At 42.0% G+C, this 72,089-nt stretch overlaps 1 protein-coding gene across 2 annotated transcripts; it reads left to right on the forward strand.

Moving 5' to 3' along the window:
* Positions 1-3,610: 3,610 nt before the first annotated feature.
* Positions 3,611-24,194, forward strand: tmem18 (transmembrane protein 18). 2 transcript variants are annotated; one of them, XM_087978133.1, is made up of 6 exons: positions 3,611-3,810; positions 11,899-12,016; positions 17,504-17,558; positions 18,196-18,230; positions 20,787-20,880; positions 20,976-20,992. In XM_087978133.1, exons 1-5 carry the CDS (start codon positions 3,724-3,726, stop codon positions 20,861-20,863), a joined length of 372 nt encoding a protein of 123 aa, XP_087834259.1. In that variant the 5' UTR covers positions 3,611-3,723; the 3' UTR covers positions 20,864-20,880; positions 20,976-20,992. The 2 variants fall into 2 exon arrangements, with proteins under 2 accessions (XP_087834259.1, XP_043534724.1); XM_043678789.2 differs by lacking the exon at positions 18,196-18,230 and having other exon boundaries at positions 3,621-3,810; positions 20,976-24,194.
* The last annotated feature ends 47,895 nt before the right edge of the window (positions 24,195-72,089 follow it).

Here is a 72,089-nt window from a genome sequence, read left to right on the forward strand (position 1 = left end):
GGTGCAGGGACATGAGGGCGCTGGGGGGTCACTGACCAGTAACCGGTGCAGGGACATGGGGGCGCTGGTAATTATTGACGAGGAACCGGTGCAGGGACATGGGGACGCTGGTAATTATTGACGAGGAACCGGTGCAGGGACATGGGGGCGCTGGGGCTCACTGACCAGGAACCGGTGCAGGGACATGGGTGCGCTGGGGGTCACTGACCAGGATCCATGCAGGGACAAGGGGGCCACTGACCAGGAACCGGTGCAGGGACATGGGGGCGCTGGGGGGTCACTGATCAGGAACCAGTGCAGGGACATGGTGGCGCTGGGGGTCACTGATCAGGAACCGGTGCAGGGACATGGGGGCGCTGGGGGTCACTGATCAGAAACCGGTGCAGGGACATGGGGGCGCTGGGGGTCACTGATCAGGAACCGGTGCAGGGACATGGGGGCGCTGGAGGTCACAGACCAGGAACCGGTGCAGGGACATGGGGGCGCTGGGGGTCACTGACCAGGAACCGGTGCAGGGACATGGGGGCCACTGACCAGGAACCGGTGCAGGGATATGGGGTTTCTGGTAGTTACTGACCAGGAACCGGTGCAGGGACATGGGGGCAGTGGGGGGGTCACTGATCAGGAACCGGGGCAGGGACATGGGGGCCACTGACCAGGAACCGGTGCAGGGACATGGGAGCGCTGGGGGTCACTGACCAGGAACCGGTGCAGGGAGATGGGGGCGCTGTGGGTCACTGACCAGGAGCCGGTGCAGGGACATGGGGGCACTGGGGGTCACTGACCAGGAACCGGTGCAGGGACATGGGGGTCACTGACCAGGAACCGGTGCAGGGACATGGGGGCCACTGACCAGGAACCGGTGCAGGGACATGGGGGCCACTGACCAGGAACCGGTGCAGGGACATGGGGGCCACTGACCAGGAACCGGTGCAGGGACATGGGGGCCACTGACCAGGAACCGGTGCAGGGACATGGGGGCCACTGACCAGGAACCGGTGCAGGGACATGGGGGCCACTGACCAGAACCGGTGCAGGGACATGGGGGCCACTGACCAGGAACCGGTGCAGGGACATGGGGGCCACTGACCAGGAACCGGTGCAGGGACATGGGGGCCACTGACCAGGAACCGGTGCAGGGACATGGGGGCCACTGACCAGGAACCGGTGCAGGGACATGGGGGCGCTGGTAATTATTGATGAGGAACCGGTGCAGGGACATGGGCGAGCTGGGGGTCACTGACCAGGAACCGGTGCAGGGACATGGGGGCGCTGGGGGTCACTAATCAGGAACCGGTGCAGGGACATGGGGGCGTTGGAGGTCACAGACCAGGAACCGGTGCAGGGACATGGGGGCGCTGGGGGTCACTGACCAGGAACCGGTGCAGGGACATGGGGGTGCTGGAGGTCACAGACCGGGAACCGGTTCAGGGACATGGGGGCGCTGGGGGTCACTGACCACGAACCGGTGCAGGGACATGGGGGCGCTGGGGGTCACTGACCAGGATCCGTGCAGGGACATGGGGGCGCTGGGGGTCACTGACAGGGAACCGGTGCAGGGACATGGGGGCGCTGGGGGTCACTGACCAGGGACCGGTGCAGGGACATGGGGGCGCTGGGGGTCACTGACCAGGAACCGGTGCAGGGACATGGGGGCGCTGGGGGTCACTGACCAGGAACCGGTGCAGGGACATGGGGGCGCTGGGGGTCACTGACCAGGGACCGGTGCAGGGAGATGGGGGCGCTGTGGGTCACTGACCAGGAGCCGGTGCAGGGACATGGGGGCACTGGCGGTCACTGACCAGGAACCGCTGCAGGGACATGGGGGCCACTGTCCAGGAACCGATGCAGGGACATGGGGGTCACTGACCAGGAACCGGTGCAGGGACATGGGGGCCACTGACCAGGAACCGGTGCAGGGACATGGGGGCCACTGACCAGGAACCGGTGCAGGGACATGGGGGCCACTGACCAGGAACCGGTGCAGGGACATGGGGGCCACTGACCAGGAACTGGTGCAGGGACATGGGGGCCACTGACCAGGAACCGGTGCAGGGACATGGGGGCCACTGACCAGGAACCGGTGCAGGGACATGGGGGCGCTGGTAATTATTGATGAGGAACCGGTGCAGGGACATGGGCGAGCTGGGGGTCACTGACCAGGAACCGGTGCAGGGACATGGGTGCGCTGGGGGTCAATAATCAGTAACCGGTGCAGGGACATGGGGGCGTTGGAGGTCACAGACCAGGAACCGGTGCAGGGACATGGGGGCGCTGGGGGTCACTGACCAGGAACCGGTGCAGGGACATGGGGGTGCTGGAGGTCACAGACCGGGAACCGGTTCAGGGACATGGGGGCGCTGGGAGTCACTGACCACGAACCGGTGCAGGGACATGGGGGCGCTGGGGGGTCACTGACCAGTAACCGGTGCAGAGACATGGGGTCGCTGGTAATTATTGACGAGGAACCGGTGCAGGGACATGGGGACGCTGGTAATTATTGACCAGGAACCGGTGCAGGGACATGGGGGTGCTGGAGGTCACAGACCGGGAACCGGTTCAGGGACATGGGGGCGCTGTGGCTCACTGACCAGGAACCCGTGCAGGGACATGGGAGCGCTGGGGGTCACTGACCAGGATCCGTGCAGGGACATGGGGGCGCTGGGGGTCACTGACAGGGAACCGGTGCAGGGTCATGGGGGCGCTGGGGGTCACTGACCAGGGACCGGTGCAGGGACATGGGGGCCACTGACCAGGAGCCGGTGCAGGGACATGGGGGCGCTGGGGGTCACTGACCAGGAACCGGTGCAGGGACATGGGGGCGCTGGGGGTCACTGACCAGGAACCGGTGCAGGGACATGGGGGTCCCTGACCAGGAACCGGTGCAGGGACATGGGGGCCACTGACCAGGAACCGGTGCAGGGACATGGGGGCGCTGAGGGTCACTAACCAGGAACCAGTGCAGGGAGATGGGGGCGCTGGGGGTCACTGATCAAGGAGCCGGTGCAGGGACATGGGGGCGCTGGGGGTCACTGACCAGGAACCAGTGCAGGGGGTCACTGACCAGGAACCGGTGCAGGGACATGGGCGCCACTGTCCAGGAACCGGTGCAGGGACATGGGGGTCACTGACCAGGAACCGGTGCAGGGACATGGGGGCGCTGGGGGTCACTGACCAGGAACCGGTGCAGGGACATGGGGAAGCTGGGGGTCACTGACCAGGAACCGGTGCAGGGACATGGGGGCGCTGGGGGTCACTGACCAGGAACCGGTGCAGGGTCATGGGGTTCCCTGACCAGGAACCGGTGCAGGGACATGGGGGCCACTGACCAGGAACCGGTGCAGGGACATGGGGGCGCTGAGGGTCACTAACCAGGAACTGGTGCAGGGAGATGGGGGCGCTGGGGGTCACTGATCAGGAGCCGGTGCAGGGACATGGGGGCGCTGGGGGTCACTGACCAGGAACCTTGCAGGGTCATGGGGGCCACTGACCAGGAACCGGTGCAGGGACATGGGGGCGCTGAGGGTCACTAACCAGTGCAGGGAGATGGGGGCGCTGGGGGTCACTGATCAGGAACCGGTGCAGGGACATGGGGGCCACTGACCAGGAACCGGTGCACTCTGGGATTGCACGCCGACACCCGATTGTGATTGACAGCTGGCGAACCGCCCATTCCGGTGACGTAAAGTCTTATGGGGCGGGGCTTCCTGTGTCACGGCGACGATGGGGAGTGACGAGGCCGCGTCGGCGGTGCCGATAGACGAGTTGAGCAAAATGCGGATCACCAGCTTGTGGAGCGTCTTGCTGTCTGTAAGTTGTCGGCGGTGCGATGGCGATGGTGAGGGTGAGGGTTGGGGTGAAGGTGTAGCTGTGTTCCCGGTCCTGTCCCGGGAGTGAATGAGGTTCTACATCCTGCGGCCAACGGGCGGTTGACCTGACGTCAGGAGCGACATGCGTCATCATCACGTCGCGCGCCTTTGACGTCACGGGCTTGTGACGTCATGTCGGTCAGCTGTGCTGAGGATTGCACCAAACCCTTCAGTAGCAACCGAGGGTGGCTGGCAATCGGTGATTTTTGTCTTTAGAGCTTTCTTGTGAGGTGACCCTCGTATCTGGAACCAGAACTTGTTGGACTTCTATTCCTGATGAAGGGCTTTTGCCCTAAATGTCGATTTTCCTGCTCCTCGGATGCTGTCTGACCTTCTGTGCTTTTCCAGCACCACTCTAATCTCGGCTCACTTTTCCAGCATCTGCAGTCCTCACTTTTGTCCACTCCTAGCTGTCAGCCTGCAGGACTGGCATTAGCTCTGCATTTGGGTACCCTGCATGAGGCTCATCCAGGCTGGTGCTCGTGTCACATCATCAGGGAAGTGCTGCCCCATCATGGGTACCAGCCTTCAGGTGAGGTGTAAACCTGATTTCCTGTCTGTGTACCCTCATCAGTGGAGAAAAAATATCCGTCCACAGCAGCACTTTCTGTTTTCTGCCTATTAGCCAATTCTCTGCACATGACCTGACCTTGAGTGAGGGACCTTGTTGAACACTTCTTGAAAGTCCAAATACAGCACATCTATCCACTTCTATCCCTTCTATCCACTTTGGTTGATACTTCCTTGAAAAACTCCAATAAATTAGTCAGATATAATTTCTTTTTAATGAAATTGTGCTGACTCTGCTTGAACAGATTATCATTTTCCAAATATTTTGCTATTACTTCCTTAATTTTCCAACAAAAGATGTTAGGCTGATCAGCCTATAGTTATCCCTTTCTTAGAATCTCTCCTTTTTTATTGGAATATATTTTTGCCTCGAGTCATGAATTGCTTTCTAAATGTCTAATTCTCATCATTTAAATTGAACACAGTTGTTTCCAGCCCCAATTTCTCATACTTGGACTGAATATTAAAATCTATTACGCTATCAGAACTACTTCCTTGGGGATCTTTAACTTGGAGGTCTGTTATTAAACCAACCTCATTACTCATTACCAGGTTCAAGACAGCCTGCTCCCTATTTGGATCCATGACCTTTTATTCTAGGAAGCTGTTCCTAATGCACTGTATGAATTCTTTGTAGTAGCTACACTTTCCAATTCAATTAACCCAATCAATATGAAGATTAAAGTCACCTATAATTATTGTTCTGTTCTTTTTACATGCTCGTATTATTTGTTTACTTATAGCCTTTCCTACAGAGTGGCTACTGTTTTGGGGTCTCTGACTTCACATCCATTTTTATTGATTGCTCCTCATTGAGGTAATCTACCTTGAGACATTTTTTCGCGTTAGCAGTGGTTCATAAATTTAAAATGCTATAGCTTTCAATAGTCTTTCTCACTGCATAGATTTCTGGACTTTTGTCATTTCTTATGTAAACTAAGACATGTAATTTTGTAATTAATATGTTTGGAATGTTGTTATGAATTAGGTGCAGCTGCATAGTCTTTTAGAATAATGCCACTTTGGTTTTACAGTTCAGGTTACTGATGAGATTGAGATTAGATTCCCTACAGTGTGGAAACCGGCCCTTTGGTCCAACCAGTTCACACCGAGCAGACCACCCAGACCCATTTTCCTCTGACTAATGCACCGAGCACTATGGACAATTTAGCATGGCCAATTCACCTGACCTGCACATCTTCGGACTGTGGGAGGAAACCCGAGCACCCAAAGGAAACCCACGTAGATACTGGGAGAATGTGCAAACTCCACACAGTCGCCTGAGGCTAGAATCGAACCTGGGACCCTGGTGCTGTGAGGCCGCAGTGCTAGCCACTGAGCCACCGTGCCGCCCCACTCTCATTGCTTTTTGCTTGTGCTTTTTGTTTAAAATAAAACTTATCTTGAAATTAACCTTAAAGCAAGTGGCTTGAATAGTCAGCTATAGGTTTAACATTGAGCTCCTTTAATTTATTTGTGCAGAGGATGTGGCAATGCTGGTAAGGCCAGCAGCATTTATTTCCTGTCCCTAATTACTCTTCAGGTGGGAGGTAGTGAACTGCCTTCCTGAAGTGCTGCAGTCCATGTGGATGAATGGATTCTGACAGCACTAGCATTGTTTTGGTACAATCAAGTGATTGGTTTGACTTGAATTAAGTGTCACATGTCATCCAGATTGGATTAGGATTGCAGATCTCCTTCCCTAAAAGGCTTTAGTGAACTTGTTGGAATTTTACAGAAATCCAATATGGTAGTTTCATTGTTACATTTTGATCCTAGCTTTATAATCGAATTTCAGTTAATGAGTTGAATTTAAATTTCCCAACTGCCGTCTTGGAATTTGAACTCATATCTCCAGGCCATTAGTTCTGACATCAGTAATATAACCATTTAGCACTGTTCTCAGTGCCATTTGGAGAACTATTCATCAGCATATAAGGAACAATTTGTAATATTATAATTTGATTACATGTTCTGGCAGTTATATATGGCAAGATGTTACTTTTCTATTCTGAAGGCTCTACAGAGTCACCAACATCATTATTGATTTTGTCTCATATGTGCAAAGTTCATTTGGATTGGTTTACAAATTCATTCATAAGATAAAAAATTCAGATGGGCACAATATTTCTGTGCATGACACCAACAGATTAACTATCACAGAGAAAGGTGAATTAAATTTTAATCCTTTTTTATAATTGACTTGCAGACCTTCAAGAGCATTAAATATAATGTTAGGCTACAGGCTTAACATGCAACATGAATTATGTTGTTCAGTCAGGTATTTTAGTCATGTGTTGATGTCAACACTTTTTTGTTTTGTCTTGTCTAAAATGTCTTAAAATCATCACTGGGCAGCACTGCAAGTAGAGTTGCCGACAGAGCTCGTAAATTTGTTCCTGCAGTTTGATCAACAATGATGATGTTGCATTTGTTGCCTATTCATTATTTTTTCTTCTAAGATGGCAAAGTTAGGGGCTATACCTTTCATGTTTAAGTCCATGTTTCTACCATTTCACATCAGATTGTGAATTTACCTAGCAGTTTACTAACCAATGGATCCACAGATTTAGGATTATGCCTCAGTCCTTCATACCTGGTCTGCCATCGAGTAAGGTCATGGCTGATCTGATTGTGATCTGAACGTCACTTTCCTAAATTCCCCACCTTTACCTCCCAGCACCTGCCCCTGCCCCAATAAGCCCAGACCTTCGTGCCTAACAATGATCTATCTTTTATTATTCATTCATTCATGATACATGGGCATTCGTTAACTAGGCCAGCATTTTTTGCCCATCCCTGTGTTCTTGAAAAGGTGGTAGTAAGCTGTCTTCTTGACCTGCTTACGTTTTTGGTTTGTAGGTGCATCCGTAGTGCTGTTCGAAAGGCACTTCCTGGATTTTCACCCTGCAACACTGAAGCAAATTGTGTTGTTGGAGCTGTCTCCTTGTGGACAAGTGGAGAGTATTCCAGCTTATTTGATTTGTGACTTAAAGATGTGTACATGCATTAGACAGTCAGGAGAGGAGTTACTACAAAATCCCTAGCCTTTGACCTGTTTTTGTATCTTATCCAGTTCAATTTCTGGTCAGTGGGCCCCACTAGATATTGAGGAGAAAGTGAGGTCTGCAGATGCTGGAGATCAGAGATGGAAATGTGTTGCTGGAAAAGCGCAGCAGGTCAGGCAGCATCTAGGGAACAGGAGAATCGACGTTTCGGGCATTAGCCCGAAACATGGATTCCTGAAGAAGGGCTAATGCCCGAAACGTTGATTCTCCTGTTCCCTAGATGCTGCCTGACCTGCTGAGCTTTTCCAGCAACACATTTCCATCCCACTGGATATTGCTAATGGAAGTTTCAGTAATGAAAATGTCAAGGGATGATGGTCAAATTCTCTTGTTAACAATAGTCACTAATGTGGCTTGACTGTTATTCGCCATATATCAGCTGAAGCATAAGAATACCAGCTGTTTCAGTGTCTGATGAGTCATAAAAGGTGCTGAACATTGTGCAATCCTAAGTGAATATTTCCACCTCTGACCTCACGATGGAGGGAAATCATTGAAACAGCTGAAGATGCTTGGGCCTAAAACACTGTCCTGAACAACTCTTGCAGAGATGACCTGGTGATATCCAACAGCCACAAGTTTCTTCCTTTGTGTTAGGTATGACTCCAGTCAATAGAGAGATTTCCACTTGATTCCCACTGATTGCCATTCCGCTGGGCCTCTTGATGTCATACTTTGTCAGATACAGTCTTTATGTCACTTCATATAAATTGTTTATTTGCATTGTAAGTAGTTAAGGCCATAGTTCCATTTCATCAGTTTTAGCTTGCTAACCCAAAAAAAGACCCATTTACCCCAACTGTCTGCTTACTTTTAACTAGCCAAACCTTAAAACATGCTACAAAGTTTTGGTTTCCAGCATCCACAGTTATTTCAGTTTTTGCTTAAACCATGTTAATTTGTTACTTCAATACCTTGAATTCTTATTTTATGTAGTAATCTTTTTGAGCTTACCAAATTCCTTTGGATAATCCATACACCTTGCATTGGCAGTTCCCCTTTATCCACCTTCATCCATGTTACCTTTAAAGATTCTTAATCACTTAGTTAATTATGACTTCTTTTACCTTACAGTTGTCTAATGATCCTGCTGCAACTTCCTTAATAATAAATTCTAGCAATTTCCCTATGATAGATGTTAAGCTAACTTAGATTAGATTAGATTACTTTACAGTGTGGAAACAGGCCCTTCGGCCCAACAAGTCCACACCGACCCGCCGAAGCGTAACCCACCCATACCCCTACATTTACCCCTTACCTAACACTACAGGCAATTTAGCATGGCCAATTCACCTGACCTGCACATCTTTGGACTGTGGGAGGAAACCGGAGCACCCGGAGGAAACCCACGCAGACACGGGGAGAACGTGCAAACTCCACACAGTCAGTCACCTGAGGCGGGAATTGAACCCGGGTCTCTGGCGCTGCGAGGCAGCAGTGCTAACCACTGTGCCACCGTGCCGCCCAGAGAATTACAGTCTTTGCTGCATCCTTGACACTGAGGTTGTTATTGATTAGACACTTACTTGTCTAATTAAGCATGACGCATGTCTTGGAAATGATGTTCTCATGACATTGTTGCTGCCCAGACTCTGGGCTGGAGAGTGAATTGCTGAAGTGCCTCCCAAAGGTTGTACATGCTGCAGCCAGGTGATGAAAGATGGAAACACAAACACTCAAAACAGAACTACTGAATAAACTAGCTGCTCTATCCAGAAGGATGATTGGTGTTGTAATCTGCAGGTGGATTTTGTCATTCGTGTGTTGTCGGGGCTGCTGGATAGACCAGAATTTATTATGCATCACTAATTGTCCTAGAAAGCGTGTTGGTAAGCTGCTGCATTGAACCACTGCAGTGGGGCCACCCACAATGCTATTAGGAAGGGAGTTCCAGGATTTTAATGGAGTAACAGTGTTGGAATGGTGATATCGTTTCAGCTTAGCATTCTGTGTGGCTGGGAGGCAAACTTGCATTGTTACTCCCATTTAGGTGTATGGCAAATATTCCATCACATGCCTAATCTATATCTTATAGCTGGCAGAGAGGCTTTTAACAGAGAGTTGACTGACAACCCCCTGATGCTAACAGTTGGGATTCTGCAATGTTGGTATCGTTTGAAAGGCAGTGGTTAATGGTTGGGCTTTCTGTCACTTTCAGTGGTGCCAACCTTCATCGCTGTGGTGCACCTACCATCCAGATCAGGACATCCAGGTCCTATTGTTGGTTGACTCAAATTTTGGGAATGGATGCAAGATATTGGTCTGCAGTGGTTGTAACATAGAGAGAAGAATTAAAAGTCCTTCATGTTTTTTTAAAACAAATGATTAATAGATTTTTTTTGTTTGCATGAGCTACCCCCACTCTAGAGTTTGGCCAATACTTCATAGAGTCATAGAGATGTACAGCATGGAAACAGACCCTTCGGTCCAACCTGTCTATGCCGACCAGATATCCCAACCCAATCTAGTCCCACCTGCCAGCACCCGGCCCATATCCCTCCAAACCCTTCCTATTCATATACCCATCCAAATGCCTCTTAAATTTTGCAATTGTACCAGCCTCCACCACATCTTCTGGCAGCTCATTCCATACTCGTACCACCTTCTGCATGAAAATGTTGCCCTTAGGTCTCTTTTATATTTTTCCCTTCTCACCCTAAACTTATGCCCTCTAGTTCAGGACTCCCCCACCCCAGGCAAAAGACTTGGCCTATTTATCCTATCCATGCCCCTCATAATTTTGTAAACTTCTATAAGGTCACCCCTCTGCCTCCAACGCTCCAGGGAAAACAGCCTCAGCCTGTTCAGCCTCTCCCTGTAGCTCAGATCCTCCAACCCTGGCAACATCCTCCTCCATGTTTGAAAACATGCCTCAAGATGTGACTTCTCCCAGTTTTGTAGTGAGTCGAAGCGGGTTTATATTGCAGGGGAAACACACCAATAATATGTTTTAGTACACTGCAATAGTGCAGTGGGACGCAGGTTGATTCTTTTTTCCCAGGCAACAACCTCCAACCCTGGCCCTTGACTGGAAATTCGGTAAAAATTGTGCTGAACAGAAAATAACTTTTTTTTTAAAATGGAGAGGGTTAATAATAAGAAGGTCTTAGCAATGTCATTGCTGTCCTGTAGAGGGCTTGGTGCAGTTTATCCAGCCACAGACCTCGTTATTTAAAAAGTAGACATGGGTAGAAGAATTTGCATGCCCTCCCTTGTGAGGGCTCCTCTTCAGTTCTCTGATATTATGGTTGCACTATACATGAAAGAAGTTTAGAATGCCATGGGTGTAAGGAACCATCTTTATTTAAACATAGCTGACCGAACAGTCAGTCAGTGACTTTGTGTGTTATAAGATCCTCTCAGTCATAATCATCAGAAATTAAGTTTCAAATTGCAACAGTGCCAATTCATTTATTCTCCATTCTAGCACTATGCTGAACGTATAGACAGTGTCAAAACCATCTGATGTTGGGCCTGCATTTTGGAGCTATTCATCTACACCAATCTGGTACAGGCAGCCATTTCCATAGGCAAGACCCAATTACATCGCTATCAGCCTTTTGTTAATCTGAGCCTCATTATGTGTCAAAAGCTGTCTGTTTGTAAAGTATGGTCAGCAAATCAAGCCGATCATTGCTTGTCAAAATGAGTGATTCAGTTATGCGTTTGCCAATAATCAAATCTACCCCCTACTAGTAAATAAAGTAGGATATTTAAAAATAAAATGATGCAGTTTCAGTATAATATATGGAATGTTACTGAGGTTGACCACTCAGGAATGGGGTGACTGATGAATGTTCCCAACCTCATTTCCTATGAAGTAGAAGAACTTGTATTGATCTGCATTTTTTGCCTCAGTTCATCCCAAAATTCTTGCAAGACAATAATTTTTGGTATATTCACTGTTATTACATAGGCAATTATGGCAGTTAAAGTTGTTGATTCTCAGTGCCACACTGCAGTTTCATGTGAAATACGGTCATGAGATGCTAATATGGGTCGTGAGCTATCAATTTTGATACCAGAGTGAATGTGTTTTAACTGAATGAAACTATTGTTTTACATGTTTAATAGCAGAATTTGGCAGCACAGTTGGCTAACTGAAGGAAAGAAGAATGAATTTTGTACAAAATGGGTTTGTTTTACTTTTGGCACAGAGCAGTGATGTGATTAGATACTAGGCACTGAGGTGTACAGAAGAGTGTGTAAAGTAGTGTGCAACTTGTGTTGTACAGAGTTCTGTGCAGAGTGGATCAAGTTGCAAGATCCATTTTCGGGTCTTTTGAGAGATCAACTTGGTGAAATGTTCAGAGGCTTGTGCCAGAAACTTTTAATAAAATTGATTAAGGTGGCTATTTTGTAAATTTTTTACTGTTTTCTTTGTGTTCCAGGTTCAGTGGTCAGAGCCGTGGCTGATTGGACTGCTAGCTTTTCATGCCTTTTGCCTTCTACTTACCTTGGCAACAGTTAAATTCTACAGATTTCAGATTGCTCATTTCCTTTTTATGAGTAAGTTGCTTTTATGTTTTTATTGGTGTGAAAAAGCTACCATTGAAGATTTATTGAGTATTCACTCAGTCCAAGGGCCTTTCACAGATTCAACTTATTTGTTAGTATGTGGTTTTGTGTTTATCTTTCAATGTATTTTTAAACATGTCCAAAAGCAATTTTGAAGAATTGATTGTTCTCACTTGTTATTACTGTCCATTATTGGGCGGAATCTACTGTTCCCACTGGTAGCAATTGTTGAGGAAGCAAGGGCAGTTAATTAGATGAGATTGTAGCATACCTAAACCCTCACTTTTTCCTGCCTCCAGTAGAATTTAGTTTGGGTTCAAAGGCACATGGTTGAACTAGCCACCTTGCTTCCAATTATGACTGAAAACGTGTTGCTGGAAAAGTGCAGCAGGTCAGGCAGCATCCAAGAAGCAGGAGAATCGACATTTCGGGCATGAGCCTTTCTTCAGGAAGGGCTCATGCCCGAAATGTCGATTCTCCTGCTTCTTGGATGCTGCCTGACCTGCTGTGCTTTTCCAGCAACACATTTTCAGCTCTGATCTCCAGCATCTGCAGTCCTCACTTTCTCCTAGAAGATTTTAACCTACTGCGAATCCTCTTACAAGGATGCCTTCCTTGAAGAAGTTCTCTTCCTCCAATTATGACTCTATAAAGTTAGCAATTAGGAATCACTAGAGGGCTTAATCCCTTCATCATTGTTACAATCAAGGAGTATTGTAGTACAATGATCGTGTTCCTACCTCTGGGCCAGAAGATTTTGGTCCCAATCTAACCTGTCCTGAAGGTATACCATAATCGGTCTAAACAAGTTAATTAAATATAAGTTTAAAATAAGTTCAACCCAGCTTCTGGCATGCTTACCACCAGGCAGTGTTCATGTCAGGTGAAGCAATGCAGGCAGCTTGTTACCTGAGAGCTGTGGGCAGAGCAGGACTTGTCTCTCAATGAGAAATAATCACTGTGTGATTGAGACACTGGAAGAGGAATCTCACTGACAGTCATGCCATATCCCTTTTCACTGCGACTTCCCACCCACAGACAACTCTTGGAATTATTTATCTTTGATCTGGGTCTTTCACAGTCCTGGGACTGTGGTGGGGAGCTGGGTATTTCCTTCCATCAGCAGCAAAGGCTGCTTCGGTAGTGCCGTGGAGTACAAAGATCGACAGCTTCCGGTTAGCTAGCATCTCTCGTTAGATGAAATTCCCACCCCTAGATTTTAACTCCAGGAGAAGTTCCACTGGTGGCCTCATGTCTTACCAGTCAATGTGTGAATCAGTGGCTTTCCCAAAAAATCACCAGTCTTTCACTGACTCTAATTGGCCAACAAGTTGTCGTGCCATAACAAAAGTCCACCTAATAACACCTTAAGACCAAGGAGGCCACCTTTTCTTTAAAACAGGCACTATCAGCATATTTTGAAATATTTAGTCTTTATTTTAAATTACCCAGCAGAAAAGCAAATCACTTTTATACTGTGCAGGCAGGGTGCCTAATATCAGAATCTTTCTTGATTGATTGGAGACTGTTGTTGAGCTAGTTTACTTTAAATATTCTACCCTATCATTTATTTTTTTTCTGAATGGGTTCATGGTTTGCTGACCATTCCGTCTGTTACAGGGTTTCTGAACAGCCCTAATGCCTCTAGTTTATTTTGTTGTAAATACATGGCAGAGCACCTGATGAGCTCCATGCCTTGCTGACCGTGACTGAGAAAGTGTGACCACAGATTTTGTTGAAACGATGTTTGACTAATATCCATTAAAATTCTTATAGATTTATCATATAGAAGCTTAAGGCTACAAGATATTGCAAAAAAAAATGCTAATTTTATTCAAGTACTGCATGTATGTATTATAAATGTCAGCTACAAGAGAGAACTTAGCGAAAGAGAATGTTGCTCCATTTTCAATAACATAAGTTTTGTTACTTGTTTGAGCTGGTGGTACACATAGAGTCATAGAGTCACACAGCATGGAAACAGACGCTTTTGTCCAATTAGTCTACTCCGTGTTCCCAAACTAAACTGGTCCCACTTGCTTGCATGTGGCCCATATCCCATCAAACCTTTCCTATTCATACACCTGTCCAAATGTCTTTTAATTGTTGTAACTGTACCTTTTATCCACCACTTTGTTTGGCAGTTAATTCCACATGCTATTTTCTTTTAAAAAAAACTCGCCCCTCATGTCCTTTTTAAAACGTTCTCCTTTCACCTTAAAATTATGTCCCCTAATTTCAAACTCCCCCACTCTAGGGAAAAGACCCTTGCTAGTCATTTTATTTGTGCCCATCATGATTTTATAAACCTCCGCAAGGTCAACTTTCAACCTTTAACACTTTAGTGAAAAACATCCCAGTCTATTCAGCCTATTTGTTATGATTTAAGCCCACTGTTCCCAGCAAATGTTTCTATATTGCAAAGCCATTAGAAGTATGATATTGTCTTCCAAACTATGAAGTAGATAAGCCTGCAGGGAAAGCAAAATGTTTTCTATAATCTACATGCGTTGGAAACACTGAAAATTATGTTGCAGGCCAAACCCATTTGAAACTTTGCAATTTTACTGCTGTAAATTTTGCACGATACTTGGCATTGTCATATGATTACTGCCACTAGAGGTCAGTATGATGCTTTGTAAATGTTCTGAAAACCTTCTGCAGTAAATGTGGAAGCACTTTACAAGTACAACTAACCTATTACATTGTGGAACAATGATACAAGATAGTAATTTTTTTTTTAAAAAAAGAGCAATTTAACTGAATCTAAATTTCTTACTGTTTAATTCACACCTACAATTTGATAGCTGGTATTCTACTCAGTGCTATGAAGAAATAGAAGCACAGTCATTGGGGTTTAATTGAAGGGAATCCCAACTATTGTAGTGCTAGTCACCAGCTGTCCACATAATATATCAATGTAGACAAGCCTTTAATACAGTTAGGTGAAACTTCTAACTTTATAATCTTTAATGGTTCATTATGAAACTCTTTATGTGAACAAGGCTGAGAGTCACTGAGATTTTTAGAATCTGAATCTTCCCACTGGCTTCCTATTCTTCTGCAATCCCATGATGATTTATTATTCTGACTCATTTTTCATTTAATTTTAAAATCCATTTTGACTAGCCAACTTTTATATTCCTTGAAATAGTCAGAGATTCCCAAGTTTAACTGTTTAATTTGTCATCTGCAAATTGTTGATGGATTCTCTTTAGTTTTGCCTTTTACCAGGTTTCTGACTCAAAATCTGTAGAAGTAATCTAATTATAGCAATTATGTTTTACTACATATAAGGTTTCAATTCAGCTTGAAACTATGTGTGGTTCATGCATGTGAGATAATGAAGCAAACTTTTAATACCATTGAGTTATTATTTCTTCTGGTCAAATTGCTTTTATAGCCAAACATGTTGGCATTGTGAGTCTTAACTATTAGTGTATAAATCAGGATCAATATATACTGTAAACATAATTGTGAGTTGTTTTGAAGTGAATTTTCTTGATCATAACAGTGGCTTAATGGATTTACACTCTAGTTTTATCCAGCCTAGAATCTGCTACCTCAAAAGTGACAGTATAGAGGCATACATCAGTGATAACCAGAATGTTAGACAACTTAGTTATTTGTCATTGAGCATAAAAGTATTTTTTAGATTACAAAATGAAACATCTTAAATTGGAAGTAGCATTGCATTTGTGCAGTACTTCATAGTCAATTTCATAGTCAATACCGAAGCAGAATTGAAAAATGGAATCTTTACCTAACATTCCTGTGCTGCGCACTGTGTTGCAGCTAATGACAGCTTAGAAGTACACAAGTAAATCCCTGAGTCACTGTCAGGCTAAATAAATGCTTCAAGAAGCAAAAGTCAGAAAATTTGCAAACATTTGAATATCCACATTTCAAAAGAAGTAGAAACTTAGAGCTCATGGTGAGAGTGAAGTCTATTGTTTGTTTTTTTTTAAGATAATTAAGAAGGTATGAATCCTTTGCAAAGTTTGGATATGGGTGTTACAATAACAATAGGCTTTAAGGAACAGTAACAGTACAGAGATGTACATAAAAGTAGATAGCATGGGAGATGTTTCAGGAGGATGAGACTTGGGTATTGGTGGTCAATAGTACTCTGTATAATATGGCTCAAGATTCCAAAGTGTCAAAGGTTTCCTACCTAACTGATGGAGTTTATTTTAGTGTTCTTGCACTCCACCCAGCGGTGTCTGCTGATACTTTAATCAGGCAAATGGCATGATAACACAGAGTCAGCAGTTAGTCTCCTTTTATGGTTAAATGAACAATGTAGTCAATTGAGGAAAAATACTTTTTTAAACGTTTGGATTCATCATGGTAGGGTGAGTATGTTATTGGAGTTTTTTATGTTTATCTTTGTGCTAATACATTGAAAATATGAAGTATTATTAAATTATGCATCTGGCATTAATTGAGCTTTATTGTTGGCTCTTGAACCTCAGGACTAACTTGTGCTGTTGACCACTCGGCAATGTATATGGCTATACTGGATACAAAACCTGACACCATTGCATGCAAATGTATTTTCTTAAAGATGAGCTCAAGGTCACGTGACAGGATTAAGAAAACAGCATTGGTACTGTTCCAAGGCTCTCAATTAGGACAAGTTCAAAAGTTATACTTCAGAACTGCAGATGTCCTATTTCAGTGTCCAAAAAAAAGCAATTTTTTCTCTTCTGGAAACGTGATAGGCAGCATCCCTGTCCAGACATAATGGGGTCTCTGTCGAGATCAGGGCCAATGTACCTAACATCACCCTGCTTCTAATTTGTTAATTGCCTTTCCTGACCCAACATGGATTATTTTTACTATGCAGCCCTCCCAGGGACTCATTCCCCTTGACCACACACAAGCTGTTTACATTAGAATGGCAGTGTTACTGCAAATTGGAACAACTTTGCATTTGCACACAGCCTCAGTCAGTGAAAGAAAACTGCATGGTAAAAAAAGTAATGTGTGTGCCCAGTTTGAAGAATAAATAGAAGTAAATTAACAGGTATTGAATTCCATATTTACCCAGATTCCAATATGTCCATGATTTTTATTTCTTCCATTCTCCTCCTCCCAACAAAAATGGATATTAGGAATATGATGAAAACTTTCCTGAAGTTACCTTATTGCATTTAAAATCTGTATCTGAACTCAAGGACGAAAGTAATAACTTTGGTTCTGCATTGTAAAGTGTCCACACAAGCAATATGAAGCTGGGATGCTTTCCCTGTTAACTTCACACTGTTATAAGGAATAGAATATGTGTAACTTGTATAGCATTCACTGATTTTAAAAATTCTGAATTCTATTGTATTTTTTAAATCAACTTAAATGTCAAAACGTCTACTGTTGGTATCACCAGGTTGTTCATAAGTGGAATTAAAGTTGTCTATTTAATTTAATAATTGAATATTTATCCTTTGTTATTACTATATTCTTTTCTCTTTATTGCAGTTGTGTTGGTATTCTGTGCAGAATACATTAATGAAATGGCAGCATTGAACTGGAGGTAAAGGCAATGGAAATTCCTGTGGCGTTAAAACTCTTATATACATAACATCGGAAGCTTCTCAAATTAATATTGTTTCATTCATTTCTTAGACTTGAGCACTTTAGATATATGTTTCAAAAAGTCACTGATAGTGGCACAGTGGGTCAGTGGTTAGCACTGCTGCCTCACAGTGTCAGGGACCCGGGTTCAATTCCAGCCTCGGGCAACTGTCTAAGTGGAGTTTGTACATTCCCCCCATGTCTGTGTGGATTTCCTCCGGGTGCTCCAGTTTCATCCCACAATCTAAAGATGTGCAGGTTAGGTGAATTGGACATGCTAAATTGTCCGTAGTGTTCAGGAATATGTAGGTTAGGTGCATTAGTTAGGGGTAAATATAAGGATAATAGGGTAGGGGAATGGGTCTGGGTGGGTTATTCTTCGGAGAGTCAGTCTGGACTTGTTGGGCCAAAGGGCCTGTTTCAGACTGTAGGGATTCTAGGAGGATTCTAGCTTGCCATGAATAAATCAGATTTGATGTGCTAATCAAGTAATATATCATGCAGTTGCTGTGCTCAAGTTGAATGTAATCCTCCCACTGTATTGTTATGAAAGCTGTGAATTAATGTGAAATATAATAAATTCTCTATTGTTTAAGCTCTGTTTTAGCAGAAAAACAAATGCTGGAACAGGGTAAGTGTTTGATTTTAAAAATTGCTTGTGACTCCATTTTCATCATTGCTACTTTTAAAAATTGCTGTTCTTGCTATGAGTCTGATTAGATTAGATTCTCTACAGTACGGAAGCAGGCCCTTTGGCCCAACAAGTCCACACCGAACCTCCGAAGAGTAACCCACCCAGATCCATTCTGATACATTTATCCCTGACTAATGCACCTAACACTATGGGCAATTAACATGGCCAATTCACCTAACCTGCACATCTTTGTGATTGTGGGTGGAAAACGGAGCAGCCAAAGGAAACCCAAGCAGACACGGGGAGAATGTGCAAACCCCACATAGATGGTTGCCCGAGGCCGGAATCGAACCTGGATCCCTGGCACTGTGAGGACGCAGTCCTAACCACAGAGCCACCATTGCTGCCTCGTGAGTCCCTGGTTATTTCAACTTAACCCAACTAACTACTATTCACTGTATCCATGAATGGTTTAGACATGGAGCTTGGGCCAGCAATGTCCAATTTTTTTTTCAGATGATACAATATAGGAGAAATAGTAGATTGAGGACCAAGAAAGTTACAAGGAGATATCAGGCTATGCTGGCAGAATGGAGAAGAAAGTGGCAGGTGGAATTTAAAGTTATCAAATCTGAGGTGAAAAATCTTGTGGTAATAACAACAACGTTATAGTTATACTTCGGCAGGAAGGCAAATAAAGAGTAGATCAATTTGGTGGTTCAAATAAAAAAAAGGACTTTATCGCTTACATGAATGAGACGTAATGGAAAATTAAGTTTTATAGCGAGGGTTGTAGAACATACAAGTCGAGATGCAATGATGAATTTGTATGTAATCTTAAGATCAGAGCTTGAGTACTTTTGGGTTCCAAGCCATATTAGAAACATTGAGATAATATTGAAAATACAACACAGAGTCATTGGGATGTTGCCTAGTGTGAAGAAGTCCAATGAAGAAGGAGATCTGAAAATTTGAGGCTGCTCATTAGAAGAGGAGTGAGTCACTAGAGCTGTTTAAAATTGTGAAGGCTTGGAACAGGGTAGATAGAATCAAACTATTTCTAATGAGTGGCAGATCAAGAATAAAGCGACAAGGCTATAAAAGTCAAATGCAATTATTTAGCATGGAGAGCAATGAAAAACATGATTGCGCAGAGGACTGAGACAGTGCAATGTGCTAGCAGAGTTAGAGATTGAAGCAGAAGTCGTGTCCACTATGACAATATTTAAGAAAAGTTACATAATTGAATGAAAGGGGAATAAAGGAATGAAGAACCAGGTTGTGTGTATGGCATTAGTACTAGTGCTTGGGTGGTAGGTAAACACCAGGATGACTAAAATAAAAGCAAAGTATTGCAGATGCTGGAGATATGAAGCAAGAATAGAAAATGCCGAAGAAACAGCAGGTCTGGCAGCATCTGTGGAGAGAGAAACACTTAACATTTCAAATCTGATATGACTTCTTCAGATGGTCGCTTTTATGCTGTTTGGCAGTTGGAAGGAGGAGCAAATGGAACAAAGGGTGAGGGTGCCTTAAGCAAAAGATAAAAGGAGTGCTAAACTACGCAAGGAGAGATAGAAGTGTAAAGTATGTGCAAGTGATAGGTGTGACAGGGAGTCCACTCTGCTGAAAACAAAGCCAGCAAGCCATACGCAAGATATGAGGTTTGTTATAATAACAATGGAGGACACAGATCATGCTCTGAAGTTGTTGAACTCAATGTTGTTTTGAAGGCTGTAAAGTGCGAAAGTGAAAAGTGAGGTGCTGTTCCTCCAGTTTGCGTTCAGTTTCATTGGAACACTGAAGCCAACCCAGGGTAGAAATATTAGCACAAAAGCAAAATGGTTTATTGAAATGGCAAGCAACTGATGAGAGTTGCGGAGATATTCTGCAAAGCACTCAACAGTCTACATTTGGTCTTTCCTGTGAAAAGAAGATTGCGTTTTGACCAGTGAATACAGAAGACTAGATTGAACAAAGCACAAGTAAACCACTGCTTCACTTGGAAACGTGTGTTTGAGGCTTTGAACAGTGAGTAGTGAGGAGGAGAGGGGTTTAATGGAGAGAATAGTCCCTGCAGAAATCTAACAATGGAGGGAAGGAGAAGATGTATTTGGTTGTAGTATCCTGTTGGAGTTGGCAGAAATGGCAGTGAATTATCCTTTGTGTGCCTACTGATGGGATTGAAAGTGAGAACAAGGAGGAGCCTATTGCTTTGGTAGGAAGGGGAAGGCATAAAGGGAGAAATGTGGGAAGTGGGTCAGACATGGCTGACAGCGCTATTCACCAGAATGGGAGTTGTTGCTATCAGCAGGTTTTTTTTTTAAAAAAAAGGTATGTGCTAACTGAAGATTTTTAGCTAATCTTTCTTCATTGCTCTTTTCATCAAAGACATAACAGCGAGCACTAAACAATACTAGTAACCTCTATCAATTAGTTACTTTCTTCTTTGGTTTGTAGTTCTTGTTCATTCTGTGAAAATTAGCAATACAATACAATACATTTTTCTTAAAATTTTAAACAAATACTCAGATTTTCAATTCTTTTTTCCAGATTATTCTCGATGTACCAGTACTTTGATTCCAATGGGATGTTCATTTCACTTGTCTTTTCAACACCACTTTTATTGAACACTATGATCATCGTGGTATGAATTCATTTCCATTTATCTTAGTATTTCCAGTTCTTCAGAGTTGCAATTTTTTTTCCCCACAATTTAACCACTTTCTATTGTTTTCTTAGATTGTGTGGGTGTACAGAACATTGGCAACTATGACAGAACTGAAGTCATTGAAGCAGAAAAGAAGTGCGAACAAGGCAAAGGGAAAGAAAGATAAATAAGACATTTTTATCTCTAAAGTTGTTCTGAAGCCCTGCACATAGTCTCCAAATCATCCAGGATTATCTCTTTGTCCACTCTGTACAGCTGGGCAAAGCATCATCGTGAATGTAAACCTAGGAGATGTTAAAGGTGTTATTGTTGTTTACACCTGTGCTGACTTTTTAACTCCTATAAATGAATTAGGGAAATATAGCCTTTGTTGCTATAAATCTCTCTCGTGGTCTCTTAGCGCACAGCATGTTCTTCTTTGTTAAATAATGATTAGACATCGAACAGGATCAGTCATATGTCAAAATTAGTCTTGATTACTCGGCCTAGGAGTGACTTGGTGTTCAGTTTCTGTTTTTAGCACAAGTGTGCAGGTCTTCTTAAAACACAAACTGAAGGCTGGAAAATGATGAGTGACATTTGATATGTACCTCAACATATATGAAGCATTTCAGTCGAAGACACAGTTTACTTTTTTGGCTAATTTACATATCAGTTCAGAGTCTTGTTTACACTTCACATCATGGTAAATTCCATGTTTTGAACATGTCCTTGAGCTTGTGAACAGTGCATATTGCACTGTTATTTTACATGTACTTTATTCATCGGTGTCTTTATCAATGTTGCCTTTAGCTGCCACAAGGGTTTTTACAATACAAAGATAACTTTTCCTGGAAATGAAAATCCAGCACTTATTTTGAGAGTGTGGGTGTATGTGAAGAGGCATGCGATACAATGGTTTATTTAGCTCTCACTATATGGGATATAGGGTAGATATGAGCAAAATATCTGAAAAGTATGGTGGGCTGTTTGTCCAAATTCTTTGCAGAAGTGAAGAGCCAAAAAATGCAGTTCTAATAACCAAATTGAGGAGGAAAATAACCTTTGCTATCCACATCGGATACATTTGTACGGGTGAATGCTCTTACTAAAACTACCAGAGAGTACAGTTCAATGAAGGTTATATCATTAAATATCAAATGTGGAATATTTCTGATTCTTTGGGGAATCTAGCTGGAACCCTCAAACGGACTGCATTGGACAATAACTTAACATCTACGTATAACCATTCACAGAATTTCATGTCCTCAGGTGATTTATTCAGCTGGTGCAGCCAACTTTTATTAGGAAGGAACCTATGTCTATAGCAGTCAAATCTTCAAGGCTGGGGTCAGCCAAGAGTTTCCTGATCACCACATGTTTTGTGGTCCTTACCGCCAAATATATTGGTTAGTGGAAAGATTGCAGATTTTCTGCTCTGTACATCTTGTGTAAACATGTTTATAAGTATATATCAGATAGGGATACTTGAGTATTTTTATATATTTGTTGAATATAATTCATCAAATTTTTCCATTTTTTGATTATATTGATAAGGGCACTTTAAAAGATGAAGGAGAGGCCCAGATTATTTATTTTGAAGGGAAGATTAGCAAATTTATAACAGTTACTTTGATGTTATGAAGCAAATATCATACTATTTTGGCTGAACTCAAATGGCCGTTATGTTTCTTCCTTGAAGAAACAACTGCTCATTCATAAATCAGCTGTTTAATCACACATACTTGATGTAGTTATATTCTCTGGGATTTCAATAACAGCAGAATCAATCAATGCATCTACAATAAAAGTCATGTTTCTTTAGTAAAATAATTTAATCTTAAGAGTTTTGATTCAAGACACACTCATCTTCTGAAACTTGGGATTCTGACAGTGCAAGAAGGCAAGAAACATGACATGCCCATTTTCATATTTCCATATACTTAGCCTCTGAGGTGGCAGCCTAAGTAGAATTTTGTGCCTCAGTAGCTGACTGCATGATAATCACTGTAATAATTAGTATTGCAAGTGCTCAAGGAACCAGAACTATATAAGTAGAGATATCTCAGATTTGTGGCTGGAGGAAATCACTGAGATAGGGACAAGTGAGGCAAGTTGGACAAATCTGAAAAAAAATTAAAATTTTTAAATGAAGAACTAAAATAGGTCAGCAATAGGTCAACACCGCAGTGATTGACGAACAAGACTTGGTATAAGTAAAGACTGTTTTGGATGAACTCAGAGTGTGGAGGTTTGAATTGTTAGATTGCATTGACATCAGTGCTCAGAATCCAGCTGTTCACAATGAAGACCAAATGTAATAAAATTTCCAAATGAAACAAAACTGGGGATGTGAATTGTGAAGAAGACTATTTGAACTGGCTAAATGAATGGGCAAGAGCATGGCAGATGGAATATAACATGAATAAGTGTGAAGTTACCTAGTTTGGTAGAGAAAGCAGAAAGGGATATAATGTGTTGATCAAACTACTGCTCTTCAAATATCAAAGACCAGCATCTAAATATATTGGGATAAATTGGAAGAAACCAGAGATATATCCTTGAGGAAATGCCAGAGTTAATATGCAGGAGCACAGAAGGAAGCCATCACAGATGATCTTCCTTAAATTAGACTACAATTAGAAGTAAGAATGGAACCAGGCAATTGCAGCTTCTTCCAGCTAGATAATGAAGAGGTATTGAAGGAAGATGATATGTGAATGTTAATTCCTTTCGAATATATCTTTTGAAATCCGTCCAAAAAGATCCTTAGTTCTGGATAATGCCAGAGGTTTCACGTGATTATTGAATCCATCCATTGAAAGGATAAATAGTTTTGTGCCTTCCCTCACTTTAGCAAGGTGATTCTAAATCTTCTCCTCAACTGATCACTGATTCATTCCTCTTCCATCACTCTGTTGCTCACATAATGGTTTAATCATCTTCAGGTTCTAATGCTCTGTTACTTTGTGTGAAGATAGTGAATGTCTCATTAGGCAGTGAATGCATACTTTATGTTGTATTTCTCCGATGTTTAATTAATTAACCTTCAATTGGGGCTGAGTTGGTTTGAAAACAAAACATTTCTTGCTATGTGCATCATTGAAATTGAGTTCATTATAGTGAAATGGTGTTAAAATGTTATCAGGAATATATGAAAAAAGCATATCTGAGTAGTTAAATATTTGTTTCTTTAAAGTGATAAAATATTTTGAAAATTACTTGCACAAGTCTGTTATACAAAGCATTTAAAAATGCACAAACTTAAAGATTTTTACAATTTGGAGTAAAATTTTACTTAATATGCAAGACACGGTGTGTGCAAAACATGTTCATGGCAGATATATTTAGAAATTGGCAGTGTGTGGTTTACTAGTGATGTTCTGCTTTGGTAAGTCTTTCTTCATTATTTCTCAGGAATATAATTGAAATTAAAACCTAGGGATCTAGAATCAATCACATATCGACACAAGAAAGTACTCAACTGCTTTCATGATTCAGGACGTCCCAAAACACTTTACAAATGATCAGGTACTTCTGAAGTAGAGTCACTTTAATCCTGAAAATGAAGTAGCCAATTTATGCACTATTAATAAATGTCAGCTACGATTAAGTTTTTAACTTTGTATTATAATGCCAAAATATATCAGGTTTAGCTCATAGTGAGAATGCTGTGATTTACCTTTCAAAACTAATGTTCAATGAAGTTGCCAGTACTCAGTTATGACATTGTTTTAATCACTAAAATATAGTTGTTCTTACAGATTGCTAAATAGTGAGGAGTAACCATGGAAATATACGAAAATATATTAGTTTATCAGAAAGATCAATTATTTTTTAGGATTCAAGTTCATAATCTAATGTTTTAATGGCTAACGTAAATGCAGTTTGAAAACAAATCTTCATCAAATAACTAGTATAATTGTAGAGGTATCTGGACCTGAAACATTAACTATGCTTTCTGGGCATAGATGCTGCCAGACCTGCTGAGTTTCACCAGCAATTCTTGTTTTTACTTTTCCATTGACTAGAACTCAATATTAGCTCAAAAATGATTTATGCTTAATGGTTTAACAAGTTCAAGAATTTTGAAAAAATGAAAATCCAAATTTTATCTTCTGCCATTGCAATCAAAGACAAGAATGTCATCTCCGTAATCCCATTGATAAATCCTGAGTCAAGTTTTATCTTTAATATCAAAGTTACATTTGCCAAACTAGCTTTTTTTGTGTGTGCTGTTTCGGGGATGTTGTCAGACTGATATCAATTAGTATATGAAACTTTTTATGAATGTATGCCTTCGAATCTTTACAAGGAGTTGGATTGAAACTACTAAAGCTTATAAAATGTGAAGTGAAACAAGCCATAGCTGTTGTTTACATGTAAAGGTTTAAGGAAAATAATGAAGGATTAAATCTGAGTGATCATATAGAAATAGAAACCAGTTTGTTTATCAAGCTGTTGACAGCTTGTGAATTGAGTTGGATTTATTTTCTATTTCATCTTAATAGTTTCTTAAAACATTTTTGTGCATTTTAAAAAAGTGTCATCAGCTGTGTTTCAGGCTCCCTGCCTGCCACTAGTCAACCTCTTGAATTCCTAACTTGGGAACAATAGGATTCCTAATTTCTTAACCCATTAAGAACTTTCTCTTTGCTATTATAAATAAGTATCTCCATACCAAGACAAGTTATACATTTCAGAAGTTAACTTGGAAAGCAAATCGCTATAACACTTAAAAGAGGACCAGTACTTTAATACTGTTACATGAAGGAATGTCAGGATATGAAACTTGGAGTAATTGGAAAGAACCTATCACATGAAGCATTTTTGCACAATAACATAATCATAGTAGTGCTGAATCTTCCTATATTTGAGCCGTATCATTTTCCGGTAGTTTGCTAAAGGATTTCCCTCGCACCATAGCGACGTTTGCAATTTACTGCTGATCACCTCATTAATCATGCATTGGGTTCCACAGCTCACTGCTCATTCAATCAAGTGGTTATAGTTCTGGAAGTGTCACCACTGGAAAAGTGTGAGGTTATACACTTTGACAGGAAGAAGAGAGCAGCTGTGAATTATTTAAGTGGAGAATTATTTAAATGCAGAAAGCTATGGAACAAAGGGATTTGGGAGTCCTTGTCCATGAATCACAAGAAGCTAACATCCAAATTCTGTGGGTAATCAGAAATGAAAATGGAATGTTCGAATTCAAAAGGAACGGAGTATAACAGTAGTGAGCTTTTGCTAAAACTACATAAAGTAGTAGTCAAACTACAAATGAAATATGTAAACCATTTTGGACCCCTTATCTAAGGAAACCAAGATGATGAGGTGCTGGTGTTAGATTGGGGTGGACAAAGTCAAAAGTCACGGCAGCAGGTTATAGTCCAAAAGGCTTATTTGAAATCACAAGTTTTCAAAGCGCTGCTCCTTTGTCAGCCTGGTGTCATGTGACTTCTGACTTTATCTAAGAAAAGATATACTAGCACTGGGAGCTCTGCAGAAAGGGTGTGCTGGGCTGGTCCTGGGCATAGAAGGTCTGTCTTATGAGGAGAGGTTGAGTAGATTGCACCTGTAATCATTAGAGTTTAGGAACACAAGAGGTGACCTTATTGAAACATAAAATTTGTACGGGACTTACAGGGTAGATGCAGAGAGGTTGTTTGCCCTTGTGGGAGATGCTGGGATCAGAGGGCATAATCTCAGAATAAGGTGCCATACATTTATGATGCTAATAAGAAATTTCATCTGCGGTTAACAAATCTGTAGAATTCCTTACCACAGAGGCTGATGAAATAAGCAGAGTTTTAATTAGCAGGAAATCGAGGATGATGAGGAAGAGGCAGGAAACAGGGATTATCAATCAGACAACATTTCATTGAATTACAAAGCAGACGTGTTGTGCTGAATGGCCTGCTTCTGTTCCTGAATCTACTGGTAAGTGCTGCCGTCTTCTGTCCAATGTCTCACTCTAATGCTGCCATTGCACGCACCTTCCACTGAGGCTAAAGGCCTACTGCTGTCATTGAATGCAGCATCTTTCCTTAACATTCTCATCCACCAGATCCTCACATACGACTAAACCCTAACCCCCCCCCTCTGCATTTCCTACTTACTCACTGGGGTCACTCCTCCACCTTCCTGTTCCTGTGCCACCACTAACAAACCTAACTAAAATAAAATCTGGGATCAGGAGGCTGGAGTCTAGATGCTTCCAGTAGCCATCACTAACTTAAAAAAAAACACTTTCTACTTTGGAAACAGTTGCAGTGAAATAAAATCAGTTAAAAATGACAGGTACAGCAGCAACACTTCTCCAAAAATATTAAAGAATATCATATTAAAATTTATGAAACAGATGTTTACAAATCTTAGTGAATCACATCAAATGCTATAATTTTTTGCATTATTTGTAGCCCAGAGCCTTTAGTGCTGTGAACATGTTCCACCTCATTCAATGAGAAAGTGAGGTCTGCAGATGCTGGAGATCAAAGTTGAAACTTTATTGCTGGAACAGCACAGCAGGTCAGGCAGCATCCAGGGAACAGGAGATTCGACGTTTCGGGCACAGGCCCTTCTTCTGAAGAAGGGCCTGTGCCCGAAACGTCGAATCTCCTGTTCCCTGGATGCTGCCTGACCTGCTGTGCTGTTCCAGCAATAAAGTTTCCACCTCATTCAATGTCAACATGTTCATTCCAATGCCACCCTATATTTCTCATCTCCTAAACATCTCATTGTCATGTATAACAATGTACAAGAGTTTATTATGCAGAATTCAAATGCTGCTTGATGCACAGTAGAGGGCATCACAGACTCCCAATGAGCATGCCATGCTGAGCACAAGTCCAGAAAATGTCTTTTGGCAGTTTTCATTATGACAAATGGCATTTTTCACCACTGAGGACAAAACCCAGACTTTTTGTCTATCTTAAATAGAACTTCAGAGGTTGGAGATCTGAAACAAAAACAGAAATTGCTGGAGGAACTCAGCACTTCTGCCAGCATCAATGGGAAGAAAGCAGTGTTAATGGTTAGAGTCCGGTGGTCTTTCATCAGTACTGTTTGTATCATGCTAAAAGTGGTATTCATGCTGAAGCCAAAGGTGTGAGTGTGGGGAATGGGAGAAGTGAGTGAGTAGATGGAGACAGAGCCTAGAGAGAGAGAGAGAGAGAGATATTAAAGTGGTAGGTAAACAAGGAAATTATGGATAGCAGGCTGAATAAGTGATGATAAGAGCTAAGAGCCAGACAATGGGTGAGCTGTGCTGAGTGCAACCTGCTACTGTGATAATGGATGAAGAATAGGTGACTGTGCTAAAAGCAACTCGTCATAACAGGACTGACTGTGGGATGGGTAAAAACATGAAGGATGGAATCAGGCACTAATGTTATTGACCTCAATGTTAAGTCCCAAATGTGATTTTCTTTGAGCTTGTGTTGAGGCTCACTAGAACACTGTGCCAGGCCTGGAATAGAAATGTTGGCATGGGAACACTGGTGCATTGATGTGGCAGACCTTTATCTGTCTAACCTTTCTTAAATAGTGGAAGGATGTTGCCAAAGTAGTCTGTATTGGAAGATCAAGATTTGGACATATGATTTTAAAACCTGTTTCTTCTAATATTCTGCAGTAAACAGCGTCAAGTTCTGGAGTTTTGTCTTCTGCAGTCTTATTACTTAGTTGAATATTTGTAAAAATATCCAACAAGTTCTTCCTTTGCAATTTTATTCAAATTTTCCTCATTTATCTGGCCTTTATCCTCATCCTTTGTTGTGAAGACCATTACAAGGCAAATACTTAGCCAGTCTGCCATTTCCTCATATTCAGCTTCCACCATATTATAGACACCACCAGCTCCTCACTCCACACACCCTCCTCATATCTCACAGGTGTCACCTTCTTATCCACTCTCATCTTACACCCTCATTCTGCTTCTCCCTAGTTTCCCAAATTCAGCCCTTAGCTTCTGCACTCCTCTTTGCCCTCTACTCCTGGCATAACTCCACTCAATCCCTGTCTTCCTCTCTCTCTCCCTCGACCATCCCTCCCCTTCTCTCATGGCCTTAGATTCCTCTCTTTCCACCTTTGAAAACCCATTTCTTATCACTGCATCCAGATTCCAGCCTCATGCTTTCAAATTTCCTCATCTATCTTACCCATAATGCTCCTCACTCCACTACCCAATCCACTCCCAGCTTCTTTCACCTTCTGCCCCACCCCATTTGTGCTCATCTCTCTCTCTCTTCCCTCAGGACTCTCTGACCTCTTAGTTTGAAACTAAAAGCCAACATTAGTCAACTACAGCAAACCCAAAGAGAACAAAATATATTTGAAAAGAATACTCAGTATCTGTGGAGAGAAACTATGTCAATGACCTTTCATTAGATCTTCACTTTCAGAGTCTAGCTGCCTAAATTGTTGAGTTCTTTCAGAGTTTTGCTCTTCCAGATTTTCAGCATCAGCAGTGTTGCTTTCGTACAAGCGTCCCAATATTTGTAAGTTAAATTGCAGTAACGGTTGCGCAAGTCACATTTTCAGATGTCCAGGAATACCTCCAAACAGACAGGCAATTTCTTAATGGTGCATGAGTTTTCCTTGGAGAAAATGATGACTGCAGATGCTGGAGGTCAGAGTCGAAGAGCGTGGTGCTGGAAAAGCACAGCCGGTCAGGCAGCATCCGAGGAGCAGGAGAATCGATGTTTCAGGCGTAAGCCCTTCATCAGGAATGAGGATTGTGGGCCAAGGGGGCTGAGAGATAAATGGGGTGTGGGGGAGAGGAGAAGGTAGCTAGGAATGCGTTACGTAGATGAAGGTGGGGTGAAAGTGATATGTCAGGAGGGTGGAGCAGTTGGTGGGAAGGAAGATGGACAGGTAGAACTATTCGAGAGGGCAGTGCCGAGTTGGAAGGATGAGACTGGATAAGGTGGGGGAGAGGAAATGGGGAAACTGGTGAAATCCACATTGATCCCGTGTGGTTGGAAGGTCCCGAGTCAGGAGACGAGGCATTCTTCCTCCAGGCGTTGGGTGGTTAGGGTTTGATAATCTTTCCTTCCCAATTCTTTTTCTATGAAGAGCGTCCAGGGAATCAAATATGCCTTGTTGCAAGAAAAGAAAATTCTACCACATAATGCTTTTAGATTTTCCTGTTGAGTGATACATGGGCTAATAATCAAACAGCTTACAGCAAGTAATCAAAAGATCAATAATTGCTTAATTTTCTCGCCTAATTACATTTCAGTGTAATGAAGATAATTCGCAGCTTGATCATGACAATAGTTTTCACTGTTGCAATGAGTTCAAAAACCAGGGAATACAAGATTAAAAAAAAGGAAGCATCTAATATTAAAGGTTCAAAGGATAATCAGGCAGAATCCACATTGCAAAAGCAGTAAACTTGTTGAATTAATTAGCAGGGAAGGTCATTGAAGAACAGGACATAAATATTTCAGGAGACAATTAGATGGCTTTCTGGAGAAATGTAGGTTGGGGGATGTGGTGAGAAGATAGAAAACTGGACTTGATCTTTCACGGAGTAATAGGCATGCAGAATTGAATGGATTTTTCTGCTCATAAGATATTTAATGTTCCTCATTTCTTTGCCAGATATGGCATACTGGGTGCTGGCACATTTTGTCAGTGTTATACAAATTTAGACTACACCACTGCAATCCAGTGTCCCAGCACTTCCTTAATGCTCTTGAGATATATAGCAGTGATCCAAGCATCTCTTCCTGTAAACTGTTCTTGAAATTGTATCTGTATTCATTTTTCCATTTCATATGCTTGCAAAATACAAAACATTTATGCATTAGGACATGGTGGAAGCTCATACAATTACAATATTTAAAAGGCACCTGGATGGGTACATGAACAGGAATGGTTTAGAGGGATATGGTCCAAATGCAGGCAAATGGGAATAGTTCAGATTAGGACACTTGGTCGGCATAGACAAGTTGGGCCAAAGGGCCTGTTTCCATGCTCTATGAATCTATTCAAAATGTGAAGCCAGGACCAGTGAATTCATGTAGCACACAGAAACATGTATGTTGATATTTAAGGGTTTAGGTATATAAGAATACTATTAAAACCAGTTTGGTGCATTGCCAACAATGTATTTAATGAATAAAATCAAAATAATACAGTGTCTGGAAATCTGAAATAGGAACAGAAATTGCTGGAGAAACTCAACAGAACAGAATACTCTGCTGAGTGGCTGTACATCTATTTTTCCAAGTTCTTGTAACAGCATCAGATTCATTGAAGCTTTGCTTGTAACCAACATTAACTCTTTCAGTGCCTTGGCTTTTACAATATCTTCTCTCAAGCTAAAGGATGGATATTATTAAATTGGAGAGAGAGTGCAGAAAAGATTCAGAATGATGTTGCTGGGACTGGAGTGTTTGTATTATGGGGAGAGGCTGGATAGGCTGGAACGTCTTTCACTGGAGCGTAGAAGGTTGAGGGGTGATCTTACAGAGGTTTATAAATTCTTGAGGGGCATAGATAGATTGAATAGCAAAGATCATTTCTCTAGGGTAGGGAAGTTCAAAACTAGAGAGCATAATTTGAAACTGAGAGGAGAAAGATTTGAAAAGGACATGAGGCGCAACTTTTTCACACAGAATGTGGTTCATATGTGGAATGATGTGCCAGAGGAAGTGATAGATGCAGGTACAGTTGAAACATTTGAAAGGCATTTCGACAGGTACATGAATAGGAAAGGTTTAGAGGGATATGGGCCAAATGTAGGCAGATGGGAGTAGTTTAGTTTGCGAAACTTGGTCGGCATGGATGAATTGGACTGAAGTGTCTGTTTCTGTGCTGTATGACTCTATAACTTTTCCCTCCATATATGTGTATATATAATAAATTGCATTTAGTTCTTCAAACTTTAATGTATTTAAAGCTGTAAATATCTAGTAACTGCTCCTGGGTCCTCTGAAATTCTCATGATTGTTACCTTATACTATTAAGCTGTGTTTCCTCCCCTCTCCCTGTCCTGTAGCTGCTGCTAATACGTTGTATACATTAAGATGCCAACAACTACCAGCTTGTGGTTGAGATGATTTGTACTACCAGTCCCTCTCCTTGACTGCAGTAAACTGGTCTAAACTGCCTCCTTCATTTTCAGTGGGAGAGGAGAAACATGCATGAGTCTAGATGAGACAAATAATGTCTTAAGATGCCGTTTGCTGTATGATATCAATCAGGGACAAGTTATATTAGTAAATTAAACATTGTTAGTAAGACCATGTAAGAAATTTCAATTTAATTTAATTCCCTCCCTCTTAATAGGTAATGGTAAAGTCACCATAGTCGCACTGTCATTATGCCAATTCAGAAATGGAAGTATTAAAATGATTTTTGCAGTGTGTCTGAAATTAATAGATTCACTTTTTGAAAGTTGAATGCTGTTGTTCTCCTTGTTGACAGTGGAAGACCAAGAAAGAGCTTCCTAACACTTTGTCTAGAGAGCAGAAGGATGCTTCCCTCAGAGATCAACACTCTCTCTGTACCCTATGTCTGACATCCTCCAGGATCAGTAAACGGATCTCATCTGTCACAAGCCACATGCATTTTCTATTTAGGTCATGCATCCTATCTGAATTGTTGCTTTTTTTTTAAGCTACTGAATAAATTTCCCCATGTTGGGTTATCTGGGACTCCCAGACCTAAATCTTACACTACTCCTTACTGAATCCAAAGCGTTTGCAAACACCTCTTTATGCTTGCTCTGCAACAACAAAAAACAAGTCAAAGTACTTTGTGTGGAAGTCAAATATATTGGATTATTAATTCTGAAGGTAATACCGGCACAGCTGAGGGTTTTACGGACAAGAAATTGAGGCAAGACAAGTATTCAATCAAGTTAGGGAGATGGAAATAGATGGTCTTAGACATGCCAATGATGTGCAGTCCGGGAGTTCATTGTTTATATCAATATTTTTAAGGGATCCGTAAGTTTCAAAAATGTCTATATGCACTTCCAACAAAAACCTTTTCTCTCTGAACACAATCTCTTTTTTTTTAATCAACACTAAGAAACTGCATTAAAAGATGATTAATTCCATTGTTTATAACTTACATACATGTTGGCCTTGTCAAAAATAAAACTTTGATAATTCAAAGGCTCAGTAGCTAAATTTGCAGATGACGCAAAGATAAGAAGGTTAGTGTGTTGCAAAGACTGTGTAAGAATGTTGCGGACAGGTATAGATGTACGCAAACATAAATCCAAATTAATAACACAACCAGGTCATTTGGTAGGCCTTCAAATGGGCCTTCAAGCTTATTCTGTCATTCAATAAGATTGTGACTGATCTATTTGTTCTCTGAATTCTACGTTCCCTTTACCTCTTTGATATCCCTGCCAAAAAACCATCGGTCTACCTCCACATCAGAAACGTTCAATGACCCCACTGCCACAATCTTCTGAGGCAGAGACTTTCATAGTTGCTCTAGCCTCTGAGATAAAAAAAACAACTCACCCCATCTCTGTTTTAAAGTTTAATAAGTACCTCTTAGTTCTGGACTCACCATTAGAAGCAACATCCTTCCCACATCCATCTTGTCAAGACCATTCAGATCCAAAGCACTTCAATCATATTACACCCCTCATTCTTCTCAGATCCAGTGAGTATGGTCCTACCTGTCCAATGATTCCTCATAAGACAACCCTCTCATCCAGGTGTCGATCTGAACTGATATGAGCCAAACTGAATCAATCCACATTTAAAAGCATTTACATCCTTTCTTAAGTAAGGAGGCTAAAAGTGCAGACAGTATTCAATATTATCTTATTAATACCCTGTGTAATTGATTCACAACATCCCTACTTTTATGTTCAATTTCTCTTATAATAATGGGAAACATTCAATTAGAAATTTAATCACTTCCTATATCGCCATATTAACTTTTTGTGACTCATGCACTTCAACACCGAGATCAGTCTGAACCTCAGAATTCAACAGTCATTCTCCATTTAAGTTATATTTGCTTTTTTATTCCTTCTGCTCAGATAACTGCCTCACATTTTCCTACATTGTACTCCAATTGACAGAATTTTGCGCACTCACTTAACCTATCCATATAAGTCTGCATTCTTGTTATGTTACCTTCACTCTATACTTACTTATCCATCTTTGTTTCACCAGAAAAATTATCCACCATGCCATTGGTGAGGCCACTTTTGGAATACTGCATGCAATTCTGGTCTCTCTGCTATAGGAAAGATATTGTGAAACTTGAAAGGGTTCAGAAAAGATTTATAAGGGTTAGAGGGTTTGAACGAAAGGGAGAGGCTTAACAGGCTGGGGCTATTTTCCCTTGAGCATCAGAGGCTGAGGGGTGACCTTATAGAAGTTTAGAAAATCATGAGGGGCAAAGATAGGATTAATAGCCATGGTCTTTTCCCCAAGGTAGGGGATATCAAATTAGAAGGCTTAAATTTAAGGTGAGAGGGGAAGAATTTAAAAGAGACCTAAGGGACAATTTTTTAAATTCAGAAGATGATGCATGTATGGAATGAACTGCCAAAGGAAGTGGTGGAAGCTGGTACAAATACAACATTGAAACCACCCTCCTGACCAGTCTATCACCTTTTCCGTCTATCCGCTCCACCTTTCTCTCCGACCTATCACCTTCCCCCCCACCTTCATCTACCTATTGCATTCTTGGCTACCTTCCCCCCAGCCCCACTACTCTCCCATTTATCTCCCATCCCCCTGGCCCACAAGCCTCATTGCTGATGAAGGGCTTCTGCCTGAAATGTCGATTCTTCTGAATGGGCACATGAATTGGAAAGGATTAGAGGTCTATGGGCTAAATGCTGACAAATTGGACTAGATTAATTTAGAATATCTGGTCATCATGGACAAGTTGGTCAGAAGGGTCAGTTTCCATGCTATACAGCTCTATGTCTCTGTGACTTTTTGATACTGTTAATCTAACTTGTAAAATGTTGAGGCCCAGCACCAACACCTATAGTACCCCACATCATATCCTGGCAGTTTGCCTCATATTCCGCCTTGGGACCCTACAACCACACGGAATCAATGTGAATTTCACCAGTTTCCTCATTTCCCCTCCCCCTGCATTATCCCAGTCTCAAGCCTCCAACACGGCACTGCTTTGCCCGACTTGTCCATCAGCTTTCCCATCTATCCACTCCACCCTCCTCTCTGACCTATCACCCTCTCCCTCACCTTCATCTACCTATCGCATTCCCAGCTACCTTCCCTCCAACCACCCCCTCCCTCCCATTTATCTCCCAGCCCCCTGGCCCACAAGTCTCATTCCTGTTAAAGGGCTTATGCCTTAAATGTCAATTCTCCTGCTCCTTGGATGCTGCCTGACCTGCTGTGCTTTTCCAGCACCACACTCTTGACTCTGATCTCCAACATCTGCAGTCCTTACTTTCTCCTAGTTGATTTCAACCCTAGTGTGAAGCCTTTTCCAAAGATGCCTACCTCGAAGAAGTTTTTTCTCCTCTCTCTACAAGGATCTCAGTGCGTCTCTCTCTCGCTGCACCCACCAGGTCATCTCCCCTGCCCTGAAGCTTTTCAGCCACGTCCTGAAGCAGACTCACTACCACAACCATATCTCCTCCTTCAGTGCCTGCCTACAAAACCAACTGATCACACATGGTCTCCGGACTACATTCAGACCAACACAATTTGGACCTGAACAGGATAACCAGTGCATACTAAAAATCTGCAGCCTTCAGCAAAGATTATTTTTTCTGAATGGTTCACTCCACGCTAGCAGCCATGCACCATCATCTACGCTATCTGCAGTCAGCCCTGCCTCAGCTCAGGGCCACTCTCTCCCAGACCTGCCATTCTACATCCTCAGAAAAGTTCACATGCCCAACAAACGGTTTCTCTCCACTGTATCGGACATAAAAGAACGTAAGTTAAACAAACACTCATGTATTTACCTCAATACACGAGTTTCCTTGACCATTTCAGAGCCTTCCCCTGGCCTCTGGAACTGCTCGGACACCATTAGCCACATGGCTGTTCTTTCCAAGAACGCCACTGTGAATGATGACATCATTTCTGCCCCCACCACTGCACGGACCGCAGCGGCTGCCAACCACACCACCTCCACGATCGCCATCCAGACAACCACCTCCACGATCGCTGGGAAGATGACTGCCTCCCATACTGCCGCAGAATCCACCGCCGCTGCCAGATTCACTGCCTCCAGCACAGATGTGATACCTACTCTGTCGTCACTTCCATCCCCACAGTTGCCACCGCCACAGCCACTTGCGCCCCTAAAGACATTACTCACCTGGACACGGATGACTCCATTGCCGACGTCACAATGTCACTCATCGAAAACCAGTCTGCAACATTGCCAGTGTCACGCGTGATGTCACTACTGCCCCCATGGACACTGCTGTAGGCCTGACCTCTGTCCCCATTGTGAATGTCACTTCCGTTGGTGATGTCATTCCTGACCCTATAATCACGCCCACTCAAGTGACTGTCTCTGCCCCCACACCCAGCTCCAGCTCCCAGCCCTGCCGTGTCTTTACTATTCCCCCAGACCTCCGCCTCACTGAGGATGAATGTTTAGTCCTCAGCAAAGGCCTCATTTTCATCCCTCTATGCTCCTGGATCAATGAATTCGACACGTGTCGCAACCTTGAGCATTTCTTCCACTGCCTCCACCTCCGGGCACACTTTTTCAATCAAGACTCCCGCCCACCCATCGAGGACCCCTTCTTTCACCTCCAACACACCCGATCCACCTGGACACCCTGTGCTGGTTTGTTACCCACCCTTGACCTCTTCATTTCTAACTGCTGACACCAACCACCTCAACCTGTCCACCTCTCACCCACTCCAACCTGCTGTCCTTGCAATGCGCAGCCCTCCACTCCCTCCGCTCCAGTCTCAACCCATAGAGAAGGGGGAGGGTGCGCAGTGGTAGTTTGGCGCACTGACATCTACACCGCTGAAGCAAGGCGCCAACTTGCATACACCTCCTACTGCCCTCTCGACCATGACCTCACCTCCCATCACCAAACCTTCATCTCCCAGACCATCCACAACATCATCACCTCTGGGGAATCTCCCATCTACAGCATCCAACCCCATCGTCCAAGAACCCCGCACCACCTAATTCTACCTCCGACCGAAGATTCACAAACTTGACTTCCCCAATCGACCCATTGTTACAGCCTGCTCCTGTCCCCCTGAACTCATCTCTGCATACCTTGACACTATCCTGTCCCCCTTAGTCCAGGAACTCTCCACCTACATTCAGGAAATCACCCACACCCTTCACCTCCTCCAAGATTTTTGTTTCCCCAGCCCCCAAAGCCTCATCTTCACCATGGATATCCATTCAGTGTACACATCCATCTGCCATGACAAAGGTCTTCAAGCCCTCCGTTTCTTCCTCTCACATTGTCCCAACCAGTACCCTTCCACCGACACCCTCATCCACCTGGCTGAACTGGTCCTCACTCTCAACAACTTCTCCTTCCAATCCTCCCATGTCCTTCAAACCAAAGGGGTAGCCATGGGTACCCGCATGGGCCCCTGCTATGCTTGCCTGTTTGTCGGGTACGTGGAACAGTCCATCTTCCGCAGTTACAACGGCACCACCTGTTCCTCCGCTACATTGATGATTGAATCGGCACCACTTCATGTCCCCGCGAGGAGGCTGAACAGTTCATCGACTTTCACTAACACTGTTCACCCTGACCTCAAATTCACCTGGATCATCTTGGACACCTCCCTCCCCTTCATGGACCTCTTCATCTCCATCTCCTTCGACCGACTAACCAAGAGTATCTACTACAAGCCCACAGACTCCCACAGCTACCTAGACTACACCTTCTCCCACCCTACCTCCTGTAAAATCCCTTATTCCTGATTCCTCCACCTCCACCACAGCTGTTCCCAGGATGACCAATTCCACCTTAGAAAATCCCAGGTGGTCTCCTTCTTCAAAGATGACAATTTCCTTTCCCACATGGTCAACAATACCCTCCAGTGCATCTTCTCCACTGCCCTCACCTCCACCTTTGAATCCCACTCCTCCCAATGCAACAAGGACAGAACACCCCTGGTCCTCACCTTCCACCCCACCAACCTCCACATACGTAAGCATCATCCTCCACCACTTTCACCACCTACAACCTGGACTCCACCGCCAGATTTATCTTTTCCTCCCAACCCCTATCAGCCTTCTGGAGATACCATTCCCTCTGCGAGTTTCTCATCAGATCCACACTCCTCCCCCCCTCCCCCCCCCAACCTCACCCACAATACCAGCCCACATCCCACTCCCGGCACCTTTCCCTGCCACCACAGGAAGTGCAAAAACTGCTCCCACACCACACCCCTCACCTCCATTCAAGGCCCCAAAGGATCCTTCCACATCTGACAGAAATTTATCTGCACCTCCACCAATGTCATTCACTCGATCTGTTACATCCGATGTGGTCTCCTCTACATCAGGGAGACAGGATGCCTACTTGCGGATCATTTCAAAGAACATCTCTGGGACACTCGCACCAACCAACCCCACCATTTCATGGCTGAACACTTCAACTCCCCCTCCCATTCTGCCAAGGACACGCAGGTCCTGGGCCTCGTCCTTCGCCAAACCCTTACCACCTGATGCCTGGAAGAAGAATGCCTCATATTCTGCTTTGGGACTCTGTAAGCACACAGGATCAATGTGGATTTCACCAGTTTCCTCATTTCCCCTCCCCCCACATTATCCCAGTCCCAAGCCTCCAACTTGGCACCGCTTCCTGACCTGTCCGTCATCTTTCCCATCTATCCGCTCCACTCTCCTCTCAATCTATCACCTCTCCCTCACCTTTATCTCACTATCGCATACTCAGCTACTTTCCCCCCAACCCCATCCCCCCCTCTGATTTATCTCTCAGCCCCCAGCCTACAAGTCTTATTCCTGATGAAGGGCATATGCCTGAAACGTCAGTTCTCCTGCTTCTCCGATGCTGCCTGACCTGCTGTGCTTTTCCAGCATCAGACTCTCAACTTTGAATGGTCCATCAGGGCCTGAAGACTTTTCAACCGACAGCTCCATGAGTTTGCTCATATCTCTTCCCTAGTGATTGTAACTTCACCAAGTTCCTTTCTTCCTTAAGCTTGCTGATTTATAGCTAAACTGGTATGTTTCATGTGTACTTTCTGTAGTGAAGATAGAAGCAAGATATTTAATAATTTCACACACTATTTCTTTATTATTTACAATTAACTCCCCGTTCTCACTCTCAGAGGAAACCAATAGAAACTCTGCTTTTACATTTCTAGCTACTTTTCTCTCAGTTGAGTCAGAGAGCAACAATCTGGCACATGGAAAACCAAAAGTGAGAAAATGTGAAATTGCTTATAATGGCAGGAAGAATAAAAAGTCAGAGAATTGGTTAAGTGGAGAATGACTTTAGAATTCTAGTGTATAGAGGGTTTGAGATATTCTAATGCATGAGTCATAAGTATCAGTATGCAGGTTCAGGAAGTAATGAAGCAGGCTAATAGAATGCTATCCTTTATTATGACAGAAATTGACCAAAAAAGTCATAAGATTTCGCTTCAGTTATATAGGACATTGCCTGACCACATTGCTGAATCCTGTGTGTGGTTTCAATTTTGTTATTTAAGGAAGGATCTAAATGCATTGAAGGCTGATCAGAGGAGAACTGATATGTGGAATTGGTGGGTTATCGTGGGAATAGGTTGATCAGCTTGGGCTTATTTCCATCAGATTTTAGAAGAATGAGTGATGCCTTGATTGAAGTGTGTCAGATCCTGAATTGGTCTTGACAAAGTTGATATGAAAAAGGATGTTTCCTCTTCAGGGTGAATCAAGAACTAGGGGACAAATTTAAACATTAGCAGTCACCCTTTTTACGGGAGAAATGAGGAGAATATGTTTTCTCTTAAGGGATAGTATGACTTTTGAACTCTGCCTCAGAAACCAGTGGGGTGGTAGGTCATTGAATTTATTTACAATGAAGGTTGATAGATCTTGTAGGCAAGCAGATCAAAGGGGGTAGACGGAAATGTGGGCTGAAAATGTGTTGCTGGAAAATCGCAGCAGGTCAGGCAGCATCCAGGGAACAGGAGAATCGACGTTTCGGGCATAAGCCCTTCTTCAGGAATGAGGAAAGTTTGTCCAGCAGGCTAAGATAAAAGGTAGGGAGGAGGGACTTGGGGGAGGGGTGTCGGAAATGTGATAGGTGGAAAGAGGTCAAGGTGAGGGTGATAGGTCAGACTGGGGTGGGGCGGAGAGGTCGGGAAGAAGATTGCAGGTTAGGAAGGCGGTGCTGAATTCGATGGATTTGACTGAGACAAGGTGGGGGGAGGGGGAATGAGGAAACCGGTGAAATCCGAGTTCATCCCTTGTGGTTGAAGGGTTCCTAGGCGGAAGCTGAGGCGCTCTTCCTCCAGCCGTTGTTTTGTTGTGGTCTGGCGATGGAGGAGTCCAAAGACCTGCATATCCTTGGTGGAGTGGGAGGGGGAGTTGAAGTGTTGAGCCACAGGGTGGTTGGGTTGGTTGGTCCGGGTGTCCCAGAGGTGTTCTCTGAAACGCTCCGCAAGTAGCCGGCCTGTCTCCCCAATATAGAGGAAATGTGAAAATCAAAACACAAACAGATCAGAGCAGGATCAAGGAGCTGATTGGTCGACCCCGACTCCTAACTTGTATGTTCATGTGTAATTCAATATTCAGTTTTTCTCAGAATCATTTATGGAAAAAGGCAACAGACATTCTCATGAGCTTGCAGAGTGAACAGATAATCCACGTAAGCTGGGAATTTTTGTAAAGTGCTCATGCTCAAATCCACCAATGTGGTTAGAACATTTGTACAGTAAACTTTCCAGAGGTAAAGAAATTCTAATTGAACAGAGGCTTTTGAAGCTAAAACTTTAAGGAATGCATCAAAAGACATATAAATAGACATATGTAATTATGTTGTTGCAAATAGGGGTTCTTTTTGAAAAGATGTCTTCCTCAAACACTTATTATACAAATTAAACTTGCAGGGTTCAATCTCCCCCTCCCTGGAATGATGCAAGAAATGATCAGAAATGATGGTGTGGGTTGATCCGAAAGAAACAAACTTGCAAGTTGCTCACAACCTCAGCAATTATGTGCTGGATGAGAAGGTCTATGGAGATTAAGACCAATTTGTGATGACTACAGTGTCTCATTTCACCATCTCCCCATTTGCCAGCTGCCATGTAGATATGAAAGTCCATAAGACATAGGAGCAGAAATTAGCCCATTCAGCCCATCAAGTCCACTGTGCCATTCAATCATGACTGATACATTTCTCAACCTTATTCTCCTGCTTTCTCCCTGTAACCCTTGATTCTCTTGATACTCAAGAACCTATCTACCTCAGTCTTAAATATACTTAATGACCTCACCTCCACAGCCTTCTGTGGCAATGAATTCCATAGATTCACCACTCTCTGGCTGAAGAAGTTTCTCCTTATCTCCATTCTAAAAGGTCTTCCCATTTCTCTAAGGCTATGCCCTCGTGTCCTAGTCGCTCCTACCAATGGAAACATCTTCCCAACATCTACTCTGTCCTGTGTACATTTCATTTAGATCACCCCTCATCCTTCTAAATGCCATTGAGTATAAAGTCAGAGTCCTCAAACATTCCTTGTATGTTTAGCTTTTCATCCCTGGGACCATTTTCATGAACCTCCTCTGAACACGCTCCAGGGTCAGTGCATCCTTCCTGAGATATGGGGCCCAAAACTCCATACAATACACCAAATGTGGTTTGACCAGAGCCTTATAAAGCTTCAGAACTACATCCCTGCTTTTATATTCTTGTCCTATCAAAATAAAAGCCATCATTGCATTTGCCTTCCTAACTACTGACTCAACCTTCAAGTTTACCTTGAGAGAATCCTGGACTAGAACTCCAAAGTCTCTTTGCACTTCAGACTTCTGAATTTTCTCCCCATTTAGGAAATAATCCATGACTCTATTCTTCCTGCCAAAGTGCATGATCTCATACTTTCCCATGTTGCACTCCTTCTGCCATTCCTTTGCCCATTCTCCTAAACTGTCCAAATCCTTCTGCAGCCTCCCCACCTCCTCAATGCTACCTGTTCCTCTACCTATCTTTGTATCATCTGCAAACTTAGCCAGAATGTTGCCAGTTCCTTCATCTAGATTGTTAATATATAAAGTGAAAAGTTGTAGTCCCAAAACTGACCCTTGTGGAACACCACTTGTCACCGGCTGCCATCCTGAGAAGGACCCTTTTATCCCCACTCTCTGCTGTCTGTGTTTAGTTCCGTGACTGGGAAACCATGGTGACCTACCTGCAGGATTGTTGAAGGTTAGCCTTGAATTTCCCTACATGGAAGCAATTGGTGGCATGGATGGGGGGAAGCCAACCTTTGCCCTTGTCTCTCACCCCTCAACTCCCTTCTTTTGTGAATCCCATCTGAAACAAAAAAGAAGTTACATACCTTTTTGCTGCTGGATCTGTGAGGTGTTGGCGTTGACCATAAGGCTTGAAGTCCCAGAAGCTGCTGGCCTCTGATAGCCCAGTGGCTTCAGGTCATCAAGGTGCAGCATGCGATAGAGCTAGAAGCACTCCAATCCACTGCCTGTCAGCTCTGAATGAGCTGATTGGTTGCAATAGGTGAAGTTATCTTAGTGGGTTTGTGAGTTAAACTCCAGCTAACATACTTGATTCAACCTTCAGCAACAAAAAAAAGGGAAAATCAGATCCTCCGTTTCTGGGAGTAAAATGACAGCTTTTGGCAAACAAGATCACTTTGATCCAATTAGTTCATCAGCAACAATTTACAGACGACTGGTTATTGCAGGACATTCTAATTACAAACGTTTACACTGGCTGTTTCAAAAGTTAGTTCAGATAGTGCCTTTAATGACCTCAGGATGTCTCAAAGCACTTAGTCAATGAAGATTAATCAGTGATATAATGTAGGAGCAGGAAATAAGGCTTCTGGATAGGATATGTATACGTAAGGTTTTTAACAAGATGTAGACACGGGTGCCCTGAACACAGGAAATCATTGATTGTGTAACAGCATTAAACATAGTCTCGTTTACCATTTATCACATTGGCGTAAGATGTACTGCTTTCGAAACCAGGTAGAAATTAATAGAAATAGATTTCTGGAAAAAAGGAAGCTAATATTCTTTCCTTGACTCATTTGATTTCCTTAAATGTTTGATCCTCATGATAAATTTTGGACATTCCAGAATTATTTCTTAGGAGGCTAATTGAAAGAAAACTCTGATCTCCCTTCAAAACTAATAGCAATATTTTTTAAAAAAATCATATGCTAAATCACCCAATCCAGAAATAAAAAGCCAAATGTAAAAAGTAGTAGGAACCCATTAGGCCAAAAGGAGCTTCTGTTTTCAACACCTCCACCTTTCAATGACCGCCTCTGGTATCTCACTAATTATACAAAAATATCTGCTAGCAAAAATATTTACCTGCTGGTACATCAAAAGATACTTGAATTAATTTAACTGCAAAAATTAACCAATAGAATGTGAACTAGTGAAAGTCAGCCACTATATACTGCAAGGTTTTCTCTTGTTTTGGACATGCAACAAAAGTCAAAAATGACATCCAGTGCAAAATTCTGATGTGTACTGAAATCCTTCAGTTTAACCTAAGGCATCATTGTGGAACAATTCCTACATTTTCAGAGTATGATCTTGAGGAATAAACCATCCTTCTTAATTCTGCATTTTCTGCAAACAATTCTTCTGTGAACCTATTTTAAATAGATTTCAATTTGCATAAAATACAGTAGCAAATACATACTTAGCTTGAAGACATTATTTTTCATTAGGAAACAAGACACCAGTAAGTGCAGAAAGCTTACTCAGTTAATCATACCCTTGATGAGCAGTTTGAGCAGAAGTAGGCACTGCAGTCTTATTGCATTCCATTTCTTCCCAGAATTTATACAGGCAATATGTCAAAATAATGAAGTCACTTGCTGTGAGATTCATGTTGCTTTGGAATAAGTTATATCATTCACAAATTATTGTGAAAAATGTAACTCATACTGGAATGACATGCATCTTATCCAGGCTATTATTGTTCAGGTACAATGATATTTCATATAAGTCGCAACTTTGCATGGTAAGTTTGTGAGGCTGAGGCTGACTCCGGGACCTCAGTCTATTCATGCATTATGACACTTCAGTGTGGTATTGATTGAGTTCTGTATTGTTAGATGATTTCCCTGCCCTTCAGCATGAATGTTTAATTGGACATAAAAATGTCACCGGCACAATGAAAATAAATGTAAAGGTGTGGTCGCAGCCAACATTTTTCCCTGAATTAAAATCCCCAGAAACTAATTAACTCTTCATTTATATTATCATTATCTGAGGAAATGGGAAGTGTGCTTTGCAAGAATTGTCCTGACAGGGCTATGGTTCAGGTGAAAGCATGAAAGATCAATATAACTGTTGCAAAGCCATTTCACTCCACAAGTTTCATTGTTTGTGTGTGTGTGTGTGCGTATGTGGAGGAAAGCTCTCGTCAATTGGAATATTAAAATGTACAACTTTGTATAAATACTGTTCATTTTATGAAATATATTCATACGTTTTCTAAGCAGTTCACTGTTTCTTTTATACAACATGGTTCAATTATTTTTCCTTCTTTTTCCTCAATTTGTAGCTTTATGCTTTCAATTTGAATGTTTTGTCAATGAAGAATGTGGTTTGCTGAGCCAATAGGATGATAGATAATAGAAGATATGTCAAGGATAATAGAAATTATGTCAAGTGTTCCTATTGGTCTTTGTTACTAAATTTGATCCCTGATGTCCAAGTGTTTAGTAAAATAATGCAGCCAGGCGATAGAATCACTTTAGCTGCACACATTCATGAAACCTTGTTGCACTAAATATAATTTCATATCTTACTTAGCTATTCTTCCTTCCTCAGTTAAATCAAATGACCGGCAAGGATGTAAAAAAAGCATCATTAATTACCCAACCGGACAGAAAAATAAATATATATGCTTTGGTGGTTTAGTGACATTCAAACCTTGACTGACTGCTCCGTTGCAGAGCTGACTCTTTAGAATCTAAAGGTCTTGGAGTCACTTCAGAGATTTCAGCACAAAATATAGACTGATGCTGGAGGGCGGCACTGAGGAAGATCCAGTCTTTTGAGCCCCCTCCTCACCCCCCACAAAGTGATCTCTTAACACTATTTGAAGATGAGCAGCAAAGTTTTCCTGCTGTCTTACCAATACTTACCGTTCAACTAACATCAGAAAACAGATGATCTATTAGGTTTTTTTTGGGACCTTGCTGTGTATAAATTGGCTGCCATGTTTCCCGACATTATGACAGTCACAACATCCCAAAAGTACCTATAACAGTATTAACTATAAAATAATATTGGACATCCTGAAATTGTGGAAGGCACGTTACAAGTTTATTTTTTTCAACAAAATGAATTATTAGCAATGCTTTCACATGGAAAGTTAATCATATATGAGGTACTAACTAACTTTGCTGCTTCACATTTGAGTGTTAATGGCGAGATGACTGCTCTTAACACTTCTGCCTCGTTCAGTATCCCTGATGTTTTACTCCTAGATTGTGAATTATGGAAATAAAGGTATAGCAAAGCTATGCTGAAGTTGGCAATGATTTTAGCAAACCACTTTTAGGTGCATAGTGCTATTTTTGTGAAAACTTTGTGATTTGTTTTCAACTACAAGAAATGCCATGAAAACGTGAGTTGCCAAAAACAGAAAATACGAAATGCATGTATTGTTGAAAAATATTATAAATGGACTAAAGATACAGAACATGCTGCATATGTTCTCTATCAAAGCATCATAAAATATGCTTACTAGATGGTTTAGGGACCAATTATTCTTTCTTATCCTGCATGAAGCCACTTTCTGATGGACTCTACAACCACAGATGTTCTCCTTGGGGAACCATTGGTGCACCATAGACCATAAGAAATAGGAACAAGATTAGGCCATTCAACCCCTCAAGCCGCTCACCATTCAATAGGATCATGGCTGATCCAATACTTCTCACATTCACTTTTCTGGCCTTTTCCCATAAACCTTGATTCCCTTACTCATCAAGAATCTCAGCCTTCAACATACACAAGAACTTTGTCCTCACAGCTCTCTGTGACAAAGTGTTCCAAAGACACACAACCCTCTGAGAGAAGAAATTCCTCCTCATTTCAGTTTTAAATTTGTGCCCCTTTGTTCTGAGACGTTACGCTCTGGTCCTAGACTACCCCATGAGGGAAAACATCTTCTCAGCATTTACCCTGTCAAGCCCCTTAAGAATTCCATATGTTTCAATGAGATCACCTCTCATTCTTCTCAACTCCCCAGTGTGTAGAGTCTCAACCTGCTCATAAGACAATCTCTCCATACCTTGGATAATCCGAGTGAACCTTCTCTGAATTACTTCCAATGAAATGATATATTTCTTTAAGTAATGGGACCAAGGCTGCACCAATACAGTTGTAGTAATACCTCCCTATTTTTTATTCTCCAACCTCCTTGAAATAAGGGCCAACATTTCATTAGCCTTCCAGATTACCTGCTGCACCTGTGTGCTGGCTTCCTGTAATTTGTATAAGACCATAAGACCATAACACATAGGAGCGGAAGTAAGGCCATTCGGCCAATCTAGTCCACTCCTCCATTCAATCATGGCTGATGAGCATTTCAAGTCCACTTACCCACATTCTCCCCGTAGCCCTTAATTCCTTGTGACATCAAGAATTTATCAATTTCTGCCTTGAAGACATTTAGTGTCCCAGCCTCCACTGCACTCTGTGGCAATGAATTCCACAGGCCCACCACTCTCTGGCTGAAGAAATTTCTCTGCATTTCTGTTCTGAATTTACCCTCTCTAATTCTAAGGCTGTGTCCACAGGTCCTAGTCTCCTCACCTAACGGAAACAATTTCCTAGCGTCCACCCTCTCCAAGCCATGTATTATCTTGTAAGTTTCTATTAGATCTCCCCTTAATCTTCTAAACTCCAATGAATACAATCCCAGGATCCTCAGCCGTTCCTCATATGTTAGACCTACCATTCCAGGGATCATCCGTGTGAATCTCCGCTGGACACGCTCCAGTGCCAGTATGTCCTTCCTGAGGTGTGGGAACCAAAACTGGACACAGTACTCCAAATGGAGCCTAACCAGAGCTTTATAAAGTCTCAGTAGCAAAACAGTGCTTTTATATTCCAACCCTCTTGAGATAATTGACAACATTCTTAATCACGGACTCAACCTGCATGTTTACCTTTAGAGAATCCTCAACTAGCACTCCCAGATCCCTCTGTACTTTGGCTTTACGAATTTTCTCACCATTTAGAAAGTAGTCCATGCTTCTTTTCTTTTTTCCAAAGTGCAAGACCTCGCATTTGCTCACATTGAATTCCATCAGCCACTCCTCCAAACTGTCTAGTTCCTTCTGCAGCCTCCCCACTTCCTCAGTACTACCTGCCTGTCCACCTAACTTTGTATCATCAGCAAACTTCGCTAGAATTTTCCCAGTTCCTTCATCCAGATCATTAATATATAATGTGAACAGCTGTGGCCTCAACACTGAACCCTGCGGGACACCGCTTGTCACTGGCTGCCATTCCAAAAAAGAACCTTTTATCCCAACTCTCTGCCTTCTGTCAGACAACCAATCCTCAATCCATACTAGTAGCTCACCTCGAACACCATGGGCCCTCACCTTGCTCAGCAGCCTCCCGTGTGGCACCTTATGAAAGGCCTTTTGGAAGTCTAGGTAGACCACATCCACTGGGTTTCCCCGGTCTAACCTACTTGTCACTTCTTGTGGGCAAGTACCTCTCATCCGTTTGTGTTACAGCTTTCTGCAGTGTTTCTCCACTTACATAAATCTCAGTTCTTTTGTTCTTCTTTAGCTCAACAGAATTATTCCTTATAACAAGAAAAGATAGCAAGAGAAATAGGCTTTTCAACAAATGTTTTCTATAGCCCAACAAAATGTCACTTCATGCCTTGTGTTGACAAACCAGGAGCTTCATTCCATTTGAAGGGCTTATGCCCGAAACATCAATTCTTCTGCTCCTTGGATGCTGCCTCACCCGCTGTGTTTTCCAGCACTACTCTCTCAACTCTGATCTCCAGCATCTACAGTCCTCACTTTCTCCTAAATCTTTGTCAAGCAATAACTTAAAATTAGCAATTGAGCTGGCTTAGTTTGATGTTTGCAGACTAGATTTCCAAAGTTCTACTCCCTTTGTGTACAAAATGTTTCTGAACACCGGTGATGGCTCAGTTGCAGCACAGTCACTTAAGAAATTTAGATTTCTTGACACAAGGTGCATTCTACGGTTTCAGCTCAAAAATCAGTGATAACAGTTCACTTCAAGTGGCTGTTCTTTGAAGTTCCCTTATTAGCACCTATTTTTAAATGTGAATGTCACACCTCACCAGAATAGCATACTTCAAATCAAGCACCCATTCCCCATTCCAGATTTATCACAAAAGTTTATAAAAGTCCACAGAACTTCCCAATTTAGCTGACTTTGAGACCACAAAGTTGACAATAAGCATAGACCAGGTTTCTGGAATTAATAAGGATTACTACTTATTATAAATAAATATATTCTCGCTATAATTAAGCAATGAGTAATTGTTGACATATGGTTAACACTCTGGTTTTGACCATTGATTAAAACTTTAAGTCCCATTTAAAACCTTTCTTGTACACACATTTAGATATAACAAAAAAGACATTGGTGTTTTGGGTAGAGAGGAAAACTGGGAAGGCAGTTCAATGGTCCTAGTCCACATTGAGATGATCCTTTTGGCTTACCAGAAGCTCCTCAAAGGTTGGGAGTGGTGTTTACTGTGAAACTGACCAGTCTGACATTTAATAAAACATCAGTATTTGAAAAAAAAACTCATTGTTTTTGGGGTCTTAATGCCCAGATAATATATTCACAGTATATAGAAGTTTGAACAATATCCAATATATAAAAGGTCTTTTGGGTGGCAACTAATTCTGACACATTCTTAAAACAACTTTTTTTTTAGATTAGATTAGATTACTTATAATGTGGAAACAGGCCCTTCGGCCCAACAAGTCCACGCCGACCCACCGAAGCGCACCCACCCAGACCCATTCCCCTACATTTACCCCTGCACCTAACACTATGGGCAATTTAGCGTGGCCAATTCACCTAACCTGCACATTTTTGGACTGTGGGAGGAAACCGGAGCACCCGGAGGAAACCCACGCAGACACGGGGAGAAAGTGCAAACTCCACACAGTCAGTCGCCTGAGGCGGGAAATGAACCTGGGTCTCTGGCGTTGTGAGGCAGCAGTCTGAACCTCAGACCATAGAGCTTATGGGCTATATTCTTTCCAAGACCAATTTATTACTCCTAAGGTGTAATGCCCAGAACTACTCACAATTCTCTTGTGATTTGATCCAGATATTATAGAACTGATCAAGTATTTATATAACTGTAATGTGACTTCTGCCCATTGTTGTTCTAGTTCTCCAGATACAAAGAGCAATATTCCACTAGCATTTTTGAATATTGCCCACATCTTTGTGCAGTAAAATGTGTTGCTGGAAAAGCACATCAGGTCAGGCAGCATCAAACATATTTGTGCAACATATTAAGGATCTGTGAGCCTCCTATAGGAAATTGGAGAGGATTCAGAAAAGATTTATAAGGATGTTGCTGGGATTTGACGCTTTGTGATATAAGTAGAGGCTGATAGAGGAAGTCATAGATGCAGGTACAGTTACAATATTTTAAAAAAACATTTGGACACGTACAAAGATTTAGGTTTAGAGAGATATGGGCCAAATGCAGACAAGTGGGACTAGTTTAGTTTAGGAAACTTGAGTTGAACCAAAGGGTCTGTTTCCTTGCTGTACATCTCTATGACTCTATAAGTGTTGTTTGACCTTCACTGTAGAATGTTCTATACATCTTAGGTTTGCATTTTGCTACATTAAAGTCTAATTGATGCAGTTTTCCCATTCTTCTCAACTTAAGTTAGAAGAACAAATAAAAGGCAATTCTGTGGTCATGATTAATTTATTTTGACTTTTTTCATGTTCTTGGTTTGAGCTTGGCTAGCAACATACATGTGAAGCAATATACCAACAAAGCTGTCTGCATCTCATTAGGAAACGAATTAGAAAGTTTTCCTGTTCCATTTTTCTCAAGGCTATAACAACTGTTTATACTTTAAAACCACATGTTGAAAGCAATGATTGATCAAACTTGTTTTTTTGTTGATGCCATTGGCTCATACTCAGCAAGAACATGGGCTAGATGTATGCCAAGAAATGTACCATCATTGCATTGGAAACTCATTTTCACATCACCAGTTTGGCTCCAAGTCTATGCGTGTCAGTCGATGCTCAATACATCTGGAATGAACAACTTCAAGAAATTATACTTGTATTTTCTCCAAATCAAGCATCGGGAAGACCAAAGCTTCATGCAAAACTTCTGATTTTGAAGAAAAATGACATCCACTCCCTTTTTAGTCACCTCCTCTGCTGTGTGATATCTCGTGAGGGCGTACATTTGGGTATGAAGTCAGAATCAGCAGATCCTGCTTTTATAACACTGATTTGATGCATGATCCCCAACTTTAATATTCATACAAGTAAAATAGCAACACTTAAAAGGCATCTGGATGGGTATGTGAATAGGAAGGGTTTGGAGGGATATGGACCAAGTGCTGGCAAATGGGACGAGATTTATTTAGGATATCTGTTCAGCGTGGATGAGTTGGACCAAGGGGTCTGCTTCTGTGCTGTACAACTCTCTGACTTTATGAATATGACTGAAAAAAAATTGTCAAAGCTTTTCATCTTGCACACCCATCAAGACAATTTGCAAGAATATCAAACTTAAGGGGATAACTTATACATTGCATTAGAGGAGAGTACAAATTGGTTGGCAAGACTATACTGATTGGTAGAGGCTTTACCATAATGAATGCATCAATTAATAATGATTGAAAGTCAATTACCAGGGTTTGTTCAAATTTTAAATCAGATAAATTCACTCAGATTGATCAGGAATTTGTCCTGAAAAATGAACCAGCAAATAGTTGTCACCTACTTTTGTGAGTTGAAGCAGACACACTTAGTGGGCGGCACGGTGGGCGGCACGGTGGCACAGTGGTTAGCACTGCTGCCTCGCAGCGCCAGAGACCCGGGTTCAATTCCCGACTCAGGCGACTGACTGTGTGGAGTTTGCACGTTCTCCCCGTGTCTGTGTGGGTTTCCTCCGGGTGCTCCGGTTTCCTCCCACAGTCCAAAGATGTGCAGGTTAGGTGAATTGGCCATACTAAATTGCCCGTAGTGTTAGGTAAGGGGTAAATGTAGGGGTATGGGTGGGTTTCGCTTCGGCGGGTCGGTGTGGACTTGTTGGGCCGAAGGGCCTGTTTCCACACTGTAATCTAATCTAATCACTGATCTTTCTGTTGCAAAGCACAGGGTCCTTTATTAATATGTGAAGGTACCAGTACATACAAGTGAGCCACACTGTGAGCCCAACTGACAATCCTCAATTGACTCAATCAGGCTTCACTGGCATAATACACTGGAAATCAAGCTCTGCTGTTCCTGGGTCATCACAAAAGGCAGATGTTTTATGAAAGTACACTAAATTCAACATTTTTTAACCAAGGTTGGCAGACAACATGGACCAGGTTTCTGCACCTAACAAGGGTTATTATTTATTAAAATAGTTAGATTCTAACTACAGTCAGACAACTATGAGCTATTGACATATAAATTTACTAGGTAAAACTTTAAGCCCTCAAAAAATATCCCCTACACTCAAACATTAAGACAGCCACAAACAAGATCGGTGGGTGGAAAACTAGGAAGGCAGTTCAATGGTCCTGTCCACAGGATTTGCTGAGATGACCTTTTTGAATGTCAGGATTTTCTGTTCAAACAACTTTCTTCTTTTCCAGGTCATTTCACTTCCATGCAAGAGACACAGAGTTACAAGTTCACAGTGTATAATGTCTCTGGCTTATTGCTTAAAAGCTACAGCTTATAGGAACTAGTGAGGGAAAGGTAGGTTTGCTTTCTTCAGGGTTCAATTTTATTTAACCACAGAACACACAACCTCTGTTTTTGGAAATGTTGTGGGGTCTGATATCTTGTTCACACCACAAGTGGAGTCAATCACATATTTGTTTGCAGGCAGAAACAATTTGCATTGACAATTGGTCACCACTTCACAGACCAATCAGCATCTAGTTGCCAGCTGAATTTCCATTATATACACTCCTTCTGGCTCCAGCTCATTTACAATAACCTCCCCATTGCTTTAACAAACAGCAGTGGAAACAACACTTACAACTTGTGTCAAGTTAATTGCTTTTAAAAAGTGGAGAAATCCCTTCCGCAATCCTTGGTTTTAGAATGGTTCTTTTCTCATTTCAATCCATAGTCAAAAATACAGAAAACTTAGAATATACCGTCTACACAGCTGTCAGTGTAATTTTTTTGTGTACTAAAGATTATTCAGCAAATGTTGTCCAGTTGCAGAATCACATTTGTGCTGCACTCTGTCTCACAAGTTTTACAAGTGTGGGCTTGTTGAATATGGTCGCTGATTTGTTTATTACGAAAGGATGGGCTGAAGCTAAAACTGCATTGTCAGAGCTCTAGCAGCATCTATAGACAGAGTTAATGATTTGAGTGCAGTAACCCTCCAGAAACGAAAACAAAAACAGAAATTGCTGGGGGGGGGAGAATACTCAGCATATCTGGCAGCTTCTGTGAAGAGAAATCAGAGTTAATCTTTTTGGTCTAGTGACCATTCTCCAGAAGAATGTGCACTGGACCCAAAATGTTAACTCCGGTATCTGTCCATAGATGCTGCCAGACCTGTTGAGATCCCCCAGCAATTTCTGTTTGTCTTTCAGATTTCTAGCATCTGCAGTTCTTTGTCTTATGAAAAGGCAAGTTGTTTGATGTGAGCTGCCAGTCTATATAACATACGGTTACACACCTGCCAACACACTGACATTAGAATTCACATACCACATGGCTATTTTAAGTAATGGAGTTAATTGCCTATTACATGGCACTGACTCTGATGGAGTTTATTAAAGTGCTGAGTGTTCAAAAGGGTTGCTTAAAGTTAATCAAGATGTCAGCAAGTATGAGGCAGGCATTGGCTGCTATACCCAAGCTTCTAGGGAATTACTCATTACCAGAGAAATGCTACAAGGAGCACATAGAAGAAGAAAAACTGATCACAGAAGTAAGAAGAAGAAAGGCTCTTGATTGGACTTTTGTACACTCAAGGTTCATATCTATGTCAACCATGAGGATGAAATTCGACATCTGTGAAACACAAATGAGGCACTCAGTAAAATCAACAAACACCTCCAGGAACCTGACCAGTCGCCTCACCGCTGCAGGATGATGATGGTGCTGAGAGTAACAGTGATGTGAGCATGCTCCTCAATTTCTTCTGGTCAATATCTTTCCAGAATGAAGCAGATGACAGCAAACACCTCAGAGTTGGCCATCCATCGCTCCTTCACAGAAGTGATGGAGAGACAGGAGTTTGTTATGTTTTCACTGAACTGAGAGAACAGGCTGATCATACACATGGCTTTGCCAAGGTCATGGGCTTCCTCATGCTGCAGGATGCCATAAAATGCGCACACCCGTTTATACATTGAGACATTTAACTGAAAATAAAGAAGGTAAAAGTATGTGGGATTCAGGATAATGTCACTGGATTAATAACCCAGAATGAGGGGTTAATGGGGGGGAATTAGTGGCAGTGTTTCAATCTCCGAACAAGAAGGCCTGAGTTCATGTCCCATCTTGCAACATGGGTGTGTCACATTATATTAGGACACACTGATTGAGAATATCAACACAACTTTGGAGGTTAGACTTTATGAGATGCTGTATTCCCCAAATACAAAATTGGTTGGAAATGGTCCCATTAAAATGCTGACATTTTACACTTGGCAAACAATTGATTAACACAGCCATGAGATTACTTGCCCGACCTGATAAGAAAGTCCTGCCTTAGAGACCTGCTAACCAATTGCAACATTACATTTGAGCAGTGGTCACTGCTGGGACTAAAGACACTCTGCAGTATCAGTGATGGCCGGTTGACTCAGTGAGAAAAGTTAGGGAGTCAGGGTTCCAGGCTCATGAGCAAGACGGTCACATCAGCAGGTAGGAGGGTCCTCCAATAGGCTTAGTGGAACTCAAAGGACATACATCTCACGTTTGCAACACCAACTTACTAACATATTAGTATAAGCCTAAAGAAGCTGTGGGGTGCCCTTGTGATGTGGGACTCCCTCTGCCATGGGTAAAACAGCAGTGGGGACAGAATAGACATTTGAGTAGCCACAAACTGGAGCAATATTTAACATAAGGAACTGTCAATTTCCACTCAGGTCATTAAAATTTGAAAAGCTTTAATAAAAAAAATATACTTAGTGAAAGCTAAATATTCAGAGCAAATGCGTAGGCAATCCAATTTTAGCTGTGTTTGATGTCACATGCAAAAGGTGGCATTAAACATAATGCATCTGGGAGAAGGATAAAGTCTCCTTAAAAATTGTTATAGTTTGAAGACCAAAAGACACTCTGTTTGGAATTGCATTATTTAAAAATGGTTCAAAGAAGTTAGTTTATGAGGAGAAAAATGTCCACATTCTTGAATTTTGCAGTTTCTGAAAGTATAATTGGAAAATGTCAAATAAGGAAAGATAAAAATTAGTCTGGCACCTTAACTTTTAATAGTTAGTACTGGTCAAATTCTCAGGTCTTTCATCTTAAAGTTAGTTGAAATGGGGAGGAAACTCCATTCTCTACCCAAGGTGAAGTGATGCGGTGAATGGAGTAGTGTATGTGACTGGGTGGTGTATGACAATTGGAAATACATTCACTGACTTGATGAGGTCATTATACCTCTTTTGGCACCGAAACCAAATCCTTGCAACTAAGCAGTTAGCTTTGACTACAACAGCTTCCATTGTCTTCATTGCATCCATCTGTAGAGCCTCCTAACCATTTGAGGGAAGAATTCTCTCATGTACATCAAGGAGCCACTACTACATCTTAGAGTAAAGGTAAAGTCACCATACCAGGATTATCTTATTAGAAGAACAACTGATGGCAGTTAAACCTGAGGTTCATCACACCTCAGGCAAGGGCAGAGGTTGAGGAGAAAAGTCCTCTATGGTAACCTGAGCCAATGCAGGAATGACTCCACATTTCAAGTCAGCTATCCGACTAACTGAGCTAACCAACCCTCTACATCTTGGGCATGCATTCTTGTCTTTAGTAGCATTTAGTAGCATTCTTGCAGCTTTTCAACCCTGATGCAACCATGCTGCAGTGGAATCTACATCCTGTTTAAGAGATACAGCTTTAAGTACTAGAGGCTACCTTTAAGATGGCCATGATTCAATTTGGGTAACCCCTTTGAGGTGTGTAATCACTCAACAATGTAATCTGCTCCAAGCTGCATGTCAACGTCATTAAAATGATTGCACAGTTTGCAAGTGGTGTGTAAGGAAATGGGGTAATCAAGCATTGCAATCCCCATGCTTGATTTAATGGACAATTCAATTTAGAACCCATTGTCTTCAATTTCCATCACTGAGCTAAAATACCATATCCCAGCTACCGACTCTTCCTTCTCGAAGATTGTTTATTATCTCAGATCTCTCCTTAACTCTTAGCTGAGCTCCTGACTCCATCTCATCAACATTGCCTATTTGCACCTCTGTAATATTGCTAGTCTTCATCCTACTTCGTTTGAGTTGAAAAATGTGGTGCTGTAAAAACACAGCATGCCAGGCAGCATCCGAGGAGCAGGAGAATCAACGTTTCGGGCATAAGCCCTTCTTCAGGGATGAGGCTGATGTGCCAAGTGGGCTGAGATAAAGGGTAGGGGGGAGGGAATTTGTGGGAGGGGTGCTGGGAATACAATAGGTGGAAGGAGGTGAGGTTGAGGGTGATAGGCCGGAAAGGGGGTGGGGGCGGAGAGGTCGGGAAGAAGATTGCAGGACAAGAGGGCGGTGCTGAATCCGGGGGTTTGGACTGAGATAAGGTGGGGGGAGGGGAAATGAGGAAGCTGGAGAAATCTGCATTCATCCCGTGTGGTTGGTGGATTCCTAGGCGGAAGATGAGGCGCTCTTCCTCCAGGCGTCGTGTGGTCAGAGTCTGGTGATGGAGGAGGCCAAGGACCTGCACGTCCTTGGCGAAGTGGGAGGGGAGTTAAAGTGTTCAGCCACGGGGCGGTTGGGTTGGTTGGTGTGGGTGTCCCAGAGGTGTTCCCTGAAACGTTCCGCAAGTAGGCGGCCTGTCTCCCCAATGTAGAGGAGACCACATCGGGTGCAGCGGATGCAGTAAATGATGTGTGTGGAGGTGCAGGTGAATTTGCGATGGATATGGAAGGATCCATTGGGACCTTGGAGGGAGGTGAAGGGGGAGGTGTGGACGCAAGTTTTGCACTTCTTGCGGTTGCAGGGGAAGATGTCGGGAGTGGAGGTTTGGTTGGTGAGGGGTGTGGACCTGACGAGGGAGTCACGGAGGGAGTGGTCTCTCCGGAACGCTGATAGGGGTGGGGAGGCTGCCTGGACTGCTGTGTTTTTCCAGCACCACATTTATCAACTCTGATCTCCAGCATCTGCAGTCCTCACTTTCTCCTAGTTCATCCTACTTCATACTCATTTGCTACTCATACCCTCATCCATGCCTCCCTCTGGTCTTGAATATTACAAAACCATTCTTTCTGATCTCCCATTTTATATCCTCCATAAACTAGACACCATCCAAATCTTTGCTGCTTTTATTTGAATTTGCAGCAGACACCGATTATTTATTATCTCCATTCTCTCAGATGGGCATGAACTCCTGGTCCAGCCAGATTTCAATTTTAAAGCTATTCACCTTTCCATTCAAATCCATTGCAGCATCACCAACCAAATCTCTGTAACCTGCTCTTGACCCACAGCTCTTCAAGTTTCTACTGTCATCCAATTCTGTCTTCATTCACCCCCTCAACATTTATTGCCGCAAGCTCGATGGTCCATTCTTATACTGCCCACGCATCAAGCTCTAGAATTCCCTCTCTTAATGTATCTGCCTCTAGTTGTCTTTCATCCTTTAAATCATTCTTTAAAACTTACCTTTTTACAAAGCTTTTAGTCACAATTTTTCATATCTCCTTTGGTGACTCAGTATCAAATTTTATTTGATAGCTCATCTGTGAATTCACATGGGATTGTTTACCATATTCAAGGTCCTTTATCAATGCAACTAATTACTGTCGTTGAGAGAGCATATTTTGTGATTTTGTGCTTCCAAGAATTTGAAGGTGGAATTTAATGGGCTGACCAATACTTCCCATCCAGAAATCTTAATGATGAATAATATCTTCAAGTCCTAAAATTAGGTTGATTGAAATGTAGAAAAAAGCTATTTAAAAATCACACTATAGAACTTCAAAGAATATAGTGCAGAGCCTAACATTTTGAAGTAATAGTAAATTCAAAGTGTAATGTACATACTTTATAAAACACATTTCACCCTAATTTTGATATTCTCCTCTCTTCCTGTTTATGTATGTTTGCTGATTATTTTCATATTTATGTCAAATGAATATCAACCTTGGTTATACTTCCTGTGTTCATAATTTAAACATTTTAACACACCAAAATCACTCTGGTGAATCTGCACTGCACTCATGTCATAGAGTCGTAAAGTCATACAGCAAACAGACTCTTTGGCCCAACCAGTCCATGTTGAACATAATCCTAAACTAAGCTACTTCCACCTGATTGCCCTTGGCCCGTATCCCTCCAAACACTTGTTATTCATGTATTTATCCAAATATTTTTAAAATCTTGTAACTGTACCTTCATCCATCGCTTCCTCTGGAAGTAGATTCCCCACACGAACCACTCTCTTGTGAAAAAAAATGCCCCTTATCTCTTTTTTAAATCTTTCTCTTCTCACCTTAACAATATCTCTCCATGAATTCCATGTGATCTAACTTTGCTAACCAGTCTACCAGTCCACATGGAACCTTTGCTGTAGGTCAAACCACATCAAACTCTTTGCTGAAGTCCATGTAGACAACATCTATTTTTCTCCTTTCATTAACCTTCTTTGTCACCTCTTCAAAAAATTCAGTTATGTTATTGAGACATGATTTCCCAAACAAAAACCCTTGTTGACTATCCCTAATCAGTCCTTGCCTTTCCAAGTACATGTAAATCCTGTCACTCAGAATCCCCCCCAACAACTTACCCTCCAGTGACGCCAAACTCACTGATCTTTAGTTCCTTAGCTTTTCCTTACCACCTTTTTTTAAATCATGGTATCACATTAGCAATCCTCCAGTCTTCCAGGACCTCATCCATGCCTGTCGATAATATAAATATCTCAGCAAGAGATCCAGCAATCTATTCCCTGACTTTCCACAAAACTTTGGGATTCATCTTAGGTCCCAGGGATTTATGTACTTTTATGCATTTTAAAACCTCCAGTATCTCCCCTTCAGTAATATGGACACTTTTCAAGATATTAATATTTATTTCCCAAGTTCCCTAGCTTTCATGTTCTTCTACATTGTACTGACACAAAATATTTCTTTAGTATCTCATCTATCTACTATGATGCCACACATAGATGGCCTTGTTGCTCTTGAAGGGGCCCTATTCTCACTTTCATCTGGCCATGAATTCAGTGATAATGACAGAGCACCACAACATTGGTGGGGGTGAGGGGTGGGAGGGGGGAGCAGTTCCAGGCTTGCAGTGTCTAAAATGATGTGTAGTTACTCTTTCAATATTGCCTGAGTCGTGTGAATGCAGTAAAGGCAGTGGCAAGCAATTGCCCAGATGCATAGTTAAATAAAGTGAGGAGCAAGAAATTGCATGAGAAAAATTGGTCTGGGCCAGAGGGGATTCTGTTTTAAAAAGATTGTCTTATATTTCTGTTAGTTGTTTTGGAAATATGATATGACCAATATAAAAATAATGTATTAGTTATCTAAGATGTCCAGCATTACTAAATCAAACTAATCATCATTTTATGCATCAGTGAAAACCACACATTTGTAACTCATGCCCAAAGGCAAATAAATACCTCAAGACTACTATATGCCACATCGCCATTATATGTCATGTCCCCATTCTGACTTCTTCTTGGAAGCTGCAATTAGCTTAAAAATAGAGGTAACTTATTATTGCTGAGAATCCAATTTTCTCTGTAATGGGTACTTATTACTGACATATTTGCAATTTCCTTCCTTCCTGGTTAATATAGTTGCCATGATGTATTCCCAATGCATCTTTCATGAACACTTTGATACAGTAGAATCAAAAAAGAGTTTTGATATAACAATTAAAAATAAAAAGGACCTGTTCCCACGGAATATAAAGTGCAGGCTAATTAACATTGTTTAAACTAAAAATAAATTGACAAAACTGAATTAAGTAATCCTACCTTTAAAGTATCTTATTGTGTTTAGCAATATCATAATTTCATTCAAACTTGATTACAAATACTTTAACATTAGAATGAATTAAGAAAATCTTGTTATTTGATCTTTCAAACAAGAACATTTTTTTTTCTCAAATATAAATTTACTTTTCCAAAGAGATATATGTCGACGGAGATTGTTATTCTTTCCTGTAACTGTATGCTTTGGCTGGCAGAATTTCTGAAATGAAATAAAACAACTGTCATATTTTAAAGAATTTCTAGATTCCTCTTAGATGTCACCATTGTGAAGTGTCAAGGTACTTCATAACTTATATTGAAGACTATAATCCAGCATCATGTTCTTTAAATTAAAAGTGCACTTTTCCCAGCTAACATTTACTTGTTGATTTTCATAATTAAGTATAATATCTCCCAGAAAAAATGACCTAGATTAGAAAATAATTAATCCATAAAGTCGAGGCTGAGTCAATTTGTCATGTCATATATCTTGTGCTATTGGTAAATAGCATAGATTTTGTAGCATACATTCTGTTAGCTTGAATGTCTCTTACATGTTTATTTAACAGCTCAATTTACAACTTGCAATTACAGATAACTAATTATCCACTTGGATCTGAGCATCTACAGGATTATATGTGGCAATTGTACATGTGTTTTCATCATCATCCTTGTTGTATTATCATTGCCTGCCATAAAAGAAACATGGCTGTATAGCAATAATTCAGGAAGCAGCAATTTTCACGCTGAAGTGGAGTTCAAATCCCAGTCCAGGAGCTGAGAACAAAAATCAATTGTGACATTTCAGTTCAATACTGAGGGATTGGTTCACTATTAGAGTGCTGCCTTTCAGATGAGATGTTAAATCTAGGCCCCTAATCTGCTTGCTCAGATGTGTGTAAAAGATCCAGGGAGAACCTTACAGAGGTCTGAGTGATGTGGGTGATGGTGAGATTAGTGACAGAATCAAGCGAGAAGTCCGGTGAGGCTGGCCTCAGGAATGTCTTATTCCATCTTCTCTGCTTTTGGCAAGCAGCATGGTGAGTTTCTCACTAGACAGCAGTAAATTGCAAATTAAGGGGGATTATTACTTGTTGCGTCATGTTGGTGGCTGCCTTATAAACATTCAGCTTTCTATCTGACCAAACTTGCCCAACAAACTGGACGCTGAGAAAACTCTCAACATGGAATTCAGAGCTTCACCTTACCGTTTGTTCTGAACAACATCCGTGTTGGACATTGGGCACAAACATCTCAGTGTATGCTCCATGTACACCAGCCACATTGTATACATGTCCAGAAACATTGGTTAAATTTGCCAGCCTCTAAGAACCCTAATGACACTTCTCTGATCCACTTACAGGAGACTTCTGCATTTCAGTGCTGCATCTTGGCTGAACCAGCTACTCTCATTGTAATGCTGCAGCAAGGAAATTGTGCACTAAGGGACATGTACCCATGGACTGGTCTAGGCTGCATTTCAAGCCTCTTCACTCACAATCATAGTGCTCATTCACTTTGACCTTACCTGGATGCCCACAGCATCCCAGCCTTGGCTTGCTGTTTGGCACTTTGCTTCTTCAGCCAGAGATACCAGGCTTATATTACTTCTATATTGTGTTGCTGTTTAATGCAGACAGAATGTAGGGAAGCTCACCATAATTGTCAGCAGGCCTCGGTCCAGTCAACAGGGATTTCCTTCACTCAGTTGGTCTCTGCACAGTAAGGCAGTCTCCAATACCAGTCCAGCCATAGTCAAGATGCTCACCACATAAGAAGTGAGGAAGTGGGATAGCCTACTGCCTGTTTTGAGTCTTTCTGCCCGGCTGAACGCTGTTTTCCTCCTGGTATAAGAAAAAGACAGGCACAGGTTGTCTTTGCCTGTCAAAGATAGAAATTAGATAGCACAGTTGTTACTTTTGGTACAGGCAGAGACTTGCAATACCTTTGTGTGCAAGGACAGGCACCCAGCTCACAGACTATACCAGGGTGCATCTCAGGACTACTTGCTTGCTCCTATAGCGCATACTCAGTTTGCTCCTACTTGGATGATCGTAATATTTCAGGGGCCAAATGCCTTACAAGGATGGTTACTGGGAGACAAGAGCTCCTCATTAAGGCCATGGCTGGTGATTCCATTATGCAATCCCCAGATGAGGCCAGGGGTACAATGACTCCACCAGAGCCAGAGTAAGCCTGATGATAGGCATTCTGAAGATGAGGAGAAAGTGGTCATCAGAGTCAAAACATGTGGCACTGGAAAAGCACAGCAGGTCAGGCAGCATCCAAGGAGCAGGAGAGTTGATGTTTCGGGAATAAGCCCTTCATCAGGAATGTGGGGAGAGGGGAGTCCCAAGGGGGATGAGAGATAAATGGGAGGGAGGTGGGGCTGGAGGGGAAGTTAGCTTGGAAGGCAATTGTCCATCCGCGACTCCCTCATTAGAGCCACGGCCCCCACCAACCCACCCTCCACTCCTGGACTTTCTCTTGCCACCACAAGAGATGTAAAACCTGCACCCACACCTCCCCCCTTACCTCCATCCAAGGTCCCAAAGGATCCTTCCACATCCAGCAGAGATTTTCCTGCACATCCAAACACTTCATCTACCGTGTCCATTGCTCCCGATGTGGTCTCCTTTACATTGGGGAGACAGGACGTCAGCCTGTGGAACGATTCAGAGGACATCTCTGGGACACCCGCACCCAACAACCCACCATCCTGTGGCCGAACACTTCAACTCCTCCTCCCACTCTACTAAGGACATACAAATCCTGGGTCTCATCCACTGCCAAATCTCCAAGCAACCCAATGCCTAGAGGAAGAACACCTCATCTTCTGCCTTGGGATCCTCCAACCACATGGGATCAATGTCGATTTCACCAGTTTCCTCCCCCCACCTAATCCCAGATCCAGGCTTCCAACTCAGCATTGCCTTCTTGAACTGTCCTACCTGTCTATCTTCCTTCCCGCCTATCTGCTCCACCCTCTCCTCTGACCTATCACCATTAACCCCCATCTGCATGTACCTATCATTTTCCAGCTACCTTCTCCCCATCCCCACTCCTACCCTCCTACTTATCTCTTAGCCCCCTTGGGCCCCTCCCCACATTCCTGATGAAGAGCTTACACCCAAAATGTCAACTCTCCTGGTTTTCAGATGCTGCCTGACCTGCTGTGATTTTCCAGTGTCATACTTTTTGATTCTGAAGATGAGATTCTGCTAGTTAGATTGGTGTGTGTATGTTTGTGCGTGAGTGTGGGGGGGTGGTGTTGTGGGGTGAAGTGGGGTGCTGGGAATGGCCTTGCTATACAATCCAGAGAGTAAATACCACATAATCCTGATATGCTATACACTGCACAACTGGAACAGGCAAAAAAAAACAATGTGACAGATTCTGCTGACTTGGAGAATAGGAGCAGACTTCCAAGAAGGAAGATCAGGGTAATGATCAGGAAGAGCATCATCTTCAGTGCTATAGAGTGCAGCAGTGTCGAGCACTATAAAGTAGGCAGGACTTAATTAACACTCAGTTCCAGTGGATGAGAGCTGGGTGCAGTGATGTAAAATTATTGATGCTCAACATGCAAGCAATTCATTTCTGTTACGAGAGGCAAATGCAATTTCAGATTGTTTGATTTCTAATCAACTTTGGTGTTGATGAATAATGTTGAATATTTTAAACCAGTTGAAGTCTTTCTGGTTTGGGATAGTGGCACACTGAATAATGTTAAGATGCTGGGCTTTGCTAGACACTGAGGAATGAGTAGCACTGACTCTGCAGGTTATAACAGGTAATGTGACTAAGAATAGGTCACTTGTGTGGTTTGGTGCTTACACTGTGGTAGGTTTAGGAATGTTTGGTTGAATGTGCAAGCAAGTTATGCCATTTAGCTGCTGAGAGAAGTTAGTTTATGGTTGCTGTGCCTTTAGCTTCATGGTGACAAGCAAATGTGGACTCCCAACATTTGAATGACAGTAAGACTGGGATTGAAAATATGGTGCCAGCACCAACAATTCCAGAATATCTGCCGAGTACAGCTGGCTACGGGAAGTGGAAAAATCAAGGACCATGGATAAGAGGAGTAACATAGGGGTATGATGGGTAGTTATAAGCTGAGTCTGGGATGACCATGCTAGAAAACTTGCTAGTCCTCACAGAGAGAAATCTTCCATGAAACTTGATAAAAATGACTCTCTGCCAAAATTTGGGAAGATTCAGCCTTTAGCTATCATACACTATCCAATCCAGAAACTTTGATCAATTACATAAATTAATTTCTAAATGATGGTCCTGTCTCAATTTGTTACACAACATGTTTTATAACCTGCTGTCAGCCACAAACCCAAGACTACATACTTTAACACCTTTGATTATGATTAAACAGTGCCATTAGGTTGCTGCAAAACAGTATTGGGGGGTTGCAACATAACATCCCACACTAATGTTCCATTCAGCATGTTTTTTCATATTGTGCATTATCAACCTGAGCCAGCATTGGTAGTGGCACATCTAAGTTACGAGCATTCACATTTACATTCCTGTTGGAATGAATAACTGATTTCACAAGATGTCTATCATAAACATTGGCAGTGGGTGGAATCCTTGTCTCCATTAAGGGTCCTGACAGCAATGCTTTCCATTCAGAGGCATCAGCCATCCAAGTAAGTATGCAGTATTGAAGGTGCTGCACAATCATGTAATAAGGATATGCAGGAGATCATTAGCCCTGCCATATTCTATGGGGTCAAAATCCAGCACCAGGTTTAAATGGGACATGAGGTGAGACGACAGTATTAGCATGGCTATTGTGAAGAGTCTGTAATACCTGTATCTGCTGGCATTCACACAATGATATTTCATGAGCAGTTCAAGGGATTTTTCAGGAGTCTAATCTGGGTTGGAATCTGGATAAAATGAAAGTGTCATGGACCTGTCCAGAATGTTGCTCGATAGCCCTTGCGTTTAGTTAATTTTTCCCACTGGCAGATGTAATAATGATATGGAATATGTTATCATGAAGGTCGTTACAATAAATAACAATGTTTTTAAGAAACAAAAGTGTTTCTGGAGAATTGGAGATATGGGTTAAAGAGATGAGTTCCGTTTTTGCTCAATTTCCACAGTTGTTTTGTGCTTTTCCAGGCTAATATCACTATGAATACTGGGAAGAGCAGCTTCAACACTCAATGTGTTCAGATTTTCAGAAATTGCAGTTCTATTTCTAATTTCAGTGACATCCATCTGGCCATGGGCACAACAGTGATTCATCAAAATACCAAACAGAAGGAATTAAGGTTGTGTACACTGACAGCAACTAATCAGAAGGAAAAGAATATTAAGATCAGATGTTGAATGGATGGCATTATTTATCTGGAATCAGAAACAAAATGAGAGATTAAACAGAGGCCTGAAGAAATCTAGTGTTTATGGAAAAACGATTTCAGCTCTATTAAAGATGAATTCTCATAAACTAGACTTCAGAAACAGCAGTCATATTCTATGTTTAATTCAAGTTCCATAGAAAAATATATTGTTCCATTCTGCAGACAATTAGGCTGTGTTTTATACTCCTGGATACAGGAATAACAATTAAAGGGGAAACATATTTACAAACTAATGCCATCTCCTTCATCATGCTTTGCCCAATTGATGCGCATTTTCAATGTCATTATCAGTTACTGACTTTTTTCAATGCTCTGAGAATTCTTTATTACAAATGCTCTTTGGAATAGAATTCTAATTTCTTGCGCAGTATTGGGGGGTTTAATTTAGAATTAACTTTGTGCTAGAGCTAACAATTCAATTAACGCTTATATTGATCATCTTTGTGCTGTATCCTTTAGTACTATTCTCTCACTATTATCTTAAACCTAGTTTGAGGGGTAGGCATATTCAAGTTAAGAAGATAACAGTATGAAGGATAATGCCTCCATTTTAAAATTTTAATTCTTTTGTTTCACTATCATTACAGCCTTGTCCTTCTTTATCACTTATGTTTACAACTGTTTGAAAATTCTGTATTTATCCACCACCATTGTCCCATGATTGACAACCATCTCTTATGATATCTTGGCCCTTGGATCTGGAAATGCTTTGCTAAATCCACTCACTGCTCTATCTCTTCCTCTTCATAAACTTTTCCTTAGCCCTGAAATTTTGGTCAGGTTTTTCACCCTCCCCTCCAAATGTCCTCTCTGTTATCTGAGTTTGAGTTGAGTTTTTCTTATGTTACTGTGAGAATTCTTCGGCTCCTGTTTTTACATTACATGTGTTACATTAATACAGGAATCTGCCTGGTAGACAGAAACTATTAAAGTAGATTCCAAACAGTCAGGAAAGATATGTTGGCTATTATTTTCCTAAACTCAGAAACACTCTCGCCTTTCTAATGTTTCAATGCTTTCATTGACAGTACATGAGATAACCAACCTGACACCTATCACCTTTGACAAATGGACCAAATAAATTTCACAATGTGAGGTTTGTCTTGAACCACTGTAGCACACCATATATCTACAACTGCATTAGCTCTCTGAGTGCAATAGGTAAAGTAACCATAATCCCAGAGGACTGCTCTTCCACTTGAGGGAGAGGCAAGTTATTGGTGGTCTAACACATGTGTAACCAAATCTCAGAGAAGGGAAGAGGTTGAGATGGATAATCCTTCATGGTAACCTCAGCCAGTGCTCAAATTAAAACCACGTTGAAGGCATCACTTTATCTCACAAATTCCTGTCAACTCAATTCAGCTATGCAACTCCCAGTCATCATATCTAGGTAACAGTAAGGGATCAGTCATTGTATAATTAGTTGTTTTATGCCTATGAATTTGAGTGGCCTTCATGTTTGTACTATGAATTTTCTCAGAAACTAGTTCTAATTTGCCTTTGTGCCCCACTCAATCACATTTAAATCACCTAATATCATTGTCACATTTGTTTATCCTGACATTGTTTAGATTAGATTACTTACAGTGTGGAAACAGGCCCTTCGGCCCAACAAGTCCACACCGACCCGCTGAAGCGCAACCCACCCAGACCCATTCCACTACATTTACCCCTTCACCTAACACTACCAGCAATTTAGCATGGCCAATTCACCTAACCTGCCCATTTTTAGACTGTGGGAGGAAACCGGAGCACCCAGAGGAAACCCATGCAGACATGGGGAGAATGTGCAAACTCCACACAGACAGTCGCCTGAGGCGGGAATTGAACCCGGGTCTCTGGCGCTGTGAGGCAGCAGTGCTAACCACTGTACCACCGTGTAAAGATTTTATTTTTCTATGGTTTTGATTGTGCACTGAAATGGGGAATGAACTGTTTTAAAAACCAAGCATCATTGCAAGATTACTGAATGATTTTCAAAGCAGGTAACCTGATACTCATTGTAAACACATATACACAGCTACTGGTTCAAGCAGTGGTTAAATAATTTGCTGATAAGTTGGAGTCAAGGGCAGTGAACAAATGGAGATTCAGACAGCAACAAGTAGCTGATTGGTTTGTTGTCTAGTGACCAGTTATTAATAACAAAGGCCTGCCTTCCTTCCAATAACCATGTGATCAATTTCCATGTGGCTGAACGGCTTGGGGCTGTGAACAAGACAGTGAGAAACCATCAATCTCCAGAGGTTCAGAATCCATCTCCATTCTCTGTAATAAAAAAAGAGCACTTTGAGCTGGAAGAAAACCAGTTTCATTTCCCTTCAGCAATTGCTGTAATCTGCAACCTTCAATCAATAATCAACTTTTTATAAGTTTGAACCAGTCACTCTGTGCCTCCCGGAAACAAGTGAAAGCATCAGAGAAGGAAGATTGAGGTGCACCCTTGTGATCAGCACAAGAATTGTTCAGCACCACTGGACTGCTTTTCCAGTTTTTCCTTCTGCCTACAACACCCTTTATTTTAACTTGTCCATGTCTGTATGCATTTTTAAGGATCAGATTATAAGAGGGTTAAGAGTTTTAACTAGTAGGTTATACCTGATGGTTCATAATTTTCTTTCTGTAGCTATAGTCAATTTATTTGTAATAAATAGCAATCCTTACGAAGTACAGAAAGATGGCCTATGCTTTCTTCCATCTTGGGTCAAAAAGACAAGTAAGTTAGGGAACACTGCATAATCTTTAAAAATCTTAAACATTTTTGATAATTTCAAGAATAACGGGGTTTGATTTTCAGCATTCCAGTCTAGTGAGGCATACCAACCTCAAATAAGTACTTTTCCTGCATAAAATTGTTTCAGTTGCTCAGATGTTCTGTTCATCTTCTATTGCAGTTTTTACAAACATTTTCTGCCAGTATATTTTGTGATGACGCTGCTACTTTAACAAGGTTATGTTGTCCTTGGTTTTCTTTAAGAGGGTTTCTAAAAGGCAGAGGGTCTGATTTGTCTGGGGGTGGGTCACTTGGATTATGGCTAACAGATACTATTTATGACAACAATCAGGGCAATGGGCTTTCAGGCTTTTTTTTTAAAAAAACACTTGTACAATGAGAGGGGAGTGGCCAGTTCTCCCAGTTGAGGGATTTTCTAGTTTGGTTTAGCTTTTAGCTGGGGACCGAGAGAACCAACTGCAGTGGAAAGAGGGTCCATGCTTCAGCAATTAATCCCTGGCTGATCCTCTCTCTAACATCTCTCCTGTAAGAACCCATGTTTAAATTTATCTTTTTGCCAAGAAGCATGTTTCAGAAAATCGGAACAGCTCTTTGTGAAGTTGTGGGGGATATTGTGTCTGTCGGGTTTTCAAATCATTGCTATTCTAAATTCTGTTTGCTTTTGTTTGTGTTTCCTTCAATGGTGTGTAATTCTGTTTTACTTGAAGCCAAGTGGTTTGACCAGCTACTTCACCCGCGGTATATGCACCTTAACATCTGCCTGAAACAGCTAGAAAAGTTAGGGTCTGGGCTACCTTCTGAAACATTTTGAGGGGGTCTGGCCTGGTTCATAATGACTTAACTCCATTCTTCTATCGTCTCTTTGAATTTAGTCCTTTCCGATTTATAAACCTGGTTCCAGTTCTTTGCTATAATTAAATATTATATTCAAATTTGACAGTTCTGAAGTTATTGTTTCGCAGTAGCGCTTAGAATTCCATGTCCTACCCTGTGTCTATATTTTCTTCTTTTCTAAACACAGAGCTCTGAATAATGGGCATTGATAGTCAGCATTAGTAAATTGCCTTGCAGAAATTGATCCTTCAGGTAAAAGTGATCATAACATAGAGAATGAAAACATGATACAATTTCACCTTCATTTTTCAGAAATGAAACTTGAATCTGAAACTAATTGCCTAAATAACTGTCATTAAAATGGAATGGAGATAATATTTGCATAAAATGGACGAGAAAAATGTGTTGAACAATAAGACAGTAGAGAAATGGTGACAGACATTTACAGAAGTATTTCATACCTCACGGCATTAATATATTCCATCGTAGAGGAAAGGGTCTATGAAAAGAATGTTCTGCTCATGGTTAACTATGGAATTTAATGATGGCATCAAAATGAAAGACAAATAGATCCAGTTTTACAAAAGTTATTGTTTGGCCAGAAGATTGAGAACATTTTATAAACCACTAATGGATGACTAAAACAAAATAATAACAAGGGAGGAAATTGGAGAATGAGAGAAACACAAACAGGAAATATAAAAGCTCATAAAAAAGTTCTACAAATATGTAGAGGCAGTGATTGTTGATCCATTAGAGGTTGAGACCAGGGCTTAATAGTGGGAAAGAAGAAAATAGAAGTGTCTTTAAACAAATATCAAGTATCTAAGCATCCCAAGAATATTAGAAAGAGAAGACACAAAAAGCAAAGAGGAGTTTAAAGCAGTCATGATTACTGGTGCAAAAGTACTAAACAAGTTAATGGGAATGCAAGATAATAGGTGTCCTGAAATGGATGGGCTGTGTCAAAGGCCATTTTAGACTGAAAAGTTAGACTATGTGTTGATTGCATTCTTCCCAAGTTCCCAAAATTCTAGAAAATTCCCAGTAGAGTAGAAAACAACAAATATAACATCAGTATTCAAGACAGGAAGAAGATAGAATGCTGGAAGCTATTGGTCAGCTTGCCTCATGTCATTATTGGAAAAAAATCCTAGTATCTATTATTAAGGAAGCAGTAACAGAACATGTAGAATGTTATAATGGAGATATGGTTTTGTGAAACGGAAATTGTTTGACAAATTTATTAGAGTTTTTTGGGAATATAAAATCTTGGTGGATAAAAGAAAACCAGCAAGTAAAGTATTTTTGGATTTCCCAGAAACATTTTGGTAAGGTACCACATAAAAAGATCACCAGCCAAGAAAAGAGCTTGTGTTGTTAAAGGAGAATAAAAAGCACAGATACGAGGTTTGTTAAACAACAGGAAATGGAATCAGGACAAATAGATCACATTTTTGGTTGGCAAACTATAACAAGTGGAATGTCACAGAGGTCAGTGTGCCCTCAACTGTGTACAACTTACATTAATGACAAGAATGAAGAAACTGACTTCATTGTAGCCAAATCAGCAGACAATACAAGGATAGGTGGGAAAGCAAATTGCAAGGAGGATTCAAAGAGTCTTCTCAGTCAACTAAATGGATAAACATTTGTCAGATGGAATATAATTTGGGAAAATGTGAGGTCATCCACTTTGACAGGAAGAATAAAAAAGCAAAACATTATTTAAATACTAAGAGACAGATCTGGATGTCGTTGTTAATAAATTCACAAAATGTTAGCATGGAGGCATAGCAAGCAATTATGTCGACAAATAGCCTTTATTGCAAAGGGGCATGGAAGACAAAGTTAATGAACTTGCTACAGCAGTACAAGACATTGTTGAGACCACACCTGGAGTACAGATTTTGCCTTCATGCTTAGGAAAAGATATATTTGCATTAGAAGCAGTTCAGAGATGGTCAAGTAGGTTGATTTCTGAGATGAAGAGATTGTTTTCTAAAGAAAGTTAGAGTTAAGCCTTTAGTTATGAAGTTTGAAGAATAATAGGTTGTCTTATTTAAACGTGCAGAATTCAGTGGGGCCTTGAGAGGGTTGATGCTGACTGGACTTTTGCACATAAGGGAGACTAAGGCTCAGAGGCACAGCTAAAGATAAGTGGGGGGGGGGAGGGGATCCAAACTAAGATAAGGATGAGAAGGAATTTTTCTCTCAGAAGGTCACCAGTGTTTAAAATTTTCTTCCAGAGAGAGCAGTAGAGTCTGGTCATTGAATATATTTAAGGCTAAGTTAGAAGATTTTTCATGGACAAAAGAATCAAGGGTTATAGGGGACAGACATAAAAGTGAACCTTAAGTTCATCTAGACAATCTTGAATACCTCCCGCCCCTTCCTGGACCTCTCCATCTCCATTTCCGACAACCAACTCAACATGACAATCTACTTCAAACCCACTGACTTCCACAGCTACCTGGACTACACTTCATCCCACCCCCCCACTCCCATAAAAATGCTATTCCTTATTCCCAATTCCTCTGCCTCCACCACATCTGCTTCAGGAGGACCAATTCCACTCCAGAATATACCAGATGGCCTCCTACTTCAAGGACCTCAATTTCCCCTCCCACATGGTCAACAATGCCCTCCATCACATCTCCTCCATTTCCCATACCTCCACCCTTTAACCCTACCCCTTCAATCGCAATAAGGACAGAACCCTCCAGTTCTTACCTTCCACCCCACCAATTTCTGGATACAATGCATCACCCTCTGCCATTTCCACCACCTATAATCAGATTCCACCTCCAGAGATGTATTTCCCTCCCTATTCATATCTGCGCTCCGCAAAGACTATTCCCTCTGCGACTGCCTGGTTAGGTCCACGACCCCCACCAACCCACCCTCCACTCCCAGCATCTTCCCTTGCCACCACAAGAGGGGTAAAGCCTGCACCCACACCTCCCCCCTTACCTCCATCCAAGGTCCCAAAGGATCCTGCCATATCCGGCAGAGATTTGCTTGTTCCTCCAAACACCACATCGACTGTGTTCATTGCTCTCAATGTGGTCTCCTCTATATTGGGGAGATAGGACACCAACATGTGGAATGTTTCAGAAACATCTCCAGGACGCATGCACTAATTAACCCCACTGCCCTGTGGCTGAACAGTTCAACACCCCTCCCACTCCACCAAGGACATGCAAGTCCTGGGCCTCCTTCACATCTAAATTCTAGCCACCCGATGCCCAGAGGAAGAACACCTCATCTTCTGCCTTGGTGCAATCCAATTGACTCAATGTCAATTCACCAGTTTCCTTATCTCCCCTCTCCCCACTTTATCCCAGATCCAACCTTCCAACTCAGCTCCACCCTCTTGAACTGTTCTACCCATCCATCTTGCTCCACTCTCTACTCCGACCCAACACCATCGCCTTCCCAGCAACCTTCCCTGCAGCTCCCCCCCCCCCCCCCCCTCCCATTTATTTCTAAGCCCCCTTGGCCCCTCACCTCACATTCCTGATGGAGAGCTTATGCTCGAAATATCGAGTCTCCTGCTCTTCAGATGTTGCTTGACTGGTTGTGCTATTCTACGGCCACCCCTTTTGACTCTGATCTCCAGCAACTGCAGTCCTCACTTTCTCCTGGTGAGGCCACACCCAATGAGACATGATCTTAGTGAATGACAGAAC

The sequence above is a fragment of the Chiloscyllium plagiosum genome, unplaced genomic scaffold (genome assembly GCF_037043375.1).
Source record: "Chiloscyllium plagiosum isolate Xiang-an unplaced genomic scaffold, Cpla_swu_hap1 HiC_scaffold_3, whole genome shotgun sequence".
Lineage (NCBI taxonomy): Eukaryota > Metazoa > Chordata > Chondrichthyes > Orectolobiformes > Hemiscylliidae > Chiloscyllium > Chiloscyllium plagiosum.

What these genes read in the sequence shown, in the direction of transcription:
- tmem18 (XM_043678789.2), top strand. Translation starts at nt 3,724, where the DNA reads ATGGGGAGTGACGAGGCCGCGTCGGCGGTGCCGATAGACGAGTTGAGC. An exon ending in TGCTCATTTCCTTTTTATGA is followed by an intron (nt 12,017 to 17,503) that starts GTAAGTTGCTTT and finishes TCTTTATTGCAG; the next exon opens with TTGTGTTGGTATTCTGTGCA. An exon ending in ATGGCAGCATTGAACTGGAG is followed by an intron (nt 17,559 to 20,786) that starts GTAAAGGCAATG and finishes TCTTTTTTCCAG; the next exon opens with ATTATTCTCGATGTACCAGT.